The 72,089-nt window shown below is 40.1% G+C and overlaps 1 protein-coding gene across 2 annotated transcripts; it reads left to right on the top strand.

Moving 5' to 3' along the window:
* Positions 1-40,619: 40,619 nt before the first annotated feature.
* Dsg1 (desmoglein 1) lies at positions 40,620-70,024 on the top strand. Of its 2 annotated transcripts, none has more exons than XM_052155482.1 (16): positions 40,620-40,802; positions 49,577-49,612; positions 50,136-50,267; positions 51,407-51,562; positions 53,589-53,733; positions 55,774-55,940; positions 57,364-57,498; positions 57,793-57,978; positions 59,916-60,175; positions 60,478-60,617; positions 61,905-62,249; positions 63,511-63,647; positions 65,313-65,385; positions 67,438-67,646; positions 68,718-69,576; positions 69,613-70,024. In XM_052155482.1, the coding sequence occupies exons 1-16, from the start codon at positions 40,758-40,760 to the stop codon at positions 69,768-69,770; spliced, it is 3,183 nt and encodes a 1,060-aa protein (XP_052011442.1). In that variant the 5' UTR covers positions 40,620-40,757; the 3' UTR covers positions 69,771-70,024. The 2 variants fall into 2 exon arrangements, with proteins under 2 accessions (XP_052011442.1, XP_052011443.1); XM_052155483.1 differs by having other exon boundaries at positions 60,445-60,617; positions 61,905-61,952; positions 62,109-62,249; positions 68,718-70,024.
* Positions 70,025-72,089: the final 2,065 nt, after the last annotated feature.

Genomic DNA, 72,089 nt, shown 5'->3' with positions numbered 1-72,089 from the left:
AAGGGAGTCAGAGGAAACATAGGAGGGACTGAAGGAAAGAAAGAGAATTGGAGAAATGTTGTAATTAGATCTTACTTATAATTTAAAGATTTTTACTTAAAATTTCAAGACTTTCCTTGAGATTTAAAAGTTGCACATGAAAAAATATAAAAAAATATAATTGAATATAAAATAAAAATTTATCAAACTTTTCCCTTAAAGTGGCTTTTAAAAGTTCCCTAAGGTATTGATCAACTGTACTTCCTGTGTGTTCTGGAGTCGTTGGACATTTAATCGACATAGCCACTTCTGCTAACTGGCTTTCCCAGTTCCAAGCCTGTGTTTTAAGTATTTTTCAGTCAGGGCAAATTAGTAAATCCCCCTATTCATAGACACCTGCTGATTCAGAATGAGTCCTTTCTAATTGTTTTGAGTACTCATGGGAGTTCACTGTGGCTCTTGGCCAAGCATCCAGCCATCAGAGAAAATTGTCTTTCCACACCCTGCTAAGCACAGAGTTAAAGAATAATTCTTCTGGTGATCAGCATCACGAAATACGACGTTTTGCTTAGTGTGTGCTTTTAGATGAAGAGCTGTTTATTGGTTAAAATCAACACAGTTTTCACACAGAAGATTGTCAGATGCTGCCGTGCTTTTTAGTCTGATCCTCTTTAGCAAGCTTTAAAACTCCAATTTGTGTTATTTCCAACATGAAATTCTTTTTTTTTTAATTCAGTCCAATTTCTATCTCTTTTATCTCTACCCTTGCAAAATTTCATCTCTACCTTCTATTTTTTTTTCTGATATCTTCTTGGTGTTATTCACTACAGATCTTTGTGTTAGCTCTTTCACTTTCTGGGTAAATAATCACCCTACAGTTTAGAAAAGAATTCTGATGTCATGGCACAAAACTTTTTGCATATCTTATTATTGTTCTAGAAATAGAAGTCCAGAATTAAGTATTGTCTTTGGCCTGGAAGATTGCTTGAACTTCTCCACATGCCTGGAGGAATCTTCTGTGTGGGAGATCTGTTCGATTCAGAAGAATGGTATAGGTTGGGTCCTCATGAAAAGAAAATGGAATGTTTTCATAAGCAAAGAGATACTCTAGGGTAAGGTATCCTAAACTTACATCCAGGAAGTGCCGTGCTGCCTTTGGTGATGAGTCAGGGACTCTACTCATCTCAGGAGAGATCGCAACAGTGCTAAGTGAGGAGCACCCCATAGAGGCTTCATATCCACTTGCTAAGATTGGAGATTTTGTCATGTGGTTTGTGCAAGAAGAGTTTTAACTTCAAGATTTTTTTTCCTTATTTTATACATGTGGGTGTTCTGCCTGCATTCATGCATGTCTGCCACAGGGATGAAGTGCCTAAGATGGCCACAAGAAGTCAGATTCCTTGGGACTGGAGTCACAAATCGTTACAAGCTACCATATAGGTGCTGGGAATTAAACCCAGGACCTCCAGAAAAGCATCCAGTGCTGTTAAGCACTGAGCCATCTATTCAGCCCCTCAGCCACGGGATTGTGTGTACTTTCTTCAATACTTCAATACCCGAAAAGGAAGTGCTGGGTGTTCTGGCACTGACCAGCAACCCAGTGCTTAGATGCAGAACCCCAACGAACAATCCCAAGAAAATGGCTTTAGGAAATTATTTAAACAGAGGCAGAAGTCTGATAACTTCAGAAATGGGCACATCTTCTGCAAGGCTCTAGGAGTTCAAAGTGAAGAGCTGTATTTCATGTGGTGTGGTGACAATCGTGACATAAGCTAAAAGGTAAGACACATAGCAAAGCTGTTTCTATTCCCTCAGAGGATATGCACAATGCTGCTGCCCAAGTGCCTGCTCACACCTATCAGCTAGCATCTAGATCAGAGAAATAATAAGCCCCTGGCCCTCATTTTCAGAGAATCCCCCACAACTTTATAAAAGGTCAGTTAAAAACCAGCCAACTGTCTGCAGATCTCAGACCTCATGAGAGAAGTGTTGTTATTCAGCGGAAGGCAGCTGATTCAGAATGCTACAATTGGCCAAGAGAATAAGTAAGTGTCTATGGTCTGCTGGTCACAAGTGGGATGTCCATAACACAGTTATCCTACTCTCTTCCTGCCAAGACCCCAGGCCCATGACGGACGAAGGCTCAGTAAAGACCGGAAGAGTCAGAAATTGGAGAGGACAGGGTTGAAATAATGTCTTCTGAACTGGACAGGACTGTTCCATTCACTGGCTAACAGCAGCTGTGGCTGTCCGCACAGGATCAAGATAGTCAGCACTGCAGCTTAGAGGAGGGAGGGGCTCATGAGCTTCTACCTCTAACTGAGGAGCTTTGGACAAGTCGGAGGCTTCTAGACACAGAGAGCTGCTTTTTTTCTTAAGGCTGTGGCACTTGGTAGGTTGAACAAGCCCTACTAGATGGCTGGCCATGCACAACTATATAGACAGCACGAAATGTACAACTTGGGTTATAAGCAAAAGATGACATACTGGGAGGGTGAGGTGGATATGAGGGGAGTCAGGGAGGAACAGAGAGGTAAATATGATCAAATATGTATAAAATTCTCAAAGAACCAGTAAAAGTGTTATATTAAAAAGAAACTAGGTCTCTGCAATGCTCCTCCTGATCTCAGCCACACCAGTCTGTTTCTATTTTAATTCTCACGGAATTCAGCAAGTTGAAGCTTGCACCTCAACAGGTCTCCCACTGCACACCCTGTTTCTAGAGGCATCGCAGCTGCGACGTTAAAACCGCAGAACAGACTGGCTAACCACATTCCCCTGTCGTCCTTTGTTCCATGCCCTTCTAGAGACAAATGCTTTATTAAAAGGAGACATACAAGCATTCTTCACTCACACCTCAATTAAAGGCTTTAGAAATGGTGCCACTTAATTGCAGCTTATAATATATGGTAAGCAGTGTATGCTAATTCCTCCCAGCTTCTTCTCTTCTTTCATTTAAATTTTCTTTCTTTCTTTTGTAAATATATCCCTTTGCTATGTGGAAATGGTCAAGAAGCATTTACACAGCACTTTCCATTTATTTACTCTCCCAAATTGGTTTCTTCCTCCTTTGATCAGTAAGTACAAAGGAAAAGGTTCTGTGGAAGCTGAGAAGAAGCTTTCTCTTCCCTCTAGGAGGTTATATTGAGTGTGTGATGTGTGGGTGGGTGGGTGGGTGTGAGTGTGAGTGTGGAGTAGGGGTGTGTAGGTGTGGGAGTGTGGGAGTAGGAATGCAAATGTGGGGTGTAGAGAGGTGAGGTGTGATGAGTGTGGATGGGTGGGTGTGGGTGTGATATGAGTGAGTGTGCATGGGTGTGGGGGGTATGAGTGAGAGTGTGGGTGTGTGTGATATGAGTGAGTATGGATGGGTGGGTGTGGGTGTGATATGAGTAAGTGTGTGTGTGTATGTGTGTGTGATATAAGTGAGTGTGTGTGTGTGTGTGTGTGATATGAGTGAGCGTGGATGGGTGGGTATGGGTGTGAGTGAGTGTGTGGGTGTGTGTGTGATATGAGTGAGTGTGGATGGGTGGGTGTGGGTGTGAGTGAGTGTGTGGGTGTGTGTGTGATATGAGTGAGCGTGGGTGGGTGGGTATGGGTGTGAGTGAGTGTGTGGGTGTGTGTGTGTGATATGAGTGAGTGTGGATGGGTGGGTGTGGGAGTGAATGAGTGCATGGGTATGGGGGGTATGAGTGAGTGTGTGGGTGTGGGGGTATGAGTGAGTGTGGATGGGTGGGTGTGGGTGTGAATGAGAGCATGGGTGTTGGGGGTATGAGTGAGTGTGTGGGTGTGGGTGTGATGTGAGTGTGTGGGTGGGTGTGGGTGTGAGTGAGTGTGTGGGTGTGTGGGTGTGATATGAGTGAGTGTGGGTGGGTGGGTGTGGGTGTTAATGAGTGCGTGGGTGGTGTGGGGTATATCCAAGTATGAGGATGAATATGTACGGAATGAGGAGGCAGGTGTGTGTAAGAGTGTGCAACAGAGCACAACAGGCAAGACTGTGGATATCAACAACCAACTGCAACTCAAGTCAGAATGAGGAGGTGCTCTGTAAGATTATAAGAACATATCCAAGCGGGATGTGGAAGGAAGCAACATCTCGCCCGTGGGTTTGTACTGGTGGCACTGTGATGGGCAGTGCATAGGAATCACTCTCTGCAGAAGCTGAGCCTCTGGTAGGGGATGGGGCCCATTGTCTATGAGGGAAACAGCCAGCCTCTTGTCTGTCTTTATATGAAAGGAATTAATGTCTCCGAGGGTGGACTCTGGTGCTCACACCCTATGTCAATTGAAAGTTTGCACCTTCTAAGATGCATACCGTCCCAGGTAAGATAGAGTGAGTCTCTAGGTAAGAAGTCAGCCTCTCAAGGGACCACTCTCGCTCAAGTGACTCATTTAGTTCAGACCTTGGGAAGATGGTATCTGAGTCTCAATGTGATTTTTATTTTCATATGCTTTTGAAAATCCACTTATTTAATCAGTAAACACAATAGAAAATGATTCAAAGTTAAACTTGCTAACAATGAATCTAGAGAGCATATGATCACCTCACAAGAACTGATGATTTGAAATAGTATCTTGGTCCCTCAATGGAGAAATGGATACAGAAAATGTGGTATATTTACACAATGGAATACTACCCATCAATTAAAAACAATGAATTCATGAAATTCTTAGGCAAATGGTTGGATCTGGAAAATATCATCCTAAGTGAGGTAACCCAATCACAAAAGAACACACATGGAATGCAGTCACTGATAAGTGGATATTAGCCCAGAAGCTCTGAATACCCAAGACACAACTCACATATCAAATCATTCCCAAGAAGGAGGAAGGAGAAGGCCCTGGTCCTGGAAAGGCTTGATGCAGCATTGTAGGGGAATACCAGGACAGAGAAGTAGGAGGAGATTGATTGGGGAACGGACGGAGGGAAGAGGTCTTATGGAACTTATGGGGAGGGGGGAACCAGGAAAGGGAAAAATCATTTGGAATGTAAACAAAGAATATAGAAAATAAATAATTAATTAAATAATTAAATAATTAAATAATTAAATAATTAAATAATTAAATAAATAATAAATAAGAAATAATATCTTGGACGCATTTATAGATTTTCACTATGATTCCCCTGATTTTCTGACCACTTTTCTTCTTCCTTTCTTTAATGAGTTTAATGAAACAGGGTCACAAACAGCCTGGCAGGCCTTTGCTGGTGCAAAAACAAAGCTCCCATCTCCAGTGGGACATTCATCCTAGAGACAGATACAAGTGGCCGCAGGCCGGGAGCATCGGTTTAGGTTGCTCCAAATGCCATGTTCCAATGCAGTGACGATTTCCAGCGTTTTCATAAGAGAACAGAGAAAGGTATAAATCAAAGCATTAGCAGAGGTAAAGGGCAGTGCTAGAAAGACTGGGTAGCTGGGTGAAGACAGAGCAGATGTTACACCATAGCATCCTTGCTTTTGTATTGCTGGAAGTGATGGTGTTTGTTTATACATTCCAAAAAAAGGGGAATTTTCAGCTGGAACTCACAAGGACATTAGGTCAAACACAGAGGTGGTTAATAAATATCTATTTTGTAAGCTAGAGATAAGGCAAGATAAATAATCCTGGGCCCCAAATGTTCCACCCCTCTGTGATCATTGACGCTTTAATCAATCAGCCTGAGCAATCTTTAACATGTGTGTTAACTTTTTAATGCTCCTCTTGGGAGAGGGGGCTGGAATTAGAGCTGAAAATAATCTGGAACCTCTGATCTCCCGGCCTCCAATTCCCAAGTTCTGGGACCATAAGCCCATAAGCACATAGCACCAGGCCAGGTTTGGTGGCTTATTTTCTTAAAAAAAAAAAATTAAAAATTGTTAATACTTTCATTTATCCATTTTCAGCATTTTGTGACAGGATGTTGTGTTCCAGCAATTGTGGGAGAATTTCAAAATAAGAAATTTTGCAAGCATCGCTGGTGCTGTGGGCGGTTTGCCTTTGTTTTGTATGTTAAAAAATAATAATAAAGGAAGCTGGATAAGTATTCTTTTGGGAGAACCTAGAGCATGTAAGGGTCTGAGAGTGCTGTACTGCCTGGCTATCAAAACAAAGGGTGGATCCAGAGCTGGGCTCAAGCTGGCCCTGAACTAACGCCAGGAGTGACACAGGTAAGAAGAACAATGAAGAGTGAGAATCTGAGGGTGGTTGACAGGCGTGGCCCAGAGCCTAGAGTTAGAATGGAGGGTCTCACTGAAATGAGGAACTTCCTGCTGTGATATGTAGCTGTGAAGCCTCAGGTTTTACTGCTTCCAGGTCTGAGTTTGAACTCAGAGATAGCTCCGTGTAAAAAGAGAAAGTGTGAATTCCAAAGCAGGACTGTCTCTACTCACCAATTCACAGTCCAGATGACTCTAGCTCCCTGGTTGGGACAGAGAAAGTTTAGGAACCCTGATGTAAGCCATACTACTAACCACTATAGCAGAGCCAGCCAAGCCAGCCAGCCAAGCCAGCCAGCCTGGCCGTGGGGTCCAGACTGCCAATCTCCTATAAAGAAATTCTGCAAACAAAAGAATGAGTGTGTCCGACCATTGTGGTTTTGGTAGCTCACTCGACACTGGAAGCATTCAAAGCCATCTGTTGTGTTAAGATCTTATCTTTAAAATGCTGGTGGATAACTTCAGGTAATTTCCTGTGATGTTATATCCTGTTCTCACTGCCAGATGGCCAGGAGGCCGTTTCTAATATTTCTCCTGAATCTCCCTCTATGTGATGGAGAGGCCTTGTCACAGACTTGGTCTTAGGAGACATTCATACACACGGCTCAAGAGGTGGATCCATGGTTAAGAGCACTTGCAGAAGACCAGGGTTCAGTTCCCAGCACCCACATGGTGGCTTATCAGTATCTGTAACTCCAGTTCCAGAGGATCTAACACCCTCTTCTGGCCTCCAGGGGCACTGAATGCACATGACACACGTACATAAACAGAAAAGCAAACACTTATACCTATAAATTTTTTTAAAATGTTGTTTTAAAATATCTATTATCTGAATTGAACAATTCTCCCAAACACACAAATGAGTGTTGCTTTCTCAAATCCAAAGTTGTCCTTTTTTCATGTTTTCAAAAATATTTATTTTAGCTCAATTTCTTTTGTTTTTATTGTTTTTTGCCTTCCTTTGTCTTACTTTGTTTTAGTGGTTATGGGGACAGGATTGCATGTATATGTAGCCCAGGCTGGCCTTGGCCTCAAGCTCAGCCATGTAGCTGAGGATAACCTTGAACTCCTAACCTCCTGCCTCCACCTCCCCGGACAGAGAGCATTCATATGCACAATGGTTTATGCTGGTGCTAAAGATGGAACACAGGGCTGTGTTCCTGCTGTGATCGAGCACTGAACCAGGTGAGAGACACCCTCTCCCGTGTTCTCTGTTATCCTTTAGTTTAGGCAAAGCTGCTCCTTGAATTAATTCTCTGCATTCACTCCTCTTTTCCCCAAACCCTTCTCTCCAGCTTTCCATCCCTCAGTTTCTCAGAAATTGGAACCAACGCATAGTCAATGTCTTGTGCTCAGTACAAATGCCACTGCTCAGGCCCCGTGTGTGGACTTCCTGTTCCGCCCCCACCCATCCCCCGCCCACTGCTCACCCATCTCTGCACCCATCTCCGGCAAGCTCAGCAAGCTCATATCTCCTTCCTAAACTCCTAGGGGTTCTTTGCTTGCTTGCTTGTCTCACTCCCCAGACCCAGCACTGTTTCTCCCTACACTCTATTGGCTTTCTCCTCTCCTCTCAAGTTCTGAAAAATTATGGAGACATCAGTAACAACCGGCATCTCATATCCAGCCCAGTCTTCTTTTTCTGAACTCACATGGATTATCCAACCTCGAACTAGACATTGTCTCTTTGAAACCTTATCAGAACATCAAACTTAACATTTTCAACTAAATCCTTTATAAACATACTCATTGGACATCAAACTACAGTATCTGTAGTTGTCCCCAGTTGAAATAATATTTATTTGTAACTCCATCTCTCCAAGTGCTCAGACAAAAATAGGGACAATGTTCTGGATGTTCCTTTTCTCCCATGCCCATGTCCTCCCGGCCCCACTTCCAGTGGCTGTTCCGCACAGCTGACTCCTCCTGCATGGCCACAGCACTGTCTGAGAGGATTCTCCTGAATCACTTCACTAGCCTCGTAGCTCCTATGTCTGTCACTCTTTCTATAACTCTATATCAGCAGCTCTCAACCTGTGGGTCACACCCCCTTTGGGGGTCATATATCAGGTATCCTGCATATCAGATATTTACATTACCATTAATAACAGTAGCAAAATTACTGTAATGAAGTAACAATGAAAATAATTTTATGGTTGGGGGTCATCACAACATGAGAAACTGTGTTGCAGGGTCTCAGCATTAGGAAGGTTGAGAACCATGGCTCTAGAATCTGTTTTACACACTGTGGTTAGAGGACCATTTATACATGAAGGTCAAATCACATCTTCTCTCTGTTAGAACTCAACAATATTATGTCAGGTGCATTGCAAAATTTAAGATTCTTTTTAGTACTTTCGCAAGATCCCCCCACTTTACCTTCCTGACATCATCTACTTCCCTTAAATGTGGAAGACTTTCTTTTTTAAGGTATTTCCATCAGGTGCCATTTATAGTTCAATTGGGGATTGCTTGCCTAGCATTCCAGAAACCCTGGGTTTACTCCCCAGCACTTCATAGAACAAACTTAATGGTGTACTCCTATAATCCTAGGACTCGGTGGTAGAGGCTACACAATAGGCTTGAGGCTAATCTTGCCTGTAGAAGACACTGTTTTAAACAAATTATAAAAAACAAAGATAATTGCTTGGCTCTTTCCTGCAGATGAAATTATAAGACTCTGGCGAACCTTAACACACTGAAGACCTCCCTGAACGAACAACGTGGAGCTGGGGATCAATGCAAAAGCAAGAGGAATTTTATTGTTCCAGCATGCTGGGGTCGCCCTGCACAGGAAGGAGAGAGAGAGAGAGAGAGAGAGCGCGCGACCCCACACGCCCACTCAGTGAGCTTTGATACAGTTTTCGAGGCAGAAGCCATTAGGCACAATGTGATTGGCAGAACAGTGTGACTTTTAAACTGATTGGTCTTTAGGGAATGAAGTGACAGGGACTTCCCTTGTCTATAGGTGGCCAATGGTCTCAGAATTGTGTCTATGTGCTCTGGGCTGCCCCCGCCCGCAGGTATCCAATGGTTGGTGCCCCCCTCCTGTGGTCTGAGGAATGTAATTAGCCCCTCCCTTCCAGAGTGGAGGGGTGCCTCTGTGCTCTATGACCTTTCTCTTCCAGTAGGGAAAGGATCTGGGGGAATTTTCCAAAGTTCCTGAGCTGACTGCTTCAAATATCCCTCCCCCACAGATATCTGAATGGAAAGCCTCATTTTTATTCAAAGTTGGGCTCAACAATCATGAGCTTAGTAAAACTTAAATCAATCCCCTTATTTAGCCACATGAAGTTCCACTCTTATGGTCCCCTTACTTAATTTAATTTTTCCCAAAGTGACTCACACATCCTTAACTGACAAACCGTTGATTTATTTTTGTTATCCTTGTCTGCTTCCCTCTGCAAGACTGTAACTGCCAACGGCTCAGGGATGCAGGGGTGTGTTATTTACATTCCAAATGCCTTCAATGGTGCCTTGCACACAGTGGAAATTGATGAGCAGATGCTGAACGAAAAGACACAAAGATAATTACCTTCATTACAATCTGTGCTCAAGACTGGTAAGCACACTCCGCTGCTTTAAGTCAGCTTTCAAGTCCCCAGACCTTCCACCATATTTATCACACAATTGCAACTCTATTTATTATAACTATTTCAAAATATAAAAATAGTTCGTCTTAGAAGGAAAAGCAAGAAGCTTGAGTCCATCAATGGTGAAAGGGTCTGGCCTCTGACAACTACATAATGTGACTGGCAGATTATTTGCTCCCTTAGGTAACGTGTTCGCCTGACTTGCAGATGTTCTATAAGATTTATGGTTTGTTGCTGTTGATGTTACTGCTGCTGTTGTTGTTGCTGTTGCTGTTTTGAGACAGAATTCCTACCTTTAAACTCTCTGTGTACCTGAGGGTGATCTTGTACCCCCAATCTTATGTCTCACTTCATCATGTTGAAATTATAGGCATGCATTATCCTTATAAATTTGTATATAGTATAAAGCCCTCAGCTGCCACTGTACACTCTGAGTCTGCAGTTCAAAAGAAGACATGACATTTTGGTTTTCTCCTATAACTAGCATCAAGCCGTTGGATTATTCTGTAGAAACATGGGGGCTTTATTCTGCAACAGGAAGGTAACTTTCTGACAAAAAAAAAAAAAACAAAAAACAAAAAAAAAAACAAAAAACAAAAAAAACTGCATGACAGCTAGAAAAGCTCAACCTTGAGTCAAGCATGACTTTACATTAGTGTCCCATCAACACCTTTAGCAATCACAGTTATTTTGAAAACAAATTTTAATTTGAGGGTCAGTTTAATAGATAGAGGTAGGAAAATGACATATTCTTTCTTGGTTTGTACTGAATGATTCAATTTACAGTATGACCTCTTAACAGCAGAATTTGATGTATTTATGTTTGATTAAAACAGACACTCATTTTACTGTCAAGAGAGGAGTTATAGGAGGGCTTACTCTTACAAGAGATCTTCTGAAAGTCAACACATGGTACCCAGCTCCTCTACGTTACAATCAGTGAGCTTTGTTTACATCAGAGCCAAGTCCATGTGGCATGCATATTCATATCAATAAGGATCTTATAATGTAATTGTGATGTCATATACACTACTTTATTATTCAACAAATACTTAAATATTTTATGCCACTCCTGCTGTGTATGTTTGACATAAAGTAGTTAAGTAGTTGCCCAAGTTTTCTGTTGTTCCTGTGGAACTTAATCACAGCAGTATAACCTCTTTGGTTAAATATGGTAGTGTTGTTGAGAATTTGAGAAATGATTTATAAAGTATGGAGAGTATTTAAGGCAAGTCTGTAGGCAGTGCCTCTTTTCCTCCAGTGTACCTAGCATAGCAATTCCTAAGACTGATTACAAGCAGAATTTCCAATCTAGAGTTCAGATTGTTTGTAATTGATGATGTATTTGAACATTGCTTGACTAGCCAAATGTCTGATCATACATCATAAATATGGGTAATTCTCTTCTGAAACATCCTATGGGGTAATGAATGAACTTGAAAGAGTAAGCTAATACTGTCTTAATTTCGATGCCAAGGTAAGATAGTAATTTCTCTTCTCTAGATCTGCTTCATGCAGAGAACCAGAGAGAGGGTCTTAATTTAATGGCCCCAGAGTTCCTACACAGTTGCAAAATTTTATGGCTATATGTCCTTAAGTTGTCCCAAATATGTATTTTTAAATATCAAAATATATTCTATATTTGAAACACCATGCTCATTTATGAAGATATAGTCAAGAGTTCAAATAACCAATATGTGTCTGTGAAGAGACACAGAAGAGACCGGCAAAACTGGGTTCAGTAGCAGAGTCTAGATTCTGCAAGGATGGAGAGCCCACAGAGCACGTGTTCTACATCAGCAGGACCCCTCCTGTTCCACATACACCTGAGAGTCGGAGAGATGGTGTTCAAAACCCTTCACTAGAAAACAAACAAACAAACAAAATACTTGCTTATTGACATGGCAGGGTCTTATGTCACAGCCCTAGACAGCCTTTATGTAGACAAGCCTGGCCTCAAATCACCGTTCACTGCTTCTTTACCGTTTACAATGTTCTTTACATTAAGATTAGATAGACAGATAGATAGATAGATAGATAGATAGATAGATAGATAGATAGATTAAATAGATAGATAAAAGATAGATAGTAGATAGATAGATAGATTAAATAGATAGATAAAAGATAGATAGATAGATAGATAGATAGATAGATAGACAGATAGATAGATAGATAGATAGATAGAATTAGAGGTGTGTGTGTGTGTGTGTGTGTGTGGTTAGTAGTGGTTCTCAGAGGAAAGCTTGCAGGAATCGTCTCTCCCACCCTCCATGTAGATCCAAGGGATGCTTCGATGGTAAGACCCCCCCCCTAAATGATCTGTCTTGCTAGCCCTAGTGCCTCGTTTTTAGTAAATAAATCCTTAGCTACCTTAGCTAGGTTACCATGTGACTCAATATCTCCTCAGAGAAGGTCCTTAACAGAATCCCAAAATAAAAACATTACATTTTGGCCTCATTTCATTAAGGCTCTTCAATTAGGCTCAACCCATCACCAGCTAAAATCAGACACCAAATTTAGGCTTTGCCATTGTGGATAGCAACTGCTGTCTGTCCTTCTTCCCTGGATCCGGCGTAAATCACACACAGCAGCATGGTCTTGGTGGCCATTGTTCCGTGCATCTCTTACTTGGCATTAGGAGCACAGTCTTAGTCACAGGGACGCTAGTCCACCTTTTATTCAGTTGATGCCAACCTTTTCTCAGCTCATCTCTTCAATCACCATCACCCTGCCCCGTCTCTCCCTCTGTCTCACCCTACCAAGTTTTCAACAGCACCCTCCTCAGAACTGCACCCTATACTGTGTACATTTTGGCAAACTCTCATGTGTTTTTCTCTCTTCTCTCAGCCTCCGTGCCATCTTCGCAAGGCCCAAACATGCCTAATCTCAGCAAAGCCTCCCCAGCCCTCAGTAAGTCCCAAGCCCAGCCCAGAGTCTGAAGCAGGTTGCTGCTTGCTCTGGGATCTCCTCCAGGCCCGCCCTGCCATCTCTCTCCACCCACCGCCCTCACCTACGCCACTTTACACCCAGAGGTGATCACCTGCCCCACCAAGCTAGTCACTGCGCTCCCCAGCCCCAGAGCAAGTTCTACTGCTCATTATTCACTGGAGGGTGGAAAGCCATGAGGTAGCACTCAGTCCCCTCAGGAGGCCCCTGGGAGGAGCTTGAGCTGTCTAAGACAGCAGCCTTCCATCTTTTCCATTATAACCCATGTCAAAAAATACTTTTTTTCCATTTTGACCTAGTGCATGTGCATGTGTGTCTGTCACACACACACACACACACACACACACACACACGAAAGAAATAAAAATTAACTCAACACAATAGAAGAAATAACTGAAAGTACTAGTACATACACAAAATTAACTCCCACTAATTCAACTACACATTTAAAAAAACAACAGAAATTGAAATTATTTGATTTCATTATTTTATGCATCACATTCATTTCTGTATTATAAAAATAATAATAGGTTATATTTGTTCAGCACTTGCTAGAGTCTGTAAAATGTGTTAAATTTCACATTCCTCTGAAATATCAAGTAAGCACAGGCTTTGCTCTGTTTTGTAGTAAGACCCTGGGAAACAGAAAGGTCAAACAGCACAGGCAGGTGAGTAGGAAGTGGTGAGCGTGGGATCTGAACCCACGCTGATGCAGTCTGCAGCTGAGGCCCTGACCCTGGTATCACATATGTGTGGCTTTGTATCACTGCCTAAGATTAGCTCATACATTGAATTATATTGCTATTTAGGATAATTTAAGGGTTTTCACAGATTTTACAATTGTAGCTATCCTAGTTACATGTCCTATTCAAAGGAAATGCTCATTTTGATACTTTCTAGTAAAATTTTGAAATGATGTAATCATCTTAATACAATAAATTGTGCTTAACAATATAGTATTACTGTTAAATATAAAACACATATTTAGTCAGTCATGCATCTAACTTTTCAAACACATGTGTCTAACTTTTCAGACACATAAATAGAGCACTAAAGGCTTTAAGCTAACCTCTCTTTTATTCTTTAACTAAAGGAGAGAAGGGGGTACTAGTAACAATACCATAACTTGGGTTGCAAAAAAAATCCTAACAATTGGACTATACTCGTTTTTCCACAATCTTAAAATCAAGAGTCTTATTCCCACCTACTCTAAAAATCTATTTGAAATTGATAGCTACCAGAAGAGGGAAAATCCACTTATTTTAATGGAGTAACTCTGGGTCTATCAGCCTAGGGCAGATCCCATGCTCACGTACAGAAAGCAAACTCTATGGTTGTTTGTTTATTTGCTGTTATTTTGTTAGGTGTTTATTTTTGTTTTATTATCATTTTATTTATTTGTTGTGTTACTAGTATTATTTGTTATTTATTATAAAACATGAATTTAAGTGGGTAGACCCTGGGAAGCATCCAGAAGGAGCTAAGGAAGAAGAACGGATATGACTAAAATATACCACATGAAATTCTCAAAAATTAAATAAATGCATTTTTTAAAATTCAAGATTAGCGAACTGAAGAGAAATATTATTCTCATGTTAGGAAAAACAACAAAACTTTGGTCCTGTACTTCGATTTTGTCCACAATTTTAACTATTAGTTATGGTTTGCCTTATGTGAAGCTTGTAAAAGTCTTGATATTAGTTTCACTATAGCTAATTTTTCCAAGTTAAAGTGTTATATCTAATGAAATAATGAATGGACCCAATATGGAAGCATACATAAAACCAACCAGAAGATTTAAGTGACACTAGGACTACTTTCTTGTCTGTGGTGGCACTACATTAAAACAGTAGCTGTTCCCAAACTCAAATTTGACTCCTCTTCAAATATACAGAATGCATCTGGGAAGTACAAACTCATTAGCTCTTATAAAAGAAACAACTTGAAAAAAAACAAAACAAAAACAAAGCAAAAAACAACAACAACAAAAAGCATGCAAAAAAAAAAATCAGGGAATTAATGATTGCCTTAAGGATCATCCAGCTCAACATAATACCAATGTTTCTTTTCTCTGAAATTTAGAAGAAACTGCATTTACCACGAATGCTTATTTCCTGGACTCTCACACTGCTATGGATGGGAGCAGCTCTACTTCATCTACCAAAACAACTCACTCTGGAGGAAAAAGTCTACAACCCAAAGATGGGCCAAAATGGCTTAAATATAAATTTTAAAGTGAATGGCAGCAAGGCCTGATGAAAATTACCCACAATTCCCTTAAATGTCACGGAGCAAGCATCTTTGATATCACGAAACTGTGAAACGGTTTAAAACTTGGCTTAGCTTCTTAATGCTCTGTAGGTCTAAACTATTTGAAACCCTTCATCCTCCAAACTGTTTATGTGACTAAACGTCGGTCCAGAAGGAGAACAAGTAGAGCGAAAAGTTCCAGGAGCAGGGCGTGCCCACACAGAGAAGAAACCAGTTTAACACGTTCGTGCTGAGCACACCCTTAACCAGACCCATTAATTTAGAAAAATAATAGTAATATTAGTATAAGCAACTTCGGTAGCCAGTAGGATAATAAGACAGCAATGAGGATAAAAGAGTGGGAAAACCTTCCCGGATTATGCAAGGTGTGTTCCACTTCAACACGAACCTGAACCATTAAGCCCAGTGGGAGGTGCCTACTCTGTTTGTGGTCCTACCTGGGAGTTACCTCCGAAGAACTGGACATGTCATTAGGCAGGAAAAGAAAACTATTCGGCTTCTAGTAAGATCGCGAAGCTCAAATCATTCTGAGATGCACGGCTTAATGTTGTAAGTAAATAGTCATCCCAGCTTAGAGAGTTTGGCAGCAGGGTATCACCTGTTCATCTTAATACTGTTTGCAGGTTGGGTTCTTGAAAATTCTATAATGTATCAACATCAAAATTCAGCAACTGCCCAAGGTTCAGGGGACCAGGTAGAGTCTGCAAACACTTCCTTGATATGTTTGGACCCTTTAGGAAGCACGAAGCACCCAAGTTGTGTGCAGAAGATTGGCAAGGGGGTCACAGTCTTGTGATTTCTTCACAGCATCGACACTGGCTGCTTCTAGACAGGGCCTGGAACAGTAAGGCAGCAGAGCTACTTTCAAGTCCCACACTTTCCTGAAACTCAAGAGCTGTTACTAAACTATGTAGAGTATCCTTTTAAAAATGTTTCAAAAGGTGGCGACTATTTCACTTCAAAAAGATTACAAAGAAAGAAATCATTTTTTCTGCAAAATACACAGTAAGTGAAAGGTCACAGAGACTTCTCAGCTGTTTCCACCCAGCATGAAAACTTTATCACACTAGTCTAGTAAAATGTATGTGGTGGATTAATAATTTTATACTCTTTCAGACCATGTATTTATTTTGGATATAAAACAATACCATTAAGAATTATTTCAATATATTTGTTGACTTTTTATTTTAGAAAGTTTAATATGTTTTTTTTAATTCCTTAAAGAAGGTTTCATTGAAATACAATTACATCATTCCCCAGTGCCCTCCCTCAAACCCTTCTCATACCCTTTCTCTCAAGTTGATGGTCTCTTTGTCTCTTTTTCTTTGATTATATTTGTTGTATGCATATATGTGTGTCTGCATGAATACATATAAATGTAGCCGGCTGATTCCATATTCTTTGTCTGTGTGTATATGGTTTCAAGGCTGGTCAGACTGTATTGGATAAACAATAGGGGGATTGTCCCTGGAAAAGGCTAACAATTCTCCCTTTGCCGGCAGTCATTAGTCGTTTACAGTTCTTCACGGGGTTAGGACCCCCTGAAATGTTCCCCTTTCATATTACCATGTCTACTGATGCTGTCAATGGCCTGGTCTTATCTATGTATCATTGCCAGGACATGCTGTTCCTCAGTGGACTTCCTAGTATTCTGGCTCCTACAGTCTTTCTATCCCCTCTTCCGTGCTGTCCTGAACCATAGATGCAGTAGCTACAATGCAGGAATCCCCAGGATCCTTTGATCTCTGCTTCATATCCCATTACGTTTTTCTGAGATGATCTCTGATTGCTGCAAAGCTTCAGCAATGAAGGCGGATAGCCACACCTTTACAGGAAAGGTGGCACATACACAGGAAAGATTCATAATTCTTTTTTATAATTTCCCCAATAGTTTGTGAGAGGAGAGGGTAATCAAGGAAGGGGGCCAGAGGAAGTCTAAAGTCCACTTTTTCTCCCCTAAAACACACTTGCTCTGTAGCCTCTGTTTCCCACTCTCTTACCTGGTCATATTATCTACTAAAATTGATAACACATTAGCTAAATACTAACAACTTTGTATAAAATGAATAAAAAATAAATTCATTGGGGAAAAATTAATTTATCCATGTATTTTAATCAGTAACTCGTTTCTCCCACACTCATCATTTGACATAAAACCATTGCTTTCAAAGTTCTGGTGACTCTTGGTTCACAAGAACTTGCAATTTTTAATATATGAAATTTTTCTTATAGCTATTATAGACATTATAGTTGTATAAAAAGATTTTTACTGTAGCATAGAATAACATCTGTCAATCAAATCCTAAATGACTAAAGTTGTAGCTAATTGATTAATTAGCGTTTTATTAATTTTGTAGCACTTTGCAAAGAAACCACACCCTATAAATACTTGGGAGTGTTCCTAAGGTATTTTATTCCAAATAATAAGCGGAAGATGTGTAGGTTTGAATCTAAAAATTATCTTGATTCTGATGGTGGGGTAGTTTAAGATATCAGAGGCTCCTTACAGGAAATTCAGCACGTCCAATTCCTAGCACAATGATTAGGCCCCTATAAACCTTATTAAACACATAAAACTAATATAAATATAAAACAGTGCTCTCTAGACTGTGAGTTCCCATAAGTACATGCAATTAATTCTACACAGAGCATTGCATCTGACAGTAAGGGTTTAACTTCTGCATGAATCAATAAGTGGTCAACAACGACTCCCTGCCGTGAGCATTTACAAGTAAGGATGTGTGGACAAAGGGGTATACTGTGGTTCACACTGTGACACACTACAGTTTCCAAAACGAGATGGGCTTGTTTGCTTGTTTGGTTTTGTTTTGTGTTGCTGTTTTTGTTTTTATTTTCTTTTGGAGGGGAAGGCTTCAAGGGCAGAGAGTAGATAGAGAGAGGAGGATGAGTGGGTTTGGGGTGTGTAACGTGAAATTCACAAGAATCAATAAAAAGTTAAGAAGAAGAAGAAATAGCTTAGCACCAATAAAAGTAGGACAAGTAAGAATAAATGGTCAAAGTTCACTAGCTAGCAAGCCCATGAACCCATGATCCACCACATCTTCAAATTCTTCTTCCCTTAGGCTCTTTCCGCTTGGCAATCTGTGAAGGTTCTTGTTCCAGTTGAGTGTTTGTGGGGCACAGTGTGGAGAAGAGCAGGTACACTCACTCTAAGGGGGAGGCAGGACCAGAGCTGTCACTCACACCAGGAAGGCGGGGCCAACACTGCCTCCACCACTGGACCAGCAGCAGCAGCAAAATGACTTCTCTTCTAATTCTTTTAAAAATTATCATGCAAGGTGTTAGGTGCCACTGCATTTCAGTGTTTCAACAACTCCTTTCCCCTCCTCTCTCACCCTCTGCTAAACCTCATCCCCAAGTGTCCCTTCTGCCCTTCCATGTATCCCTTCCACCAACACACACCCTTCCATATCAGCTGTTTTTACTCTCTCTCTCTCTCTCTCTCTCTCTCTCTCTCTCTCTCTCTCCTCTCAGGCTCCGTTCTTAGGTTTTAGGATTTATTCACTCTCACAAATCCATTTAAATGTACACACGGATGCTTTATAGCAGTGCTCTCTACCTGTGGGTCACAACCTCTCCGGCAAAAGTCTGTCTCCAAAAATTACGTACGATATGAACAAAATTAGAGTTACAGAGAAGCAACAAAATAATTTTATGGTTGGGGGCCACCACCACATAAGGAGCACTAAGAAGGCTGGGAACACTGCTTTATAGGCTTAAGATCTGGACATGAGAACCTGTGGACCTTTCTTGAAAAAGTAAAAATAGAAGGGCTGTCTGACCCAGATATCCCTGAGTGACACAACCTTCCACAGGGACACTTACACTTTATGGTAATTGCTGTTCTGGGTACGATAGCCAAGGGGCCCAACCTAGATACACATTGACAGATAACTGCATGGTGAAAATGTGGTACCTAGCGAAAATCTGTGTAACAAGAACTCCAGGTCTCTGAAGAAGGGAATCGAAGAAGACCTCAGAAAATGGAAAAATCTTCCATACTCGTGGATTGGCAGGATCAATATAGTAAAATTGGCCATCTTGCCTAAAGCAATATACAGATTCAATGCAATCCCCATCAAAATCCCAACTCAGTTCTTCATAGAGTTAGAAAGAGCAAATCTCAAATTCATCTGGAATAACAAAAAATCCAGGATAGCTAAAACTATTCTCAACAGTAAAAGAACTTCAGGGGGAATCAGTATCCCAGACTTCAAGCAGTACTACAGAGCAATAGTGTTAAAAATTGCATGGTATTGGCACAAGTGACAAGCAGGTAGATCAATGGAATAGGATTGAAGACCCAGAAATGAACCCACACACCTATGGTCACTTGATCTTTGACAAAGGAGCTAAAACCATCCAGTGGGGAAAAAGCTAGCCTTTTCAACAAATGGTGCTGGTTCAACTGGAGGTCAGCATGCAGGAGAATGCAAATTGATCCATTCTTATCTCCTTGTACTAAGCTCAACTCCAAGTGGATCAAGGACCTCCACATAAAACCAGACTCACTGAAACTAATAGAAAAGAAATTGAAGAAGAGCCTTGAGGACATGGGCACAGGGGTAAAGTTCCTGAACAGAACACCAATAGCTTATGCTCAAGAATTGACAAATGGGACCTCATAAAATTACAAAGCTTCTGTAAGGCAAAGGACACTGTCAAAAGGACAAATCGGCAACCAACAAATTGGGAAAAGATCTTCACCAACACTACATCTGACAGAGGACTTGTATCCAAGATATACAAAAAACTCAAGAAGTTAGACCCCAGAAAACCAAATAACCCTATTAAAAATGGGGTACAGAGCTAAACAAAGAATTTTTACCTGAAGAACTTCAAATGACTGAGAAGCACCTTAAGAAATGTTCAGCATCATTAGTCATTAGGGAAATGCAAATCAAAACAACCCTGAGATTTCACCTCACACCAGTCAGAATGGCTAAGATTAAAAATTCAGGAGACAGCAGGTGTTGTCGAGGATGTGGAGAAAGAGAAACACTCCTCCACTGCTGGTGGGAATGCAAGTTGGTACAACCACTCTGGAAATCAGTCTGGTGGTTCCTCAGAAAACTGGGCATGACACTTCCGGAGGACCCTGCTATACCACTCCTGGGCATATACCCAGAGGATTCCCCAGAATACAATAAGGACACATGTTCCACTATGTTCATAGCAGCCTTATTTGTAATAGCCAGAAGCTGGAAAGGACCCTAATGTCCCTCAATGGAGGAATGGATACAGAAAATGCGGTATGTTTACATAATGGAATACTACTCAGCAATTTAAAACAATCAATTCATGAAATTCTTAGGCAAATGCTTGGATCTGGAAAATATCATCCTAAGTGAGGTAACCCAATCACAAAAGAGCACACATGAAATGCAGTCACTGATAAGTGGATATTAGCCCAGAAGCTCTGAATACCCAAGATACAATTTGCGTATCAAATGATTCCCAAGAAGAAGGAAGGAGAGGTCCCTGGTCCTGGAAAGCCTTGATCCAGCATTGTAGGGGATTACCAGGACAGAGAAGCAGGAGGGGGTTGATTGGAGAATGGACAGAGGGACAAGAGCCTCATGGACTTATGGGGGGGGGGGGGGGGACTGGAAAGGGAAAATCATTTGGAATATAAACAAAGAATATAGAAAATTAAAAAATTAAAAATTAAAATAAATTTAAAAAAAGAAAATGTGGTACATATAGTCAATAGAATATTAACTCAGCTGTCAAGAAAAAATGAAACTTTCAGGTAAACGGTGGGTCTTGAAAAGGTTTCTTTTAAAAAAAAAAAAAATGAAGCTGTCCCCCAAGGTCACACTGGCCCTTACCAAGAATCTCAATCTAAAAAGAACCCCAGCCTGAGCAAACCATTATTGGTAACACCAAATCCAAGGCCAAAGACCCACATCTCTAGAATTAGAAAAATGCGGAAAATTAGAAAAATCTCTCAAGAGATCTTTAGCTCCATAAGAAACCGTTTTAGTCCTAAAGCCTTTTTGTTGTTGTTGTGTTGCTTTGTTTTTCTGTTTTCGACAGGGTCTTTCTATTACTTCTATTATCCGCTATGCTCCACAAGCATTCACTTGGAATAAGAATCTTCACAGATTACTAGGCAGAAAGAGCCTAACAGAAGAACAATTTGAAGATGTGATAGTTAGTGGGTCTCTGGCTATCCTGGAACTTGTTATGCAGATCTCAAAGTCCTAGCGATCTGCCTGCCTCTCACTCTTGAATGGTGTGATAAAGGTGTGCAACACCACACCGGTTCTGTCCCCAAGTCTAAAGAATAAATAAAAGATAGTCATGAAAGAAGAATGAGTATTTAACACACTGAGCCTTACATAACACACCCAGAAACATATATGCACTAACACACACACACACACACACACACACACACACACACGTCAAGATCCCACCCAACCTTCAGCAGAGCATTCTCAACAGAAATTGAAATATACTTTAAGCAAACATTTTGAAAGAAACTCCCAGTTTTAAAAGTGCATTTTGGATTCTAGTTGTATCAATAAAATGGCTATGGAATGTCACAATCAGAACTGTCCTTCTCAACCTGAGATAAAAAGGAAATGCTTATTATAGAGCATCCCAAGATGCTGAAGAAAAGAACACAGCAACTGCTGGACACACATCAGGAAAGTGTTGATTGGCCTTCGGAACAGTCATTCGGATGTGGGCTGCTGTGAGCAGGCTAGTGATGATTGCAAAGCCACCTGTGAGGGTGTGGCTTAGTGGGGAGACTGGTAGAGAAGAGAATGACACCCACATGGCATGCCAACCCTGTGAGGCTTTAGCATCCCACTCTCTGAGGGAAAAGGAAGCTCACTGATGAGTGAGTGAAATGAAGAAGGTAGATTCCTTTATAACAGAGTTAACCCCAACAAGTGTCAAGACTGCATGTCTTCCAGCTTTCCAGGCTTGGCACAGCTATGCTCCCCAGAATGACACAGTTCCCTCCCTCCTCTGCCCACCCCCTCTCTTGAGACACACCTCAAACATTGATTCCTCTGGGAAAGCCCTTGCCAGTCCTTAGTGGTTTTCCCTTGCCTTTTCTTATAGAGTTTTAAGTAAAGTTCTATTACAAAATTAGCTACATTAGACAAGTGTAGTGGCACAGCCCTTCAGTCTCAGTGCTTGGGAGGCAGAGGTAGACAGATCTGTTATTTTTTAAAAAATACAAAAACAAACAACCTAAAATTTGCCACATGACATTTGAATTCAATTTGACCTCCATGTATTTTCCCAACAGATTGTGTTAATGAGTCCACTGGCCTCACATCCCTACTGAGATCCTAGCATAGTGTACTTAACAGATAGTAGATCAGGCAGCTGCTCCATGAAGAACCAATATACAGAACGTTCTCTGATGTCAGATAGCCTCCTCTGATGGCACGCAGGTTGTCACTGGCAGTGGTGAATGTACCAAATCTTTCCCCATCTTTGATCCTAAAGCGATGGCTCTTCTCCTCCCTCTACACCACGTCCCCAACTGCCACCTTCTTTTCTAGATTCTTAGATAGTGAGGCTACGACTTCGTGGGGCTAAGTTTGTTCAAGGACAAAGCGCAACTCGGGATATCTCTAATAAGATGACGACCATGAAAGTACTATGGGATGTGGAAACCTATCATCAAGTTCAAGGACTCCCTCTGGCTCTAAAACAATTCATAAGAACATCTGTGAGTTTCTCCTCTCTTCTCATTTCCTTTCATGCTTCAGTTCAGCTCAACAAATTACAGAAAGCTGCACAAATTCATCATTGTTTCTCACTCCTTCATCTAAGCCTTCACTTGCCTGATAAACATGATACAAATGGTCACTTTGCAAATAAGAAAACTAAGACATATTTACCGAGTAGACCAAAGCCACACAGTGGAAGGCCCTGGGCTGGAGCTCACCTCTGCATGAGTCAAAAGCTTGGCCATCTTCTATACCTGATGATCTCAAATCAGCAGTGGTATCCAGACTGCTGAAAATCCCATAAACCAAGAGAAGTGGTTCACTACAGATGTTCCCTGAGTTACCAGTCTCTGCTCATTTACAGGATATTTCTAATGCACACACTAGAGCATTGCAGTAACATCTTACTAACAACCATGTTACCACATCAAAGCTCTTTAAATTTGAGGAGACATCTACTTCATTATGGAAACTTGAGCTAAGTAGTTTCATGCTTGTGTTCTCTCAAAAGATGAATTAAAAAATGTAAAATCTAGCAAAAAAAACTATACATTTTGGAAATAGTTTCTATATGTTTTTATATAAGGCAGTTATTAAATGTCTCCAGTAAGAACAATACATGTTTGGTGATAATATTCTTGATAGAGTGAGACGTCACTTCTTTCTCTATTAGTCAGAATTTGGTTATGCCAAACTCTCCTCACACTGGCTTGAGTTAGAGTTGTCGGTAAAAACACAGACTCAAGATTCCTGACAGACTCCTGTTACTGCAACACATATTCTAGGTGTCTCTGATCATATGCAGGTTCAGCTGGGTGTCTCCTCACTGCCTAAGTCCCCCGCTCTGTGACTCAGAATAGGCAAGTTCGACAGCTTGGATGTGAGCTTCCAAAGGTTAGTCATCAGAGTTTCAAAGTGTGTCACTGATTATATCACAGAATTTTGATGATGTCTGCAGTTGCTTGAGTTGAGGAAAAAAAAAAAAACTCCCAAACCAGAAACATGTTTTTAAAATCTGATCACTGGTTTCTATTGTAAATACTGTCATAACTATCCTCTGCTCACTGGCTACAACTACAACTGAATGCTTGAAGTCATCAATACTATAAATGTTATATATAATATCAATGTATATATACATGTTATATATACCCTTCTATTTTGAGAGCAAGTAATAAGAAAGCAGTTGATTTAATAAATACTAATTATTCGATTATTCCTTCAAGAAACTGTAATGAGGTTGAGTTTGTACAGAGGTTACCATGAGGCAGATTCTAGATAAATACTACAAAAACATGGTGGTAGATTTTTCCAAAAAATGAGGCTTAACTTATGTATTTTTCACACTAACTAATTCGACATGCAAGACAAGGTGAAGGAAGAAGGGAGTTTCTCTGTCTAAGCACCTTGTCAGTTCAGGGAGTATGCACACAGCTCCTGACCATAATTCATGCCTCCATAAACCCCAGTTCCCAGGACCACGCCCTAAGGCCTTTGAGATCTGACATCCAGGCATGTAACTCTAAGTGACCGTTTGGGGCTGCGTCTGCTCTCCTGGAGTCACATTCACGTCTGGTGTCTCTTTGACCTATTGAGAACTCATATTCTGTACCTTGTGTTTCTTAACCATGAGACTTACCACAATTTCACTTTCTTTACCTTGCAGGACAGCCCTCAGTCCAGCCAAGGGGGTATTCTTTCCAAAGTGCACCCTCTTATTATTCAAGATGAATAATAAGAATTCCCTGAAATTTGACGTCTGTTTTTAGGTACTTAAGTTCACTTGCCTATATTTCTCAATAAAACTTTCTTTATTTTTGAAAACTCACTTTGGTTTTATTTTATTAAGATGCACACACTGGAAAATGGCTCTGTTCTGATGTTTGTCTGATCTTCTGGACTCTTGAAGCTTTGACTGTAATTTGAATTGCACTAGGCAGAACTGTACCGTGTACCACTTAAGTACTTCTTTGCAGCAGTTTTTCTGTATTCTTTGGTGACTCTTTTCTAAGCAAATGAAAACAGGAGACTCCCCTCAGGTAAGGTTTTCTACCTTTCTCTCTGGCCTTCCTTAGATGGTTTCTTGCACTATCCAATCTCATTAGCATGTTTCAACTAACAATCTATTACCTCTTGGCCTCAGATGGGTATTCAACACAAATGTCTGCTTACCCCACACCAGAATGACAACCAGGAAGCATAAAATATTTCTATCATTTATTATAAAGAGTGTTTTCAACTATTGAAATGGCATGGAAGGGTACAAATTTAAATATTTCCTTGTCCTATATGAGAATTATGTGAGTAATTCCAGAAAGGTTTGGGGCATATATAATATGTATCTATAACATAGATTTTATTTCCATACTGTCTTAAGTTACTAAACTGACTTTAACATTTTCCTATACCAATACCTAGCTAGTTCCACTATGCTAATGTACAAGAGTTTACTTTGCCAACTCTGTTGTGATTGGCCTAAGTTATTGCAATGTTTCATTATTCTGCCAGCAATGCAGCAAATATCTTCAGAAGTGATTTATAAGCTGTCGAGTTGCTATATCTGTGGCTAAATTCAAAGCATAAAAATTGCCGCACCAGGGACTGGAGAGACGGCTCAGTGGTTAAGAATTCATACCGCTTTGGCAGAGGACTTGAGCTTGGTCCTCTGCACCCGTATCAAGCAGTTTACAATGCCTTGTCACTCTAGTTTCAGGGAATTGGAATGCCACTGTGTTCTCTGTGCACATTCCCACACAGGGACACGTGCATGCCATTAAACAATCATGAAATATATATCTTGAAAACTTGTTGCAATGAAAGTGTTTATGCTTTGCAATTTTTGTTGCACTGTATCAAGTTGCCAGCCAACATTAAACCAACACAACTCTCCCTTTCAGAGAAGCACTTTCCTGTTCTCCCAGCCTCTTCCATTAAAGGTTTGCCCAGTGTTTTGATATCAAATGTCTAATGTTTGCTCATCTGATTAGTGAAACACTTTGTGTTCAGTGTTATTTTTATGTTTCTGACTGAGGTCAAACATCTTTCTTCTGCCTGTTAGTCATTCCAAATCCTGTGGAATGGCAGTCACAGCCGCTGCCTGGGTTTGGATCATCACCTTTCTTACTGATTTGACAGTACTTCCTGAGTGTTGGGGAGTTGCAGTTTGCACATGTAAATGATCTGCTCCTTCTTTGCCAGCGGTCTTCTGTGCTAATGCTTACTGTCCAGACGGACTTTCAAACATTTTGTTGGCAAATGTCGTCAGCCTTGTACTTTATGGTTTGCATGTGTAGTCCTCACCTCAGAGTTCCCAAATTTACACTCAGTTGTTTGCTTCTATCATCAGCCTCTTTTTTTATTTCTTAAAAAAAAAGCTTTTATTAATTATTTTTAAATCTTTGTATAACGGGTTTTGAACACATCCACCCCTTAGACCCCAGTTCTTCCCAGACTCACCATGATTTCCCAGACCACCTAACTTCGTATCCTCCTTTTCTCTGTATCATTGTCTTTGTGCCCATCAAGTTCAAACTTGCACTGCCCATATGGGATGTGAACATAGGCTCCCCAGGGAAAGAAAGCTGACTGTCTGTAGCAGCTAGCAATTGCTACCGGCTCCTCGGTTAAGGCTCGGGTTTCATGTCCAGCTCCCCTCTCCATACAAGGCCTTGGTCTGCCATGCACTCCCATGGATTACAGTGTGGTCTTCTATTATAGCGAAACCTTTATTAGGGATTTCTCCAGTATAAAAGAGTAGGTCAGCGTCCTTCCAAGAGCCTAGGGATGTGTCTCAGCATTAACAAGTCATCCTTGCTTTAGACAGAAGACCATTTCTAACACACACACACACATACACACACACACACACACACACACACACACATGGGCTTGCTTTAAAGACTGAGTTTTTTCTGCACAAAACCAAGGCATCTTTTTATCCTTGTCTCCATGTCCTTCTGGATATTGTCAAGTTTTATTCCATGAGTGCTTCACTTGTCATAGTTTCATTACAAAATACTTCAAATTTACAATTGGTATATTGAGTGGTATGTATCTCTTTTATACGTTGTTATACGTTGTATCTGATAGCTGAATTATTTTTTCTTCACTTCAATGATATTTCCTTCTCTTTATGATGCAAAAGTTATAATTTGGTTATAATAGTGACTATACTATTTGGTTGCACTTCAGTTTCTTATTTTAAAATGAAAAGCAATGTCAAAGTCTTCCAAGTCTATTTCCCCTGTCTCTCTTCGCTGTCAATAAGCTCTGAGGAACAGCTCAGTTTTCTCCGCCACTCTCATCTAAGGAGCCCTGTGAGCGCACAGATCCTGCGAATTCTTTTTCAGTCACTGTACCAGGGGTGATTAGCATCATTATTCTTTTGATACTTCTTGCATCAAAGACACATAAGCTATTATTATGCAGCAAAAGTCTGTTATTAAAAGATACAAACCACAGCACTTGGAATTAAAGTGGCATGTTACCCTCAAGTTATACTCAAACTTTTAACAAAATAAAAACAAGAAATATCTAAGTGGAGAAACAGACAAAAAGACTAATATGAACAAAATGCCAGTCATGTTAGTACACTTTAAATCAATGGTCCTCCCTTTGCATTTAACATCTAAAAGGAGAGCTTTCCCGCCCCCAAGCCCGCATCCCTCCACTCCGCTCCTTCTATAGAACCTCCTCTCGAAAGCTCTGCTTCAACTTCATCGTGATTCTGTCATCCGTTTCTGCCTCACGTTCGTTGCCTTAACTGTTATGATTGTGTCCTGGGCAGCTCCCTCGTGTCTCTTTTCTAACTGTTCCTCACAAGGCTTACGGAACAAACTCATAACACATACTGCTGACATGACACCTCACAGTGACTCTTTATGCCACAGAACATCACACCCATCCCTCAGTGGGGCCTTTAGAACCCTCCAGAGTCTGCCCCTGCTCTGTCCACCCCCAGCCCTGCTACCTCTTCCAATGTATTGCCAGAAAAATCACACTTTCTTCCTGCCTTCCTTCTTCATTCTTTGTAAGTATGATCAACACAAAGTTTCCACATCTCTCTTGAAAGTTTCTTCAGCTAGCTTTCTCGATACTGAAACTACGCACCTGGCCCTTTTAAGATCTAGTCCACATTATCACTGTCTTTATGATGAGAACATTTTAAAATTTGTTTTTACTGTTTGAGGATGTCATACCCGCTTACAACATGTTCTCACCAAATCCACATCCATTCCCTCTGCTACATTTCCTCCTCTATTACTTCCACCACTTACTCCTCTTAACTCTACATATGTGGACATGTGTACACAGAGTACACATTTTCCTTCATTTTGTTTTGTTTTTAATCCACTGAATCCATTAGTGCTGACTATATATTCATGAGTATAAGACCCTCTATGTGAGGATAGGTAGCCCCCCCCTCAGGGGCTATATCCCTGAAGAAAGCTGAATCTTCCCTTCATTAGAGGCATCAATAGCTAATAGTTTCTCAGTTAGGGGCAGAGAAGTGAGCCCCTCCCTTACCCACACATGGCTTTTGTCTGTCTTGATCATATGTAGATCTTATGCTTGCTGACATAGACACTGTGAGCTGACGTATGCAATAGCCCTGTAATGTCTGGCAGATATTGCTTCACTGATGACATCTACTACCTTTGGATCTTATGATGTTTCCACTCCTTTTTCCACGACAATTTCTCTGACTTGATGAGGAGGTCTCTGCAGGTGTCAGGCAGAGAAGCAAATCACAAAGAGATGAAAATGGAAACTCTAGTCAGATTAACTTCTTCAACCTGGATGAAGACGTCTAATGAGACTGATATCAGGTTTATTACCAACATATGGAAACCCAGACTAATTTGGGGGAAAAGTTTCGTGGTGTAATGCAATCTCCAGTGCACAAGGAACTGTAATTATATCTAAACTCAACTCAGAGTAAATGTCATTTCTTCCAAGAAGATGGGTTCTAGAAATAGACTACCGGCATTAGTTTAAGGACTAAGGGTCTGGCCTGGTTTGGGACCTACAGATAAACTAGAAGTCATTTGGTCTCTTAACCACTTCTGGTCCCAGTTATAGTAGCTTGGGGGAGCCTCTGGCTCTTGGGCCATTTAGATTATTAGGCATCCATGGCTTTCAGGAGCCTCTGCTTATGAGGGTCATTTGGACCATTAGATATCTCCAGTCCTCTTTGTGGGGGCTGGGGAGTTCCGGTCTGTAAAGGTCACTTAGATTACTAGCCACCTCCACTCCGTTGTAGGAGCTTGATATGGTTGGCTCAATAAATAATGCAGGTCACCAGACTGTAAATCACCTCCAACTCTCAGCTTTCTGGGTGGAAGAACAGGTTTTCCATCTTTCCCATTGGAAAGACAATCCTGTGTGCTTAGCTTTCCTGGTTTCTCTGGAGATCTGTGGCACAAGAACATGCTGTGCTCCCAACAACTTGTGAAGAGAGGTGTGATACGGATGTCCCATTTAGAAATGAGCACTCCACAGTTTCTTTTTCTCAACATATGATCAGGGTCTCTGTGCTAATCAGCATCTATGGCAAAAGGAAACTACTGTGATGAGGGCTGAGAGATACACTGACTTGTGGCAGTTTATTACTGTGGCCACTAGCAGAATAATAGCATTAGGTTTTATGACCTAGGGGCCTTGCCAGCCACAGATTTTTGGCTCTGTTAATGGGACCAACATGAGTTCGTTCCATCACATGTAACAGATTTTAAATCCAGTAATAACGTGGTTTGTTACTATCTTTGTTACTGTTCTATTGCTGTGAAGAGACAACATAAACAGAGCAACTCTTATAAATGAAAATACTTAACTGGGGAATTTCTTACTCTTTCAGAAGATTAGCCATTATCATCATGGCAAGAAGCATGGTAACATGCAAGCAGGTGTGGCTGAGAGCTTATATCCTCCTGGTCCATAGGCAGGCAGGCAGGCAGAGAACTAGAGAGACACAGAGACAGAGAAACAGGGAGACAGAGGCTGGCATTGGCATAGGCTTTTGAAACCTCAAATATACCCCAGTGACACCATTCCTCCAAGGATACACCTACTCCAGCACAGCCATGCCTGTTAATCCTTCCCAAAGAGCTCCACTAACTGGGAACCAAGCATTAAAACACATAAGCCTATGGGAGCCATTCATGTTCAAGCTATCACAGTCACTATCGCAACATGTGTGCCAGTATTGAACCAGAGCATATTTTGCCAAGCCAGTTATTGTAGCTCTCAGTATTCAAGCTGTTTGGTAGGACTCTTGATGACCTTTCTCTCCTGCTGATATGCATATGACATCAAGCACTACAAAATCTAGCTATGAGGGAACGAAGCTTCTGCATTGATACTGGCTTGATTTCTGCTTGTGGATCAGGCTCTGGAGAGCACCCAGGCGCAGTGACAGTAGCCTGCGAAGTTTGGGATGTCTATGAGAGTCTCAAGAAATAGACTTTTTGTTGATAGCCCAGGGTGTCTGTGGAAGGTATTGTCTCTGCAGTATATGTATTTATTTTAGAAAATTTCCAAAATGAGCAGATATACATATGGATTTTTCCAAGCGTTTAAGTTTGGTTATTCCTTCCTCTAACCTGCCCTCCCATCCCCCATCACATTTATCCCTTCCTATTCTCTTATTCCCTTTCTCCTTCATACCACCTGTGTCCCAACTCCCATAAAATTTAATCCCATGGGCCTCACTGATTTCCTGACTTCTCTATGTACTCCAATCTAAATACACATATCTAAAGATTCAAAACTAGCATCCATGTTTGAGAGAGAACATGAGGTTTACATTTTTCAAAGTCTGCCTTACTTCGCTCCAGTTATTTGTAGCTCTATTTATTTACTTGCAAATTATACAATTTCATTTTATGTGTATATGTACCACATTTCTTTTTTGTACATTTATTTTCTTTTATATATATATATATATACATATTTTTTTATTTTCTATATTCTTTGTTTACAATCCACATTTCTGTTATTCATTCATCAGCTAATGCATACCTAAACTATTTCCATTTCCTGGTTGTTGTGAATATAGCAGCAATAAACATGAATAAGCAAGTATTTCTGAACTAGGATACAGAGTCCTTTGAAAATATGCACAGGAAAGATATAGGTCAGTTATATGGCCAATCTATTTCCAGATTTTTGAGAAATCCTTATACTTATTTCCACATGGGCTACATCAGTTCACACTCAAGTCAATAGTACATAAATAGAAACTTTTATGAATATATGCATATATATGGGTGTGTGTGTGTGTGTGTGTGTGTGTGTGTATCCCTACAACCCAGCAGTCCATAGCAGCCCTAAGAAATGTTGGTAGGGGAGCAGCTGGGACAGGATCCTTCTGGTCAGCATCTGTACCCGGAAGCTAGGGCTTTCCCACAGCCCTCTATGCACTGGTTCTGCCAGGAGAGAGCTGGTCTCCTAGGAGTGCTGGCAAAGGCTTACAGGCCAACAGGAGGAACAAGCTCCAGCCAGAGACAGCAAGACCAACTAATACCAGAGATAACCAGATGGCAACAGGAAAGTGCAAGAACCTTATCAACAGAAACCAAGGCAATATGGCATCATCAGAACCCAGTTTTTCCACCACAGAGAGTTCTGAATACCTCAACACACTGGAAAACCAAGATTTGGATTTCAAATTATATCTCATGATGCTTATAGAGGACTTTAAGAAGGACATAAATAACTCCCTTAAAGAAATACAGGTAAACAAGTAGATACCCTTATAGAGGAAACACAAAATTGAACAAAACCATCCAGGATCTAAAAATGGAAATAGACACAATAAAGTAATCACAAAGGGAGACAACTCTGGAGACAGAAAGCCTAGGAAGGTGATCAGCAGTCATAGATACAAGCATCACCAACAGAATATAAGAGATAGAAGAGAGAATATCAGGTGCAGAAGATACCATAGGAAGCATTGACACAATAGTCAAAGAAAATGCAAAATGCAAAAAGCTCCTGATCCAAAACATCCAGGAAATCCAGGACACAATGAGAAGACCAAACCTAAGGAGTATAGGTACAAAAGAGAGTGAAGATTCCCAACTTAAAGGGCCAGTAAATATCTTCAACAAAATTCTAGAAGAAAACTTCCCTAACCTAAAGAAAGAGATGCCCGTAAACAGACAAGAAGCCTAAAAACTCCAAATAGATTGGGCCAGAAAAGAAATTTCTCCCATCACATAATAATCAAAACACCAAATGCATAAAACAAAGAAAGAATATTAAAAGCAGTAAGGGAAATAGGTCAAGTAACATATAAAGGCAGACCTATCAAAATTACACCAGACTTCTCATCAAAGACTATAAAAGCCAGAAGATCCTAGGCAGACCTCATACAGACCCCTAAGAGAACACAAATGCCAGCCCAGGCTACTATACCCAGCAAAACTCTCAATTACCATAGATGGAGAAACCAAGATATTCCATGACAAAAAAAAAATGTACACTATACCATTCCACAAATCCAGCATTACAAAGGATAATAGATGAAAAATGCCAACACAAAGAGGGAAACTATACCCTAGAAAAAACAAGAAAGTAATCTTTCAACAAAACCAAAAGAAAATAGCCACATGAACAACATTCCACATAATAACAAAAGTAACAGTAAGCAACAATCACTTTTCCTTAACATCCCTTAATATCAACGGACTCAATTCCCCAATAAAAAGACCTAGACTAACAGACTGGATAAGTAAACAAGACCCAACATTTTGCTGCATACATCAAACCCACCTCAGTGACAAAGACAGACACTACTACCTCATAGTAAAAGGATGGAAAAAATTTCCAAGCAAATGGTCCCAAGAAGCAAGCTAGAGTAGCCATTCTAATATCAAATAAAATTGACTTTCAACCAAAAGTTGTCAAAAATGATAAGGCAGGACACTTCATACTCATCAAAGGAAAAGTCTACCAAGATGAACTCTCAATTCTGAGCATCTATGCTCCAAATGTAAGGGAACCCACCTTCATAAAAGAAACTTTACTAAAGCTCAAAGCACACATTGCACCTCACACAATAATAGTGGGAGACTTCAACACCCCATTTTCATCAATGGACAGATCATGGAAACACAGTAAAACTAAAAGAAGTTATGAACCAAATGGATTTAAACAGATGTCTATAGGACATTTCATCCTAAAACAAAAGAATATACTTTCTTCTAAGAGCTTCATGGTATCGACCATATAATCAGTCACAAAACAGGACTCAACAGATACAAAAAGATTGAATGAATCCCATGCTGGTCTTCAATAACAACAAAAACAACAGAAAGTCCACTTGTACGTGGAAGTTGGACAATGCGCTATTCAATGGTAACTTGGTCAAGAAAGCAATAAAGAAAGAAATTAAAAACTTTTTAGAATGTAATGAAAATAAAGCCACCACATACCCAAATTTATGGGACACAATGAAAGCAGTGCTAAGAGGAAAACTCATAGCTCTGAGTGCCTCAAAAAAAAAAAATGGAGAGAGCATATACTAGCAGCTTGACAGCACATCTAAAAGCTCTAGAACAAAAAGGAGCAAAAACACAAAAGAGGAGTAGACAACAGGAAATAAAGTCAGGGCTCAAATCAACCAAGTAGAAACAAAAAGAACTATACAAAGAATCAACAAAACCAGGACCTGCTTTTGAGAAAAAAGATAAACCCTTAGTCAAACTAACCAGATGGCACAGAGACAGTATCCAAATCAACCAAATCAGAAATGAAAAGGGATACTTAGCAACAGAAACTGAGGAAATCTAAAACATCATCAGATCCTACCACAAAAGCCTATACTCAACAAAACTGGAAAATCTGAATGAAATGGATAATTTTCTAGACAGACAACATGTACCAAAGTTAAATCAGGATCAGATAAGCAATCTCAACAGTCCCTTAACCCCTAAAGAAATGGAAACAGTCATTAATAGTCTCCCAACCAAAAAAATCCCAGGACCAGATGGGTTCAGTGTAGAGTTCAATCAGACCTTCAAAGAAGACCTAATACTCTTCAAACAATTCCACAAATTAGAAATGGAAGAAACACTACCCAATTCATTCTATGAAGACACAATTACTCTGACACGTAAACCCCACAAAAACCCAACAAAGAAAGAGACTTCAGACCAGTTTCACTTATGAATATCAATGCAGCAATACTCAATAAAATTCTTGCCAACCGAATACAAGAACACATCAAAATGATCACTCACCATGATTAAGTAGGCTTCATCCCAGGGAGGTAGGGATAGTTCAACATATGGAAATCCATCAATGTAATCCACTATACAAACAAACTCAAGGAAAAAACACATGATCATTATATTAGATGCTGAGAAAGCATTTGGCAAAATCCAACACCCATTAATGATAAAAGTATTGGAAAGATCAGGAATTCGAGGCCCATACCTAAGCATAGTAAAAGCTATACACAGCAAACTAGTAGCCAACATCAAACTAAATGGAGAGAAACTTGAAGCAATCTCACTAAAATCAGGGACTAGACAAGGCTATCCACTCTCTCCCTACCTGTTCAATATTGTACTCAAAGTCCTAGCCAAAGCAATTGGAGAACAAAAGGAGGTCAAAGGGATACAGATTGGAAAGGAAGAAGTCAAAATATCACTATTTACAGATGATGTGATAGTATACTTAAGTGACCCCAAAAATTCTATCAGAGAACACCTAAACCTGATAAATGACTTCAGCAAAGTGTCTAGGTATAAAATTAACTCAAACAAATCAGTGGCCTTCCTCTACTCAAAGGATAAACAGTCTGAGAAAGAAATTAAGGAAACGACACCTTTCATAATAATCACAAATAATATTACATACCTTTGTGTGTCTCTAACCAAGCAATTGAAAGATCTGTATAACAAGAACTTCTAGTCTATGAAGAAAGAAATTGAAGAACATCTCAGAAGTTGGAAAGATCTCCCATGCTCATGGATTTGTAGAGATAAATATAGTGAAAATGGCCATCTTGATGAAAATAATCTACCGATTCAATGCAATCTCCATCAAAATTCCAAATCAATTCTTCATAGAGCTAGAAAGAGAAATTTTCAGATTTATCTGGAATAACAAAAACCCCATGATAGCAAAAACTATTGTCAACAATAAAATAACTTCTGGCTGAATTACCATCCCTGACATCAAGCAGTACTACAGAGCAATCATGATAAAAACTTCATGGTATTGGTACAGTGACAGCCAGGTAGACCAATGGAATAGAATTGAAGACTCAGAAATGAACCCACACATGCAGGGCCACTTGATCTTCAACAAAGGAGCTAAAACAATCCAGTGGAAAAAAGACAGCATTTTCAAATGGTGCTGGTTCAACTGTTGGTTAGCATATAGAAGAATACAAATTGATCCATTCTCATCTCCTTGTACAAAGCTCAAGTCCAAGTGAATCAAGGACCTCCACATAAAATCAGATACACTGAAACTAATAGAAAAGAAAGCGGGGAAGAGCCCCAAGCACATGGGCACAGGGGAAATTTCCTGGACAGAACACTAATAGCTTATGCTCTATTAGTGTTGACCAAGAATTGACAAATGGGACCTCATAAAATTGCAAAGCTTCTATAAGGCAAGGACGCTGTCAATAGAACAAAGTGTCAACGAACAGATTAGGAAAAGATCATTAGCAATCCTACATCTGACAGAGGACTGATATCCAATATATACAAAGAACTCAAGAAGTTAGACTCCAGAGAACAAAATAACCTTATAAAAAAATGGGATACAGAGGTAAACAAAGAATTCTCAACTGAGGAATACTGAATGACTGAGAAGCACCTAAAAAAATGTTCAACATCCTTAGTCATCAGGGAAATGCAAATCAAGATTCTACCTCACACCAGTCAGAATGTCTAAGATCAAAAACTAAGGTTACAGCAGATGCTGGTGAGGATGTGGAGAAAGAGAAATGTCCCTTTATTACTGGTGGGATTGCAAACTAGTACAACCATGCTGGAAATCATTTTGGCAGTTCCTCAAAAAATTGGACCATAGTACTTACTATCTGAGGACCCAGCTATACCACTCCTGGGCATATTCCCAGAAGATGCTACAACGTGTAATAAGGACATATGCTCCATTATGTTCATAGCCGAAGCTGGAAAGAACTCAGATGTCCCTCAACAGAGGGATGGATACAGAAAATGTGGTACATGTACACAATGAAGTACTACTCAGCTATTAAAAACAATGAATTCATGAAATTCTTAGGCAAATGGATGGAACTAGAAAATATCATCGTGAGGTAACCCAATCACATGTGCACTCACTGATAAGTGGATATTAGCCCAGAAGCTTGGAATACCCAAGATACAATTCACAGACCACATGAAGCTCAAGAAGAAAGAAGACCAAAGTGTGGATACTTCGGTCCTTCTTAGAAGGGGGATCAAAATATCCATGGGAGGAGATACAGAGACAAAGTGTGGAGCAGAGACTGAAGGAAAGGCCATCCAGAGACTGCCCCACCTGGGTATCCATCCCATATGCAGTTACCAATCCCAGACAATATTGTGGATGCCAACAAGTACTTGCTGACAGAAGCTTGATTTAGCTGTCTCCTGAGAGGCTCTGCCAGTGCCTGACAAGTACAGAGGTGGATGCTCGCAGCTAACCATTGGACTGAGTGCAGGATCCCCAATGGAGAAGCTAGAGAAAGGACCAAGGAGCTAAAGGTGTTTGCAGCCACAGGAGGAACAATGATATGAGCCACCCAGAACCCCCAGAGCACCCAGGGCCTAAACCACCAACCAAAGAGTACACATGGAGGGACCCATGGCTCCAGATGCATATGCAGCAGAGGATGGCCTTGTTGGACATCAATGAGAGGAGAGGCCCTTGGTCCTGAGAAGGCTCGATGCCCCAGTATAGGGGAATTCCAGGACAGGGAAACAGGAGTGGGTGTGTTGGTGAGCAGGGGCAGGGGGGAGGGGATAGGGGGTTTTTGGAGGGGAAACAGAGAAAGGGAATAACATTTGAAATGTAAATAAAGAAAATATCCAGTAAAAAAAAAAAAAAGAAATGTTGGTGGAACTGAATTTTAAAAACACAGCAAAGGCAATAATTTCTGAAAACACTGAAAAAACAGTAGATGGACTGCTCACTCCCAAAGCCATTGATGAAAAGTACTGCGAGCAAACACCAGTCACTACTGTCTATAAAATTAGACAGTCAAACTGTCTTGTGCTTATAGATAAGCAGGTATCTCCGAAGCTTTTTTGACCTCCTGCTCTCTACAAAAACTCAGTGTTGCCTGTGCAGAATGAAATTACCCATAAACCCTACTTAGGATCCTGTGAGGTTGGTGGCATTCCAGGCCAATAGCCAGGTTTAATCTACATTTATCATTTTAAACTCCTACTCTAGTCTATTGCTTTTATTTTATTATGAAATCTTTAAATCAAAACGAACAAACAAACAAAAAAACCAGAGAATACCTTCTACTACCATTGAGCATTAACAGTTGCTAACATTTTACTATATGTATTTCATTTATTTTAATTGCTGAGCCACAAGAGGAAATTTATGTTATCACGAGGGTTCCTTTCATAATTAAGCATATGTAATACATATGTGTGTGTGTGCTTATATAAATACATAATGTGACCTACTCTGGAAAACCTTATACGAATTCTCTAATAATCCTGTTTAAAATTCCCTAAACATCCCCATAACTACTTTCAAAGCTACTTTTTTGAGGCAGCAATTTATTAAACATAAAATTGCACTTTGTTTCTTTTATATATGAGCAAAATATTTTTTTCCTCTAATGCAGACACCAATCTCTTGGGCGTTTCTGTGACATAACTCGTTAAGGCATCCCTCATTGTGAGCAATATGAAACATGACATCGCTGTAAAACTATGACAGGCATAAAACAAATTTTATGAATTGACCTCAAGTTCATTCTGTAACTGAGAATGACATTGAATATCTGCCCTCCTTTTTCTACCTCCTAGATCAGGACCACAGGCCTGCACCACTGATGGGTTTATAAGTGCTGTGGTTGAAACCCCCTCATCTGTGCTCTATATGTAGGGTCGGGTAAGATAATTGTGACACATATTGAAGCTAGAGGTTCTCATCAATCAAAGTAGCATAGTCTCAAAGGTTTTCCTGAAATGTGAGTGTCGGCTCTGGGCATTCTGAAAAAGAGGTCAGATAAACAGTAAATTCCATAAATTATGCCCACAGAATTCTATCTTAGCATAATCTATTCCCCTTAAAGATTTGTGTTCCAAGAAAGTGTTACGCTATTCCAGGTGCTGAGCAAAGGCAGAAATGCCATCCTTTTGGGGTGACATTCCAGGGTTTACCATGTATTATCAAGAAAGGGGGAAGTTCTATTGACCGATTTGGTCAGCTCACTAGGGAAACTCCAACTCAAAATTACCCTCTCCCCTGCCAAATTTCATAAAAAATTTCTATGAAATGAGAATTGATATATACAGTAACCAGGACTGAGGGGAGTGTGGGGTGTGTGGAAATGGGCAGGCACAAACTGAGTAGCAGTTATTTCCACCACAGTGAGGAAGGGGCTGCAGAGCATACACCATTTGAAAGGAGAGTGAGAAAACTCACACGGTTTGTCTCAAGGGAGCTTCACTCCTTAGCATCAGGACCTGGGAGTGGCACAGAGTCAGGAAAAGGGTCTGAGCTCATGACTGATGAAATTCCTTTTGAAAAGGCAAATAATGGTAAGCAAACACAATGACACCTAACTGTGACCCCAACTCTAGTCTGGCTCTGGCTAGGAGGTGCTAAGTCGAAGGCCAGCTTGGACTGTGTAAAGAAACTTCACCTTAAAAAATCAAGGGCCAGTTGAAAACTGAAACCAAAGTAGCAAGCACATGCAAACACATATATGCACCACGTTCTACGAAAGTGAAGGCATTCTTCAGTTGCATTGCAGAAACTTAGATGGCACCGGGCAGAGGTGCACATGCCTTGAGTCCCAGCACTTGAGAGGCAGAGGCAGGTAGAGTTCTGAGTTCAAGGCCAGCCTGGTCTACAGAGTGAGTTCTAGGACAGCCAGGGCAATACATAGAAACTATGTCTAAAAAAATAAATAAAATAAAATAGAAAGGAAGAAACTTAGATGACACTGAAAGATGAAAAGACAAAAAAGGAGGCAAAGGAAGAGCAGGGGAGACTTGTAAGCATCCTCCCCACTTTGCTTGATTTGGCTGATTCTCCCGTTGAGAATGTCACTGCTCCACAAGATTGGTGCTCAAGTCTAACTCCTCCCCAGAATGCTGCTAGATAAGTTGCTTGTCCCCCACACCATCTGGTTGGTTGGGATTGTTGGGGCAGGGCCTTGAGTTAGGGTGGAGCCAGGGATGGGCTCAGGGAAGGATAATTCAGTGGGTGAAGGAGGGCTATGGGCTTCCTGGCAGCAAGCCCAGAATTCCAGCTGGATGGAATATTCCCTTGTCGTGCCAGCCTACAAGAGTCGGTCCTCCTGTCTTTGGCGTCTAGTGGGTGTTCTGTCATTCCTGGTCACATGATCTATTTACTAATACATTGTTCAAACTGAGTCATAAGTGGACCCTCACCTTCTCATTTCCTAATGAGAAATTCGGCCTGCCCCTCTCATTATTGTTTAGTCACAGTAACCAATTCCTACCAACCATTTTTCAGTCACTGCGAACACAAGAGGCCCTTTTCCACCCAATGATTTCTCCAGTGAGTCATGTGACATTTCAAACCACTGTCAAGTGTTGATGACACATCAACAGCAAACTACTGTAGAGTCTGGTCCACAGAGAGATCTTCCTTTTCTGGGACAAGTTTAGTATTCTCTGACAATCATCTACGTGGTCATCGCACTAGCCTTGCTTCAGGGGTCCATAACAAACCCTGAGGATGTGCAGCTCCAGTCCAGGTTTCTGAGAGGGTATTTAAGGGAAGATATCCCATGAGTCTTTGACTGTTGCTGTGCATGGGTCAACATTCTTGCTCACCTCAAGCTCTCGCGGCACTGCATGTGTGGGCAGCCTTCCCCCGTGTCCTAATTGGCTCCGTGTGCAGTCTTGGCCCAATGCTTGGGAATCTACGCTGACTTTTAACCACCTCACCTGAAGTGCATCTTCTGTATTCTCATTAGTATTTCAGCTCTGGGCTTCAACAGGATTTTAACTGGAGGCTGTGGCTGCTTCCTCCGAATCTACCTGGGTGAAAATTTTCAAGTTTGTTTTAAAGCATTTTAAAAGGACAGGCCCTTTAAGATGAGAAAATTAAAGAGGGAGAAAAAAATACCCATAGAGAGAAAAGGGAACCTTCCTGGACTTAGACAGGTCAGGTAAAAGAGAACAGGAATTACACAAAGAAGCAAATGATCGGAAAGGTTATGTCTTGTTTGTTCGAAATGCTTTTTTAAAAATCTTCACTCCTCATTAGTAATTTTTAATCTTAACAGCTTTGGAACTAGCTGCATCTTTCCTAACATCTACGAAAATGAAAAGCTTATAATTTTCTACTGTGACCTGAGGGTTTGGCTCTGAACATAAGCTATGCGAGTCTACGAATGACACAGACACTCCAAATATACTCATCTTACTAATCTAATGAGGAGCTGAGAACTTCTGAACAGCTGAGAAGCCTTTCAGCACGAGCAGGAGCCCCCATGCTTTGGCCATTTTGACTGTCTGCCACCAAAAGCTTTCAGTAGAGGAGAGGCAAGTCCCACCCCCATAGAGAGCAGCTTTTCAGCTGGCAGAAGGGTGTGTCCCTTAGCGTTTACCTGGGAGCAATGATGATCTTGTCAAGCATTTCACTGAGACCAGCCCAAGTTTTTAGGGTGGGGATCCAGACTGGTTATACGTACCTTCCCTCCTTCTCCCAGCGGAAGGCAGAAACACCTCAAAGCCTGCATGTAAGAACATCTACTGGGAAATTATTTTAATCAGACACCAGCAGAGTGGGAGAAAGAAAAAGTACAGAGGAGAGCAAACAAACTCCCCGGGTTGTGGATGTAACAGGAGCCGGCTGCAGCGATGGACTGGCGCTCCTTCAGCACAGCTGCCCTGCTCGCTTTCCTGGTAAGTGGATTCTGCTGGCAGCATCCTTTACGCCCCTAGCAGAGCCAAGCGAGGACTTTTCAGAGAATGTTATTTCCAGGTACTTCTATGCTAAACCATTAAAAGTTTACGTTAATGACAAGGTGGTTTTTATGTACTGAGGTTTTAAGTGGTGTTTCTCTCTTTAATTGAAGACTCCAGATCATATTAATGTCCCAGAGTTCACTCACCAAACCATGTCTGACATCCCAGTCAATGGTTGGTCACTCTGGAAAAACAGTGAATTTAGGAAAGATCCAAAGTTGCTGTGTTTGCTTGTTCAAATTCTCATTGGCAGGAGCTTTTCAACTGGATATTCCAGGTTGTCTGGGTGATCAATTGAAACATTTCCCCTTCTCTGGGTATTTTGATTGACAGACTGACAGTGTGTTGTAAAGTCAGGAAAGGATTTGTAGACACGAGGATTGCAGCTGTCTGTGATGAACCCCACAGTCCAAGCAATCTCTTCCCTCCCATATGTTGTCAGGATCCATCTTACTAACCCCAAACCCCTTGTTTAGAGCTTGAATGAAAAGTTCCATTGCTAATTTCAAAAACTGCAAATACAGGGGTTCCATATAAATAATATGGCAGGTGATGAGATGAGCTTAATTAAGGGGTAAGTTAATTGCTGCTGTCCTTGTCCTCAGTACGAATGTGGCACAGAAGCTGTACACCTATTAGGCAAACCATGCAGTGCAGTGATTTATTGTTGCCCCCTTACCAGCCACCCATTTTCTCTTACACTTCATAAATGTGTCACGCCAGGATTCATATTCCACAAAAAGTATTAAAGTCATAGTCTCTCTCCAAGTAGGATAAATGTCATCTCAAAGGGCAAGGGCCATCAGCTAAATGGCTTTTGGCAGGACGCGGCCCTTCTTTGTTTTTACTTGCTTGATTTTTGAACTGGAATGTTGGATTCGTATCGCAACAAGTTGGAGTTTTGATTCACTATGTGCTAGCTAGTTTGAGGTCATTTCATTCATGACGAGGGGCTGTGGGGCTGGGGGTGTTGTTCAGTGATGGGATGCTTGCCTGCCGTGCACCAGGGCCTCCCTGGGCTCGGTTCTCAGGAGTGAATGCTCCAAGGGCAGGGGGCCATGAGTAGTAACATTGAGTTACAAGTGACTCTCAGTAGCTTAAGTTCAAAGCCACCCTTCACGGGTGACAACTGCTGTTCCCATACGATTTTATAATTGATGTATTAGGCCCAGTTAATGTCACAACCTGGGCTATGGGGAAAGAAATCGATAATTATTATACAGGAATGCCTGTGTAGTGCTAAATAATCAAATACTTTAACTTGTAATTTCATATAAATTTGACTCCTCAAGGCTTCTTGTAGCATTTCTACTCATTTACACTGTTTCGGTACCTATGTGCTGACTTTCACTGAATTTATGAATAGCTCTTTGTTTCTTGGTTTATACAATTATTTCTAATTGTCTGCATTTTACAAAACTCTTCCAAACAGCTAACCATTAACCATTTCTTGGTTAATGATTTGTCAATAAAATATATGATCTTATCAAAGTCCTCATGGAACTATCTGCCTAGGGGAAGAGGTGTCTGGAAATGTACAGTTTATTCTCTTGGCTTGGAGAAGACAGACACAGAGAGTGAAAGAGAGAGGGAGAGAGAGAGAGAGAGAGAGAGAGAGAGAGAGAGAGGTTTAGAAAAGGTGAAGAGTCTGTGGCCATATTTACTGTGAAGTCTAAGATGTGTTTCTCAGATGCCTTGTCTTTATTTGTTTTAACGTGTGTGTGTGGGGGGGGGGAGGTGAGTCTGTGTGAGTGTATGCCACAACTGTGCAGGCACCCTGGAGCAGGAGTTGCAGGTGCTGATGAATCAAGGAGTGTGGGTGCTGAGAACTGAGTTCAGTCCTCTGCAAGAGCAGCACATGCTCTTCACCACAGAGCCATCTCCACAGCCCATCTTTAGAAATGTTTACTGTAGCGACTTACAACAATGTATTTCCAGGTTAATTCAACTTTTTGGTAAAACATTTCACTTTTGAAGGCCTTGAGAATCCATCCTATTTTCACTGCTAATTTTAGCAGATTAATTTTGCAGTCCTGGTCTTTTGTCCCTAGCCTCACTGAGTGTCTATGAAGGTAAAAAGAGGGAAAAACAATTTGAAGTCTATATTCTTCACTGTTAAAAGTCAATCAATAAAAATCCATGTTAGGAATATATTTTAAAAATGCCAATATATTTTAAATGTGAAAGCTGATAATATTTTTATATAAAGCTGTTTAGAGAACTGGGCAGCTATGTGTTGGTGGTGTATTTCAGGACCTGCTCAGCACATGTGGAAGTGCATGCTTTAACCCTTCCCTAAAGAAGTAAGTTAGGTCAGAGAGACTACAGCGGAGAAATTACTCCTAAAGGGACCAAGTTTGCTGCATGAGCTTTCTACTGATTCAGACATTCACCAGAATAGACGGTAGCTCAAATCTGTTACAGCACTAGAAACTGAAGACATGAACTGACTCTTCCTCCTCGTCGTCTTCCTCCTCTTCCACATCTCCTTCCTCCCCTTCTTCATCCTCATCCCTCCCTCTTATCTATCATCTATCTCTCATCTATCAATCAATCTATCCATCTTCTATCATCTGTCATCTCTCATCTGTCTATCATCTACCAGTCTATCTATCTATCTATCTATCTATTTCAATAAATGGAAGGAATATTGTAATTTTTCATGCCACAGAACAGTGTTACCTGTACAACAACAACAACAACAAAACCAACTTCATCTTTGCTGATGGTTGTGATGATTACGAAGGGAACACCTCAACCTCTATGAGAGAGAAAACAGTAAGATCTGAGAACTCTAGAGATTGCTTAAAAGTTCACCTGCAAAGTTGCCAGGTCTGATTAATCCACTAAACATGAGTACAAATCTGAAGACATCTTTTTCTATAGAGGCAACTTCTGCAGGATAAGCTAAAAGAACACAGGGATTGGGGGAGGGGAATCCTTTTATCCGTTAACAAAAATAATGCTAGTCATAGTTTTGGTTTTTGTTTGGTTTCAGATTTTTGATTCCAGGTCTTCCTCTGCAGCTCAGCCTAGGCTGCACTCACGAGGTAGCCCATGCTGGTCTTAAACACATCCTCCTGTCTCAGCCTCCTCAGTGCTTCAGTTATATGCATAACCACTACAGTAGGCTCTACTCTATCCTTTTCATGATATCTTTATGAGATTACTATTTCATTCAATTAAAAACAAAGTTTATAAATGCCCAATAAACTAACCCCACAATGTGAACATGATTGAACTTTTTAAGAATACAAGCAGGAGTCAAAATGGTACTCATTTATGACATAATTTATTAAGTTATTTGAACCAAATATTGAACATTCCCTTACTTATGTTAACTGACACCAAAAGTAAGAAAAATACTAAAGAGCTGCTATAGAGCAAACAGAAGACAATCTAGCAGGGAACCTGACGCTTGTCTGCACATATATTATGTTGCAGAGGGAAGCACTTCCCTAAAAATTTGTGTTTCTAGTCCCCTACGGTTAGTGAAACAGAAACTGTAGTTACACAGGATCATCTCCACAAATGTGGTGTTCGCAAAAGCTTTTTAATTTTCGGACAATTTAGGAATAGTGACTTCCTTCCACTTCACATGAATGAGGAGGACAAATCCATCCCGGGCAATTGGGGCTGTCCCAGTGTGAAAGAAAGCATTTCAGTGGCAAGAAAAGCTAAAGCATGCATGTGGTAGGGATGAATCAAGACGTACCTGACCCCTGGTCCCTATGCACACCACTTGCCTTCTGATACCTCTCTATTCTGCACTCAACAAGGACTCTGTTGCTGAAAATCCTGGCATCCTAACAGACATTTCCTAGTGCGCAGGCAGGAAGCTTTGTCTGCTGGGCATTGTGGGTAAATTTCTTCTGCTCCTTCAGCTGACTTAACACCCTCCGGAGTGCTGGGTCATGCCACTTGTACAAGTTATGCTTGGCGTGCAAACTCTTGTAATGGTCTTAGATAGGTCCAACTTTTCTCATGCCAATGGCTGGTGATCCATGCTCTTAATTGCTCTGTGAGCATGAGTACAGTCTTTTGTACTTGTCTAATTAGAATCACATTCCTACAAATTAACAGCTGATTGCTGCTTTTGAAACTCTTTAACTCTAAGCTATTTGAAGGCAAGCCCCACGTCTGATTAACCTTGGTACCACACACAGCTCTCTCAGCCAATACAAGACTGCTCCTCGGTGTCTCCGTGCTCAGGACAGTAACACCGAAAGGGAAATTCAGCATAGCTCAAGTTTCTTTTCCAATACACGCTCCAAAAATATATGCTCTCTAGGAAGTCAGCGTAAAAATAATGCTGTTGCCTTATCCCAGCATCTTGTGATATAGTGTTGAACCACCTGAAATGTCAACCAAAGCTTAGCAGAATGTTCAAAGGTCTCAAGCTTCCAAAGGCTGTAACTCTTTCATACAGTCCCTTCATGGTGTAGTGGTCAACAGCCATACATGATTTCATGTTACTTCATAGCTATAATTTTCTACTGTCACAAATCATAATCTTATATGCAGGGTATCTGATACGTGACCCCTGTGAAAGGGTTGTTCGACCCCAGACGGGTCATAACCTTTGACTGAGAAGGTTGAGAAGCACTGCTTTAAAGTTGCCATGCTGTCTTAGACAAATGAACAAACCATGAATAAATAGAAGAAATTAACACACCAAAGTATGACCAGCCCAAACATCATAGCCTTTGTCAGACAAATCTAAAAGAAATATAAAAGAGAGGTGTTTTGTTTTGCTGTTTATTTTGAGGGGGTTTGTTTGTTTTGTAAAGAAACATTCTATTTTACCCATTCTTTCTAGCTTATCATTGTGAAAAACCTAATAATTAACAAAAACATTTTATTCAACAAATTGCCACTTCCTCACTATTATTAATATAGGACATTTTCCTCATAAAAATTACCCTCAAGCCAATTTTTATTATATCCAAATGAATAAAAAAAAACTTGTTAAAATTCACTTTACATGGATAATCATTACAAGTGCCATGAATTTGCATCCTGTGGCTTTTAAATAAATGAACTTTGATTGGCCGTGGAAGCAGGTGTGTAGGAAAGAGCTTATTGAGATTAATTATTTACTAAGGTTATACAGCTTTTGGACTCCAAGAGAATTTAGTTTTCAGTGTTAGTGAGATGAGGCAGAGGCATAGAAAGATAAGGTTTCCAGGGGGCAAGAGAGTAGAGTTGCTGAATACTTGATAGCCCATGTTCTGAGGGAAATGCAGTTAAGGTCTACATTGCAGACATTCCAGAATTATTTCTGAGCCCAAGCTATCGTTGTCAAAATATTATCATTTAGGGTCATTTAGAACAAGTGTTCTCTGACCTTGCTTTCCCAATCAGTTTATCCTAATCCCCATCCTCCCTCTCTCTTTTTGCTTTTTCCAGCCTATCCGCTCCTGCTTTTTCTGCTATGCCTCTTTTTAAAAATAAGCTTCTTTCTAATCAAAATCCCTTCTCAACTTTCAAACATAGTATCTCCCTCCTCCACAAAATTTTCCCTGATTCCCACACCTAATGCTACAACTCTGTCTTTCTCTTTTTCTGTTATCAAAATTCCTGGGAAAGAAATTTTATGTCTTCCAATTTCTCTTCACCCCTTGTTCTCTTTTAGTAAGGCCAATATTTGTCCTGCCCAGCTGAAAACGTTCTCTGGAAGGACCCTGGAACTCCAGGATTTCCTCTAATTTCACACAGCTCAGTTTTTTAACATCATCTGTCCTTACATTTGGTCTTCTAATGCCTTGCCTTTGACCTCTGTGGATCCTTTTATTTCCTCTGATCTGTGCGGTACCCTTTCACGCCTGCTTTCCTCCCTCCAGCTCCCTCGTTCCCTTTCTTCTTCTCTTTCTCCCTCTCTCTTTCTCCCTATGTATCTCTCTTCCTTGTCTCTGCCCCTTCACAACCACTACCACCACTCCACCCTCAGCTCTCCACACCCCAACTTTCCAGTTACTCCCAGTTAGAGTTCCCTGTGCCATCCTCGGCCACAGGCTGTTTCTTTGACGAATTTTTCATTTTACAAGTATCCAATTCTCCCGTGGTTTTAACAGCTCCACCCGAGAGGATGCAGCTCAGCATTACAAACCCAAGCTAGGTTTTGCTCAGTGGCTACATGCCTTTATCTGGCATCTCTCCAGCACCTCCAGCATTCTCCTGCCTCCAGTCCTAGACCACGTTTTAGCACTGCTAGCTCCAGAGATTCCACCTGCTCTTTATCTCCCTTCCCATTCCCATCTGCTCTCCAACCTTGTGGATCCTGTCAGTCCAGAAACTCTCCCTTGATCCTTCCCTGTGGCACCCACTGCCTCTGCATTTACTTAGCTCTTCCTCACCTCTGCTTTGATTGGTGCAGAAGACCCAACAACCTTTAGCCTATAATTTCTAAGTGTTCCCATTGCTCCTACCAACTATTGTCCAAGTAATCTTTCAAACCTATAATTTCAGCATGCCTTTCCCATGACCATAATACTTCAGTATCCTCGTAGCACACAAGGAATGATGTTAGGACTGGAAAGGTATTTGTGTGACGTCTGACTACCCACATTTCAAATGAGATAAAGCTCTGAAAATAATATAGAAATTAATGTGTGTGTTTTAGACTATTTTATATAGAATTCATATGTTTGTGTGTGTGTGTGTGTGTGTGTGTGTGTGTGTATAACTTTTAGACTACTTAATGATCTTTCCATGTCATTGCTTTGTCTGTAAAAGCCTAATACTTGTGTATGAGCTTATTCTACATTCTGATAAAATGAAGAAGAAGAAAATGAAGAAGGAGAAGAAGAAGAAGAAGAAGAAGAAGAAGAAGAAGAAGAAGCAGCTCACACCACATTTTAAAAACAAGACTAGGCAGTTTTTTAATTACCTATCCAGTTGTGAGTCTGACACTGTGGTGAAACCTTGGTCTTCTGCCGAAATTGCCTCTCATGGGAACGAGGATGACCTAGCTTCATAAAGCTGGGCAGAGTTCTTAGTCATCTGGCCAGATACCCAACGCTGCAAGCACAGGCACTTCACCCCGGGAAGAGAAGTGAACTAACAGATAGCCAATGAGTAAACAGGGCTGTAGCTGTGAAGAAATGCCTTCCAAACAGACAGATAAGGCAGCCCTGCAGCCCCATCACATGCACCCAGAAGCACAAACAAGAGTGACCAAAATAGCACAGGCAACAATAACTCACTGGAATAAATAAGTTCTGCAGTCAAGCTTGACTCTACAAACAGCATTGCAGTTGTAGACCCTAACTAATAAGCCACATGTCTTCCATTGTGACCTTGTATCACTGCTGTTGCTGCTGTTTTATCTACATAAGCATTCCCACTGGGGCTGAAGAGACAGCCAGGCGGGAAAGAATAGCACTGGTACTCGTTCATGAGGATCCGAGATTGAATCCCAGCATCCACATAAAAAGCTGAGCGTGGCTACAAGTGCTGTGACCCCATTGCCATGGAGACAAGGACAGGAGGATTGCTGGAGCACGCTGGCCACCAGCCTAACTCCAGGTTCATTGAGAGACCCTGTCTCAAGAGAATACGGCTGAGAGGATTAGAGCAAGACACCCATTGTCAATCTCTATTCTGTGCACATGTGCACAGACATTCACCTGAACACACATATATTCAGACATCATACATGAAGCACACACACACACACACTGGGGAGAGAGAGAGAGAGAGAGAGAGAGAGAGAGAGAGAGAGAAAGAGAGAGAGAGAGAGAGAGAGAGAGAGAGAGAGAGAGAATATGAGATTAAATCACTTTTAGTTCTCAAAGATGTAAAATCAATTCTTGGTAATGTTTTCTGTCTTATACTTGACTATAAAATAAACACATATTTAGACTATACTGTATGAGATTGCATTTTGCAATAAGTTGGTATCCCTGCCTCAGTTTCTTCACCTGTATAGAAGAGATAATAGTATAATGGCCACCTATGCTTGTAATGACAATAAATGTGCAGATTTCACTGACCACCTTGTCTTATACTTAATTATCATCCAGTTAATGGTAATTACAATGACTGATATAATATTATGGGTAACAATTCTCTTCATGCTACTCATGTAGACTATAAATACATGTTTGGTTGTTTAACTTTTCCATTTTGACAGTTTTTCAAAACATTTTCTTGGAAACTGAAATTCACATTTCCTTAAGGATTAAACTAAAACTTAATGTAAAAAGCTAATCACTGTGTTTAAAAATAATTAATATTCATATTTTAATTGTACACTATAGCTTTTGGTGTCAGGGCTAATATCTGATTAAGGGTGCACACTAGCCTTAACTGACTCAGTGCAATATAAAATAATGAATGCAAAAAATGTTTAATTTTTAAATATACATTTTACCATGTCTTAAACCAATATACAGACACATTACTTTGACATGTAGATCTCAGTCTTTTTTTTTTTAAAAAACTGCAATTTTTAGATTAAAAATAACTTAATATAACCTGATATCTCATCACAAGTTATGTGCCACACACAAATCTGGAACTTAGGTTAAGCGAACTCTGCTCAATAACACATGTTTTAATGTAGAGAGAAATAGCTAAGGAACATTTAGTGCCATTAATTTATCCCACACATGCATTGTTTGGTTTTATTTTTATTTTATGTGTTTTCATTATTGAGTAATATAGACTTTAAAATACTTAAAGTTAACTACTGTGACTGTTTTTTACAGGTGGTGCTTGAAGTTAACAGTGAATTTCAAATCCAGGTAAAATTTGAAACCTATTTTTTCCTAGACTAATAAACAAAAGGGCCAGGCACAGCAGCACATGCTTGTAATCCCAACACTCCCAAGGCTGAAGCGTGAGGACTGTGGATCAGGAGCCAGTCTGAGCCAGTCTGTCTCAAATCACATAATAAGCAAACAAAAGAAAATAAAACTGAGAAAGAGAAAATGGGGGAAGGGAGAGAGGGAGAGAAGGAGAGAAGGAGAGAGGCAGAGAGAGAGAGAGAGAGAGAGAGAGAGAGAGAGCAGGGAGGAGGGAGAGGGAGAGGGACCAGACCAAAGGAGAGTTGACTTGGCCATGAGAACATGTCCTCAAGAAAACCCTCAATTCTTCTAAATACAAAATCACTGCAATGTGACAGTTGCAAATACTAAAATTATCAGAATTCTTAATTTTCTACTTAACCATCTTCTCTTCCTGACATAATTACTCTTCCTCCAAAATCTCCAATGGAATACCAGTAATAAGTGATAGTTAACAGACACAGTATTTTACCTATTTAAGGTAAGAGATCATAATGCCCAAAACGGTACCATCAAATGGCATTCCATCAGAAGGCAGAAACGAGAATGGATCAAGTTCGCTGCAGCCTGTCGGGAAGGTGAAGACAACTCAAAAAGAAACCCAATTGCCAAAGTAAGTGTGAACCCAGAGCATCAGTCTGAATAGCACAACGGATAGAGCTCAGTTCTGGAAGAGTCTGGTTTTTGTGTGCTTTGTGAACACATACTACTGAAAAGTTATGGCCTAACTGCACCTCCCCATAAAAATCATGAAAACCAAAATTCCCAAAGGGATAAAACAAGAAAGTTGGGTACTTGGGTAGAGTGCTACCATTGTTTCATCTCATTGGCAAAAGTAATACACATGAACATTTGTTAGACTAGACTCCAAAAAGACCATGATTTACAAATGAGTTGAGGATTCAACATGTCAGAGTATATGCTCTTTCTGCTGCATAACCTATCAGAAATTAACTCCCATTTGTCCATATTTATAAATATCCAGAGCTTGCCTCATTCATAACCTCAAGTTCCTCTCACTTTCCCTATCTTCTTTTTTCATACACAAAAGCACAAACTCAGGAACCTACTCTATATACACACAGATTCATACCCACAGACATATAGATCCTCACACAGATGTGAAAACAACCATTTGTGCAGATACACATGGCAACTTCCTTGTAAGAATTGCTTACATTCATTAAACTATTTATTTTGTAGAAAAAGCCAGACCCCTTTATTGGGGTGGGTACTTTCCTTCTCCTTCCCACTTTGAAAATTAGAAGTTTCAAATAGCCTGTTACTATAAAATCCACTTCAATATTTTTCTGAAACTTTGTATTTTGAAAGTTATTTTTAATTTAATGACCAACATTATGTGATAACTGCATTATGAAACTCTTTAAGAACGCTAGCTCTAGACAAGGAGCTAGCATAGAGTCCAAAACTAATATGAAAATAAGACTATAAATGTTTAATGATCATGACATCTATGAACAATGAATATAAAGACTTCTTAGGGTGACATTTGTTTCTTTAGTGTTTGGTAGACATAGAAATGGAGTTATTTTATTATGCTGTTATTTATCATTAAAAACTCAACACTGACCATGTATCTACTGTTTCAAACACATTTCCCTGTTTTTAAAAACCCCTAGGTGATGTCATAGACAGCACATTCAACAGTTCTTGAGGAAGATAGGCATCATCTGTCACATGTAGAATCTGTTCAAATGGCCCTGTAACATCTTCACCTGTGTCTTTATACAGATTCATTCAGATTGTGCTGCAAACCAACCAGTGACATACCGCATCTCTGGAGTGGGAATTGACCAGCCACCTTATGGAATCTTTATTATTAATCAAAAAACCGGTGAAATCAATATAACATCCATTGTTGATCGTGAAGTCACTCCCTATTTCATTGTAAGTGGACTTTGTGTCAATATCTATATGCAGATAGAAATTATTCTTGGAAAAATCTTAGATCATCCAAGACTTGATTTCAAGAGTCTCAATATTGGGCCTTCTGGGATCTTTCTTAATTCATTATCCCAATAGATGAGGAAATATTAATAGAGAAATGTTTCCCTTATGTGTTAGTAAATATGCTAGTTTAAACCAGCTCCGTACTGAATTCAAATATTTGTTTGGAATGACAAATCTTTAGCCTTTACTCAATCTTCAAAAGAGAAAACTCAGTGGAAATTGATACTTCCTTTTTTCCATTAGTTAACTTATTTACTTTGCATCCAGATCAGAGCTTTCCCTCCCAGTTGCCCCTCCCTCTGTGTCCCCCTATCTTTCTCCTTTTAAATCCTCTGCCCAGGGATGAACCTGGAGCTCCTGGAGGCCAATAGTTCCATGTGAACAAAATTCATTATAATCAAGCTCATCTGAGCTCTAAATGAACTTCAGACACTTGGTCATCCTTCCTGGCATTGTCTATCTTATTCCTTCTAGAAACTGTCACACAAATTCAGTAGCCTCTCCTCTGACATGCCACTTCAGCTCTCTTTAAGCAACTGACCGCAAACCACGCCATCTCTCCTGATGGCTCCCGTGCATACACATAGCTCTCTCTCTCTTCTGGCTCAGAAACATTCATCACTAAGTTTAAAAGCAGAGTCAGCTTTCCACTTTCCTGGAGCTCTCCTGTGACATGTCAACCACCCCGCTGTTACTTATCCCCGGATGAGCCTTGTCCTCCGACCTGCCTTTTTCCTTCTGTTCTCCTAATCTATTGACTGTCTCCATTTCTATTGATCACATGGTTGACATTTTTAATTAAAAATATAATAAAAATATTCATAAAATAAAATAAAAACAAACTTTCCACTGATCTTGTAATCTCTTCTATTAAAATCCCATCAAAGGTCAAAGGATGAAACTCAGTGATTAAGCATTTGCCGACTGCATGAAAAGACATGGGTTTGATTCCCAGCCTGAAAAAAAAATCATATTTCAAGCTACCTTCAGATATTCCTTAATTTTTGCTGCCTTCATTCATTCACACTGCTCATCTGTAGCCCTAGAATTACTTTAATCACTTAGCCTCTAAGTCCAAATCTCTATTATTGACTTCTTCCCTCTGCAGTGTCTCCCAACAAATTCACCAAGTCAGCAAACTAATTGAATTTGAGACACAACTTGGTGTGGTAACACAGACCTCTCCATGAAATAATACATATTACGTGTCTTCACAATGGAAGCCATAATGATAAAATAAATAGCCACATAGCCACCCCATCACTTAAGAATGTATTTTTTCAAAGTGCTCCTATGACTCTACCTGACACTCTTTTCCTTGATTTTAAAAATAGAATATGCAAGATTCCTTTTATCTAACGTACCAAGCTGACTTTAAACTTGCATTTTATGCTCATTTGCCTTTTCTTGTCGATTCTATGTGTTGTTCCTGTCAATATTTTAGTGGAAAATAATAATAATATGGAGTCCCTTAATCCTGTGGTACAAAGTGTCTTAGTCAGGGTTTCTATTCCTGCACAAACATCATGACCAGGAATCAAGTTGGGGAGGAAAGGGTTTATTCAGATTATACTTCCACACTGCTGTTCATCACTAAAGAAAGTCAGGACTGGAACCCAAGCAGGTCAGGAAGCAGGAGCTGATGCAGAGGCCATGGGAAGATGTTTTTTACTGACTCGCTTCCCCTAGCTTGCTCAACTTGAGCTGTTATAGAACTCAAGACTACCAGCTCAGGGATGGCACCACCCACAAAGGTCCCTCCCCACTTGATCACTAATTGAGAAAATGCTCCGCAGCTGGATCTCATGGAGGCACTTCCCCAACTGAAGCTCCTTTCTCTGTGATAACTCCAGCCTGTGTCGAGTTGACACACAAAAGCAGCCAGTACACAAGGGAATGCCTCCAGTCTATAAGAAGTTACAAACACATGCCTTGCCACAGATTTTTTTTCCTTCATGTCTAGATCTACTGCCGAGCACTGAATGCACAAGGTCAAGATTTGGAGAATCCACTGGAGCTCAGAGTCAGAGTGATGGATATAAACGACAACCCTCCCGTGTTTTCCATGACTACATATGTAGGACAAATAGAAGAAAATTCTAATGCAAGTGAGTCACGTTTACTATTAAAGAAACAATGTGTTGATGACTAAATTGCTGTTGCTAGGCACCAGGGCTGAGCTGTGGCCAAGTAAACACCAATGGGGAGAAACTGTGTTTTTATCCAGACATGAGAAATGTACCTCTTTATGGGAGTACATTATTCAATACAATGCATAATAACCAAACAAGGATCAAGAGCATTCCCCTGTCATTAACCAGTAAACCCTGAAGAAGTCCATACTCTCCTTTTGCATCATTCCAAAATATATCATAGATGGATACTCTTCTGCTGAAGAAAAACTCAAAAGAGCTCATGCATTGTAACTTTGATCACTACTACACAAACCAAGCCAGACACAGAAAAACAAATATCATCTGTTCTCACTCATTTCCAAGGCACACTTGCAGAGGGATGGAGTGAACAGCACCCAGTAGAAACTTGGGAGCAGTAAGTACTGGAAACAGAACAAAGTTGATTATTTTAAGTCACTCAAAGAGATCTTATCCAACTAATCTTTTCTGATGCTTAGAGATTTTCTCTTTTTTTAATTGGATATTTTCTTTATTTATATTTCAAATGTTTTCTCCTTTCCAGGTCTCCCCTTCAGGAAACTCCCAACCCCATTCCCCCTCCCCTTACCTCTATGAGGGTGCCCCCCCCCATCCACCCACCCACTCCCATCTTCCTGCCCTGGCATTCCCCTACACTGGGGCATCAAACACCCTCAGGCCCAAGGGCTTAGAGCTTTTCGTAACCACAAATGAATGCCAAGAAATCTTTGCTTCCCCTTTTCATTCAAGCTATAATAAATGTAGTCATCCCTCTTTCTCTGATTTGGTTCTATGACCTCTAAAAGTAAAGAGATCTGTGGAGTTCCTATAATTTACAAATGATGTCTTGTTTGCATAAACTCACATACATCTTTTCACAGAGTTTTAATTATTTCTAGATGGCGATAATGCCCAATGCAATGAAAATGTCATATAAACATTTATTATCCTCTATCTCGTGACATGAGAAAGTCTTTATGTACTCAGTCAGATGTAATGTAAGCTCTTTGAATTTTTCCCCATTCATTGTGGGCTGAACTGTGGGCATGGAGCCCACAGCCGCAGAGAGCCAATTACAATGATTCGCTTTGCTCAAGTTGCTGGTTTTATACATTAGAAATGCACTATAAATGGTTCACTATAAACACTGGAAGCATATCTCTCAAATAGTGCTAACTTGTGGCACTAAAAGTCTATTCCACTGTAGCATTTCTTTGAAAGGACTCTGACAATCTCAGAGCAGAGTTGCTCCCCTGTACCTTTCTGTACCTAAAAATTTAATTACCAAATACTCAGTAACCTAAGTGAGACAGTACATACCATTGAAGATTGTTCAAAAGATGTGAAGCTAAGAAGGAGAGGTGAAGGAAGAGAAGAGGGAAAGAAGATGACACAGGGGGGAAAAAGCAAAAAGAAGATGAGGACAGGGCAGTGTGTGTGGTCAAACACTTCCTACAAGCTCCTAGTTACACACTACCTACCCAAGAGTCAATTCCACTCTAAATAACAATGGCACTTATTAAATGCCCAAGCTGAGCAATATTTATTTAAAGTGCATTATTCAGTATAAACTCATTTGCTATTAAATTCTCATGTGAACTTTATAAATATTGTGTTATTACCATTCTCATTTATAACTGTGAGAAGTAAGGACAAGATCATATGGCTATAAATAAGGGTGTATAGCACAGTTGAGAAAAACATTCATCATGTTTTAATGCTATTTTACTTAACCATAAACATCTTGTTTAAAACAAGTTATGTTAGAAAAAATAAAGAGTCAGAACAGCAGACTTCCTTTTACTCTTCTGTAATGTCTAGGCAACCATTTACTGTGGTCTTTTTATTAAGACAATGGTAGGGAAAGGAGCTATAATATTGGTGTGTTGCTGTTGTACAGAGAGGAGTGAGTAAAATGCACAATGTATGGACACAGATAACATATTGAACTGTAATAATGCTCATTGTTACACTCCAACTGCCCTTGATTTCTAGACACACTGGTCATGAAGCTCAGTGCTACCGATGCTGATGAGCCAAATAACTTGAACTCAATGATAGCCTACAAGATCATAAGACAGGAGCCTTCTGAATCATCAATGTTCCTCATCAACAGAAAAACTGGAGAAATCAGAACAATGAATAACTTTCTAGACAGAGAGGTAATCCTTCATCTTTTCATGGATTTTTATTCAAAGGAACTGGCTCTAAAGTAATGGCACTTAAAAGAAAGAAAAACTAAAAGAATGTGTTCAAACATTGTGTGTGTGTGGTCCCGTGCATGCTATAGTATGTTTGTGAAAGTCAGAGGACAACTTCTAAGAGTCGTAGGTCTCCTTGTATCATGTGGGATGTCTCTCAAGTTGTCAAGTTCATGCTAAGTGCATTTACCTGCTAAGCCATCTCGCCATCCCCATTTATACTTAATTAATTTAAAACATTTTTACAAATGATATATTCGATCGTATTCTTTCCCCTCTTCCAACTCTTCCCATATCTTCCTCATCTCCCTTCTCACCCAACTTCATTATTTCCCCCTTCTCTCTATCCCCCCTCTCAAAAGAAATCAAAAATCAAAACAAACTCACAAAACTAGTAAGATAAAAAACATTAAAATAAAAAATTCCCACGTACACATACACACATGCAGACACACACACACACACACAAATAGGAGTCTGGTTAGTCTAAGTACTCCTGGACATGGGCCCTGCCCTGGACTGTGGCTGATATGTGGCATCCTACTGGGGAGAGCTGTTTTCTCTTTTCCAGCAGGAATCACTTGCAAATAGCTTCTCGATTGGGGATGGGACTTTGTGTCCACTTCTCCACAGCGCTGGGATTGTGTCTCGTTTGAACCTATACAGGTCTGTGGATGTTTTTAGGTTACTTAAATTTCTTCATTGACTTGTTTGGAAAACACCTTTAGGAAAAAATGGTATGCTTATCTAGCCTTTCCCTTTTCTCTAAGAGTATTTTACATAGTCCAACAAAAAATACATTAACATCAAAATAATTTTAGCAGTAAAGTTCTCTAAGAAAGGGAGTCAGAAGTGAAGGTCCTTCACAATCACTGAGGATTCTGAAGAGAGTACTGAAGCTATTCATAATTGGAAATTATTATGTTTATACACAAGTCTAAGGATGCTTCCATAGCTTTTACCAACGTCTAAAAGTGGAGTCGCCACTGCATAGAATCAAAGTAGAAACATCATCAGTAACTCCACTCCCACTCTCCACCTTCCACGCGACACCTCTGCACTGTCTTAAATGCTCAGGGGCTTTATTGTTCATAGCATGCATCTTTAATGGACCATCTCCTTCTCCTCTTAAATGTCTGGCCTGTCTCCCCTTTATACCCTTCTCCTCTCTCTGGACACACAATGAATAAGAAAGCAAGTCTTGAACAAAACTGTTGCATCTTTGAGAGCATGTTGGGTAAGCGTCACTGAAAATAGACGGCACAAATTCCATGCTGAGTGATGTGAGATCTGTGGATTTTCACCTTCTGTTACCTTGTCTTCTATGGTGGATTTATGAAGATGTTGAGCCAGTGTGTGATTGCCTGTAATGTGTCTTTTTCAGCAATATAGCCAGTATTCCCTTGTGGTGAGAGGCTCAGACCGTGACGGTGGGGCAGACGGCATGTCTGCGGAATGCGAGTGCAGCATCAGCATCCTGGATGTCAATGACAACATCCCGTACTTTGATCAGTCATCTGTAAGCATCCTTCTTAAGGCTTAGATTCCATGGCTTTACCCTCTTTACATCCCAATTCTTATAGTAACTCATTCAGTTTTCAGGGGCACCTGCCATAGTTGCTATCTACAACACCAGCACAGACACACACCATTTTCTCGTGAATTGTGTCTTCAATGGGGAAAGTGGATTTGGACAAAGTATGCAGTTATAAGCAGGGGGCTGTTTCTGAAAGGTTAACTATGAACATGGCACAGACAGCCTGGTGCATGATCTCTCCTGTGCTTTGCTCTGATCCTTTACCTCTTGTTCCAGTATGACATCAAAATTGAAGAAAATGCACTGCACTCCCAGCTAATGGAGATCAGAGTCATTGATCTGGATGAAGAATTCTCAGACAACTGGAAGGCAATAATTTTCTTTATCTCTGGAAATGACGGAAATTGGTTTGAAATAGAAATGAATGAAAGAACAAATGTAGGAATTCTGAAGGTTGTCAAGGTATGGTATAGTTACCTTAAATCATTTGTTTTGCTGGTCTTTTCTATTTCACAACATCATGTTAAAAATGATATTAGCATTTTATAAACAAATCTATGAAATAACAAAAGCTACTGTGCTTTAAAAGTATGTAAAATACAAAAAACTTTAATATGAGTGCATATGCTTATATAATCTCAGGAAAACAAGCATTAAAAATTTGAAGCGTTTTTATCAATGCAATTCTTTCCAAACATCAGGTCTGGGAAAAGCATTTCTATATAAGAGGATTTCAAACAACAAAATACGATTAACCTTTAAAGTTAAGGTTTCTTTACATTTATTTAAAGATTTAGTTCATCACTTTTAATTGCATGCATGCGTAAGAGCACGTGCACTTCAGTGTAGTGCCCTAAGAGACCAGAGGTATCAGATCCCCTCTAGCTGAAGCTGTGTGCAGTTATGAACTGCCCAGTGCTGTCCTAGGAACTGAGCTCCAGTCCTCTTCAAGAACATCATGTATTCTAAACCATTAAACCATCAAAGTCAATAATTAAATAATATTTTTAAAACCAGAATTTTAGATTGTTCCCATACCAACATTGGGATGCTAATATTATGCTTTAGGAGTATTTATCATATAAATTAAAAGTTGATTTCCTCCCCCCCCCAGGATGATAAAATTAAGTCATTGTAATTCCACCAGTGTGCTTCTATGGGATTAAACTTGTGAGAGTCTCCAGATGTTTCTGGTCAGCTCTTCCAACACTCCTCGCGTATTACGTTAATATTAAATCTCTATAGACAAAGAGATGGGTGCTCAGAAAGCATGCAACCAGTCCTAATTTTTATTGCTAGTAAACAACTTACTCATTTAAACTCAGGTTTCCTTATCTATTAAATTTAATTTTTCTGGTACTATCTAAAATTGGATACTAGGGAAACTAATTCTGAATCTATTTACTTTCAATTTTATTTTACTATAAAAATTATTCAACTTACCTATTCTTAACATCTCTACCTGAAAACTAGGACACTTCTACCTGACATGATAGCATACATCAAGTCCTTTTATTGTGATTACAGAAAATTAATGATTATATATATACTGATTATACATATATATCATCTACACATACATATATATGCTAAAATTGGTTTTAACGTTTCAAATAAAACTAATTCTATACTCCCAGAACTTTAGGTGACTAGAAGAGGTCAGTATATGAATATTTTCATTTAAAATATTCATAAAAATTTAGAAAAGATATATTTGGCACATGGGAAAACACATCAGCTACCTGCTGAATTCTACAAAGTGTGGATTTGGATATCAGCTTCTATAAGAAAACTTACTACTTGATTTTTTATAGTATGAAAAAGTTTAGAACATTTTGAAGAAAATAAGGATTTTATATATGTACATGTACACACAATGTATATATACATACATGTGTGCATGTATGTATAACATTGGCATTCAAAACATCACACTGGAAGTGAGTATTTTCAATAGTTCTTTAGGGATAAAACTAGTTAAGTTTCTAATATATTTGACCCATATTTTGTTATAAAAAGAGCTACTGGGTCAGAAACATGAAATGTTGCCAGCTAACATAAATTGCCTCTGCACTGCAAATATATTACTTAAGTCATATGCTGAATTTAAGCGATTAACTGGTTTGGTGAGCAATTAGAACTCATGTCCCAAAAAGCTTTCAATCTTTTCAACAAAACACCCAGGACAACTAGATTTTCCCCCTTATTGTGCTTACGTCTAGGTCTACCTTGTACTTAGTACCCAGCAAGTAAGACTGGATTGGGTAATCATGTGGACTTGTGTTCAATCACATAACTGAAACAAGAACATAATAGATGACTTTGAGCAGTCTTAGAGGGTTTCTCTGTCCTCTGAACTGTTTTCTTACAGTATAACTAATTATCACTGTGTTCTCTAGCCCTTAGATTATGAAGCCATGAAGAATCTACAGCTTAGTATTGGTGTTCGAAATGTAGCTGAATTCCACCAGTCGATTATTTCTCAATATAAACTCACAGCAACTATGATCACCGTGACTGTGCTAAATGTGGTCGAGGGCTCCGTGTTCCGGCCAGGTTCAAAGACATTTGAAATAAACGGTAAAATGGACGCGAATTACAAAGTGGGAAAGTTTGTAGCGACAGACCTGGACACGGGTGTAGATTCCACAAATGTTAGGTAAGAATGGCATTTTCCAACTAAAATATTAACCTTGGGGGATCATGAGAAGGGAGAGGGAAAGAATGAAAGCAAGAACTGTTTGGGGGAAGGATAGGAACCAGCGATCAGGGAGGGCAGCGTGAGGTGGGTGGGAGAGAAGAATGACTGAGCACTAGGCGTATTTGACAAAGTGCGTCTTCAGACACGTCTGAAAAGACACAAGACACCCATTATTTTGTATACTAACCTTACAAACATAATTTTACAATGTCTCCGATGTGAAATAGAACTTTAATTTCTATTGTATTCTTTAAATACAGATACGTCATGGGAAATAACCCAGAGAACCTGCTGGCTGTTGATTCAAGAACAGGCGTAATAACTTTAAGAAATAGAGTTACTATGGAGCAATACCAAAGGCTGAATGGGAGATATGAAGGAACACTGCTATCAATAGATGGTAAGAAATCAATTTAACTTCCAGAGGAAGTCAAGTATAAATATTCTAAGACAACTTAAAATTTTATTGTAAAAGATTCCTCTTTTCAGGCTCCCTGTGAGGAGAAGGGGAAAATCAAATCTGGGAAGGGATTTGTCAGGGTTGCATAGGGAAGAGGAGGTGGGGGCTGTGATCGGAATACAAGTGAATCTGAAAAGCCCCTTTTCAATAGAAGTTGTCCGTTTAGCTGAGCATTGTATATTCAAACTGTGCTGTCCCATCATTTACTGCTCATTGGTTCCTAGAGAAGCCACCTCGCCCAACTACACCCCAGTATTCTGCAAAATGTAGAAATAACAAAATATGCTAATAATGGTTTAAAAATAAAAAAAAACCAGCAAGACATGTAAAAACAGCATGAACATCACTGAATGATAACTGTGATATCAGATAATCAGACTTTGGGCTATGTCTGTTGCACATCTCCAGATATTTCATTTCCTTTATTCACAAAGTATGTATTGAGTCTTAGCTAAATAAATACTAGCCATTGTGCCAGGCTCTAGGGCTCTGTCAGTGAAAGTAAGACTCATATCTATAGACTAGCACAAAGCAAACTCAGCTCGTTTCTTTATTCCTATCTGATAATCCCACTAACAATGATCTTTGGGAAAACAGTAAATATAAAAGGCTGAACAGAGATGCTAACAACTGTGGCTTTACCAGTTACTATTGAAAGCAGTATCAGCAGGTAACTAGGGAAGGAAACCACAGCCCATTTGACATAAAATCATGTACCTACCGGAAACTATGTTAATTAGAGGTGTGCTAAGGCATGAAAAAGTGCATGTAATTTAAAGTAAAATCTCAAATCCCATTTGAAGTAGGATGAACCATAAAATCACATCAACATACCATAAATAGGCATTATCACTAAGGACAACTGATATTGAAGGAATCTAGAAGGTTATCCCTTAGGTACTGATGCTTCTGGTTTTGTTTCACATCTTTCTTACTTTTGCATTTTTCAGCCTAGATGAAATATCTAACTGGCAACACTATAAGCTATCCAGTAAACAGTTTTGCCCGTAATAATATTAGTTAGGATAGGTATAATAATACAATCACCGATTGGCTTAGATACTGAGTAGAAGGACTAAGGAGATAGATGAATCGGTGAAGCAACTGCTTTCCAAGGATGAGTCTCCAGAACCCCCACAAGCTGCTGGGCATGGTGGACGCTTGTAATCTGCTAATTGTCAGGCTGTGTACGGACAGTACTTTCTTCCACTGTGAACCTTGTTACAGATTCCCTTCAGAGGACCTGCACTGGGACAATTGTCGTTCGTCTTAGTGGCTCTGTCTGGGACCAAGATGCAAACGGCGGTGGCAGTGGCAGTGGCGGTAGCAGTGGCGGTACCAGTGGTGGTACCAGTGGCGGTGACCGTGAGGACGGCCAAGTGACTAATGGATATCAAGGCACTTCCACTGAGGGACCGCAACGCACCACAGGAACATGGCAAGGCGGAGAGTACAGCACTCCCTCTAGGCAAAATATCGAAGACCCCGATCTAGTTGAAAACTCGTTCGACAACGTTCACCTAGGTCCTGCAGGCATCGGGCTGCTCGTCATGGGTTTCCTAATCTTGGGATGTAAGCGTTTCAATCCTTCTTTTGACATGAGCCTCTCAAGAATTATGGCAAAAGAAATCAAACAGTCTAGGTGTTCAGTCCTTGCAAGGATTACCTAACCGGTTGTTCTTGCTTACCTCACAACAGCACGAGGTGAGGAAAGGCCCCACAAGTGAAGTCTACTGTGCATTTGGGGCCACTGCAGTAAGTGCCTTAGTCATGGACAGAAATATAAACAGAGGCAAACAGATGTTCCTAGTGGAATTTACTATTGCCCTAAATTATGGCAGAAACTGGAGTGGAAAGGGGGTAGCATACTGGCGCCTGCACACTGTCAGTAAGTTAGCACACACGTTGACATTTGCAACTGAGCATGCTGACACACACCTACCATCCAAGCAGTTGGGAGGTTTCCACTTTCAAATGTAGACTCATAAAATATTAGTAGTAAAACAAGCCTCACATATTTAAGTAGTTAATCACAAAAGATACATTGAAAGAACTCACATACAAAATTTTAAAATATTTTTCTACCTTCAGTTTTCTCTGTTTAAATATATTTATTTTTATTTTATGTGCATAAGTGTTTTGCCTAAATGAATGTAGGCATAAAGCACATGGGCCTGGTCCAAGAATTCCTTGGAACTGAAGCTGTGGATGGTTGCAAGTCATCAGCAGATGCTGGGAACAGAATCTTAACCCCTGTGACAGGGATTCGCCACCTCGCCAGCCCCTCCTCATTTGTCTTAATGAGTGGCTAGCTACTTCTTCACTAGGTCTTCTCTGACTTTAAATAACTCACCTTTTGGAACATTTCCCAACATAGATCCGTATAAACCACAAACAAATCTGGGCACACTGAGAACAGTTTAAAGTGGAGCAATTTCTCTAGAATTTGACATATACTTCAAAAAAAATAAATGTTCTGTGTTAAATAACAGGAATGCATCCATATTGGCTCATAAAAAAATAGAAATCAGAACCAGGTAAAGTCCTATGAGAGAAATTGTGAGTTTGAAATGCATTCTTTTCATCAAAATAAATCAAATCAAGGAAGATGCAAGAATGCTAGTGAAACTGAGGAATACAGTGTGGGCTACATGAGAGCACAGATAATCCTCTACATTTTGTAGTCAATTCTTTGCTTTATTAAAGTGAACTAATTGCTAAATTAAAAGCTGATGCTATAAATAGCAGGTAACTTCCTTTTTCTAATAACAGGGTGTTTTCTTTCAACATGGTGTTCTGCTTATATCTAACCCCTTATGTCTCTCTTCATCAGTGGTTCCATTCTTGCTGATCTGCTGTGATTGTGGAGGGGCCCCTGGTGGTGGAGCTGGATTTGAACCTGTTCCAGAATGTTCTGATGGAGCAATTCACACGTGGGCTGTAGAAGGGCCACAGCCGGAACCCCATGATGTAAGTGCTAAGTCTAAGAATGAGATTTGGGGACTCACCGAAATTCTGTCTCCAGACATGCCCACGATGATAGAAATTACACTATTTGTCATTCTTTGGGTAGCTAGTGAGGTAACATAGAAGGGTCAAATGTATATCAAAACTCAGTAGAGAAATAGAGTACAGAGATAAGAATTCTCAACTGAGGAATACTGAATGGCCAAGAAGCACATAGAGAAATGTTCAACATCCTTAGTCATCAGGGACATGCAAATCAAAACAATCCCAAAATTCCACCTCACACTAGTCAGAATGGCTAAACTCAAAACCTCAGGTGACAGCAGATGCTGGGGAGGATGTGGAGAAAGAGGAATACTCCTCTAATTGTTGATTGGATTGCAAGCTGGTACAACCATTCTGGAAATCAGTATGGTGGTTTCTCAGAAAATTGGACATAGTATTACCTGAGTATACAGCTATACCACTCCTGGGCATATACCCAAAAGATTCTCTAACATATTACAAGGACACATGCTCACTATGCTCAGAGCAGCCTTATATCTAATAGCTGGAAAAAACCCAGATGTCGTTCAACAGAATAATGGATACAGAAAATGTAGTACATTTACATTGCCTAAGAATTCATGAAATTCTTAGGCAAATGGATGGAACTAGAAAATATCATCACAAAATATATCACAAAAGAGCACACATTGTATGCACTCACTGATAAGTGGATACTTGCTCAAAAGCTCAAACTGCCCAAGATACAATTCACAGATGACATGAAGCTCACGAAAAAGGAAGACCAAAGTGTGGGTGCTTTGTTCCTTCTTAGAAGGGGGAGCAAAGTACTCTCAGGAGCAAATATGGAGACAAGGTGTGGAGCAGAAAATGAAGGAAAGGCTATCCAGAGACTTCCCCACCTGGGGATCCACCCCATATACAGGCATTAAACGCAGGCACTTGTGGATGCCAAGAAGTGCATGCTCATAGGAGCCTTAGATAGCAGTCTCCTGAGAGGCTCTGCAAGAGTCTAACAAATACAGAGGTGGATGCTGGCAGCCATTGGACTGAGCACTGGGTCTTAAATAGGGTCCCCAATGGAGGAGTTAGAGAAAGGACTGAAGGAGCTGAAGGGGTTTGAAACTTCATAGGAAGAACAATAACATCAACCAACCAGACCCCCCCCTCCCCCAGAGCTCTCAGGGACTAAACCACCAACCAAGGAGTACACATGGAGGGACCCATGGCTCCAGATGCATATGTAGCAGAGGATGGCCTTGTTGGGCATCAATGGGAGGAGAAACCCTTGGTTCTGTGAAGGCTCAATGCCCCAGTGTAGGGGAATGGGAGGACAGGAAGGTGGGAGTGGGTGGGTGGGTTGGTGAGGGAACACCTTCACAGAAGCAGAAGAAGGGTGATGAGATAGAGTTTCTGGGGTGGGGGAACCAGGAAAGGGGATAACATTTGAAATGTAAATAAAGAAAATATCCAATTTAAAATAAAACTCAGTAGAGGTCACCAGGCAAGGCTTAAAAATGAGATTCAACTTTTAAGCTGAATTAAAATTCATCCTAAATAGTCTTCTTTTAGAAATTCTGTGATAATTTTAGAATAAAAATATACAAGTAAAGGAAGAAAAAGCTCATTGCAAATGGGAAAATGTTGTCTCTTATCTTTTAGGGTATAACCACCATCTGTGTGCCACAAATGCCACCTGGTAATGCCAATATTATAGAATGTATTGACAACTCAGGTAAGAAAAAGACAACTTTCCAACAACACAAATGACTAAAATGGACTCTGTTCTCTCTGACTGGGCATCTTATTGTCTAGGGTTTTTGTTTTTTGGGGTTTTATAGGGTTTTTTGTCTTTAAATGTGTTTTTATAATTCCTTCTCCAATAACATATTTGTAAATGAAACGAATGGTAAAGAACAGCCTACTATAGTTGATCTGACATGCTGTATATTTTATTTTTGGTTGTCAGTCTATCTATCCTTTAATGGATGCGCCATTTATCCAGCCCACATCTGGATATTTTAAAATCTTCCTTGATCATCAGAAAGATGGTGCAATCAGGCTCTCTATAAATAGAATTACCAAAATACAATCATGAATTATCTAACAGATGAAATACTAAATAGATGTGTGTGCATATGTATGTATGTGAGTGTGTATGTAGAGAAATTTAACCCACAGTTTGTTCAGTATTTTTTACATTAGCAGTACTTTTCACAGGGAAAAATATGTCCTTTCTTTGCATAAGTATAACCATTGACATATAAAACATTTGTTTACATTCTTAAATTGAAAGCAAATAGACAAAACACTTTCAAAAGCTCCCAAAGTGTTCAGCTAGACTTGGTATCTACAATTATCTTGAACCAAATATCTACACTAACTTCCAAGCAGAAGCCAGGAAGCTATTGCTATAATAAAAGCAAAATGAAAATAACTTCTTCTGTCAGTAGAAATAGTCTTACATAGTAAAAGCAATATACTGTTTTACTTTTTAAAAATTATATGTTACTTGTTTTCTCAGTTTTCTCTTAGTCTTTTTAGCAACTATTTCCTTTTTTAATTAGTTATTTTTTATTTTCTGTGTGCGAGTATTTGTCTGCTTATATATCTGTGCACAATGTGTGTGTGTGTGTGTGTGTGTGTGTGTGTGTGTGTGTGTGTGTGTGTGTGTTGCCCTTGGAGGCCAGAAGAGAGTATCAGATGCTCTGGAGATGTCGTTACAGACAGTTGTGAGCTGTTATGTGAATGCTGGGAACCAAGCCCTTCTTCTCTGAAAGAGCAGCAAGTGCTTTTAACCAATGAGCCATCTCTCCAGCCCCTATAGAATTACTTTTCTACTTTGAACACTCTAAAATGCACCAGACATAGAAATTCTATTTTGTAGAATAGGATTCAATAGTCTGCATTTCTTCTATACAACAGATCGCTGTTCCCATTTCTCTTCCTGATGTGCCCATTTTTGTTAGTGGTGCCAATATTTCCGCATGCAGAAAACAGCAAGCCACTGAGTCCTATCCCCACCCCCATTTGTCTGCAGTTGGTTCCTGAGACCTGTCAACTCATCAAAACCACCAATATATGTCTATGCATCAATTCTCTCCTTAAGTCTATGAAGGTTTACACAAATCCCAAAGTATCAGGAAAAGCATCAGGATAACTGGAATATGAAAGTCATGTTTCCCCAGACTCAGAATGCTGTGCCACAGGCATCCGCCCTGCTGTGAACCCTGCTTCTGTTCACCACCTTTAATTTCATTTCCTTTTTATTTCACTACCTCAGCATTTAGCATGCTCCTTCCCCCTCTCATGTCCAAGTGTTTACCGAAGATAAATCCAGCAACCTTCTTTTCCTCATTGTAGCTATGGCTACCTTTGTCTTAAATTCAGTGGCTCTTATGCCTTCTACAGGATGCCGTACACATCCAGAAATACATCAGAAGTATGTTGATACTATTATTTAACTTTTAGAATTGGAGCTACTTAACTTGACTCAGTTTGAGATCCAACTATTCAGCCCACAGATTTTTATTATCTCTTGGCATTGTTTTTGGCATGCCATATAGAAAAGTCTTTCAGCAGATGATTAAAACTGACAAGCTGGTTAATATTATTTTTTCTTTATTAATATTGTTTTGAATTTAATATTATAATTATCCTCCTTTGTGCTTCATATCCATCTCTTCTCTGCTCACCAAGCATACTTGAATAAAGAAATTATATATGACACTTTTTTAAGCTTATACCACATTAGAGAAATTAAATTTGATGGGTTCAATGTTTGTAGGAGTTTATACAAATGAATACTGTGGCAGAGAAATGCAAGATCTTGGAGGAGGAGAAAGAACTACAGGATTTGAACTAATGGATGGAGTTAAAACATCAGCTGCACCTGAGATATGCCAAGAATATTCAGGAACATTAAGAAGAAATTCAATGAGAGAATGTAGAGATGGGGGTCTCAATATGAATTTCATGGAAAGCTATTTCTGCCAGGTAAGGCTTTTAGCCACACGCTTTCGTCTCCATCCACCACATTCCAAGCTCACACCAGTTCCCACAGGGCTTGCCGGTGGTCTGATCCTCATGCTCAAGCGTCCTTGTTTGTTGGTCAATGTCTCTGACCGGAGCATTTTATTCTCCCACTTAAACACTGCCTGTGGTTCTATTTTGTAATTTGAAGTCCAAATTCACGATTCAGGTGCCACCTTCACAGCTCCATCTCCCCTCAGCACCAACCTACTTGTCTTATCCACAGAAGACTGTTTACCTCGAGCCTCTGGCTATTCTGGTCGACTCTGCAATGCCGTGTTGTGTTGTGTAGTGTAGTGGTGTTGTTGTTATTTGGTTGTTGTTCCCCATCGCTCCTCTCTCGTGCACATTTCTAGCCACCTTTCAAGATTCAATTCAAATATCCCCACCTCTCTGAAACTTAAGCAGTTAATTCTCCCATCCAGAGTAGAATACAAGCTTATTCCATACTTCATTGTATTGTTTTTCAAACACAGTTTATAAAATTTATGATTACTAGGAATTTGCTATATTTTTATGTCTAGCATTTTTATTTCTAACCCATAAATTCTTTACGATATTGACAAATAGAACCTAAATCCAGAATCAAATTATTCCGTCTTACCAAAAAAAAAAAAAAATCAAAACCCCATCAATCTTTCCTCAAAGAAAGAAAATGCAGTATGAGTGATCCACCCACCAACTCTAAACATCCCTTCTGGAGCAAAAAAAAAAAAAAAAAGTTCCTCCCACCAGCTCTTTTGTGCAGATTATTTTTATTTCCCTCCTAAATTACCGATAAGATAGATCATGTGTGGATTTTTTATATGATTTTTGTGTTCAGCGTAGCATTTTAAGCAAGTTTATCTAAAGATTTTAAGATCAAGATGTATTGGAACTATAGCTAAAACTAACTTTGAACTGAACTCTTTCAAGCATCTATGAAATCATTTTTAAAGCAATTCTAGTAAATATCATAATTTAGATATACATTCATCTAATCATACAAAGATACTGTTACTCTTTGTTTAATACACTTTATTCTGTACAAATTAGAAAGCCTACGCTTATGCGGATGAGGATGAAGGCCGTCCGTCCAATGACTGCTTGCTCATCTACGACATCGAAGGTGTGGGCTCCCCTGCAGGCTCCGTGGGCTGCTGCAGCTTCATTGGAGAAGATCTAGATGAAAGCTTTCTGGATACCTTGGGGCCCAAGTTTAAGAAGTTGGCAGATATCAGCCTGGGAAAAGAAATAGACTCATACCCAGATCCTGATCCTTCTTGGCCTCCTCAGAGCACTGAACCGACGTGCCCCCAGCACACAGAGCTTGCTAGTGGACACCCACCCATCTCCCCACATTTTGGCACTACCACAGTCATTTCTGAGAACACCTACCCCTCTGGCCCTGGAGTACAGCATCCTATGCCAATTCCTGATCCTCTGGGCTATGGTAATGTCACTGTGAGGGAGTCCTATACCACCTCTGGCACTCTGAAACCCTCTGTCCACTTTCATGATAACCGGCAGGCTTCCAATGTGGTGGTGACAGAGAGGGTGGTGGGCCCCATCTCTGGCGCTGATTTGCATGGGATGTTAGAGATACCCGACTTAAGAGATGGATCAAATGTTATAGTGACAGAAAGGGTAATAGCACCCGGCTCAAGTCTACCCACCTCTCTAACCATTCCTAACCCTCGAGAGACCTCAAATGTAGTTGTGACAGAAAGAGTGATCCAACCAACTTCTGGCATGATTGGCAACCTGAGCATGCCCACTGAGTTATCAAATGCCCACAACGTGATTGTGACAGAGAGAGTGGTGTCTGGTGCCGGTGTGAGTGGAATTGCTGGCACTGCTGGGTTAGGTGGGGTTGGAGGCATAGGCAGTAGTGGCCTAGTTAGCACCACCGTGGGTGCTGGTGGCATGGGTCTGAGCGGAGCTGGAGTAGGTGATGGCGGCACTGGGTTGAGCATGGGAGGGACAGCCACTATTGGCCACATGAGGAGTTCCTCTGATCATCACTTTAGCCAAACAGTAGGATCTGCCTCCCCTAGCATGGCTCGAAGTCGAATCACGAAGTACAGTACGGTACAGTATACCAAGTAATCATGGCCCAAAGTACCATTCACCACCATCTCTGTGATCTATATCTAACTCCTGCCCCCCCCCCCAATCTAACAGTGCAATTTATGAAGCAGAGCAGGCTATAGGAGAGTTGTGGGGTAAGGAAGAGTCACAGACAGTAACGTATGGAAACATCGCCATGGGGAAGAGTGCTCCCTAGCACTGGTAAACTTTTTCTTATGGTAACACCAATGAAATAATGACAGTAAACTCAAGGTACAATCTTATTTGTGGCTATGTGGTCTACAGGGTTGCTTTCTTGGTTTTTGGTTTTTAATGTGTGCCCTGTAGTATATCACCAGCATGCTGAATAAATAAAAATGTGGCTACATAAAAGCATTGGATTTAAATGGCAATCGGAAGAATTCTTCTTGCTGTTCAGAAATCAACCAAAAAAGGTTTCAGTGTGTAGCTTGAGCTCACACAGGTGAGGAAAATCTGACATTTCCTACCCATATGTCTTGTCTGTTTCACGGGTAATACAAATTAAAAACCCTTCCACAGATTCAGGTTAAAGTTAGTAAAATTCTAACTACATGGTTATGTACATGAGATACCAGTTATTCTTAGGATGACCACATCTAAACTCCATTGGATGGAAACCTTTTCAAATTAAAAAATATGTTCTAGGAGGAAAGTCCATAGACAGTAACAATATAGGGAGACTCGTTTGGCATGAACTGAGCCTGAATCTCGAGATGTGGGTTTAGTTAAGTCTCCTGTGGAGTTGGAGTCATTCCTGGCTCCCATTGTGTTTCATAGGTGTGACTTGGAAGAATATTGCTTACTGGGTGGATGGGGGCACCATGCTCAATTTTGCATTTTCCACTGCAGTTGAAGGAAAAGTTGCAAATGACACGGGACATGGCTGCCCTCCCAAGTGTTAACTCTCCTCCCAAGTACAGACAGGACAGTATTATCTCTTCCGTCTAAGCAGTAAGTCATACTAGTTTCTGTGCAGCTCTTTAGTGCATAGATCCGTAGTTAAGATAATGTACCTATGCGGAGCTGTTGGGAAGAAGCTTGCAGTATGGCTAAGCTTTGGGGTAATTTTTCAAGGGGATCTGGGGGGGGAACTGGTTTTAGAACATGAAAACTGTCTTAAGTGGGAAATGTTAGAAAATAACTATTCAGTAAAGGAAAACCATATGATTAGATACAGTTGAAATAGTGTCGTTCTTTGAATGACCCTCTACTGCCATTTGAAAGTGATGAACCAAGACCCTTTACCAGAATTGATGTTACTTTAGAAAGAACGATGTAGTTACTAGACAAGCCCATTCCTTACCTAAAATGTGTCACGCACGCAACTTTGAAGCTTCTCATTTGATTTGTTAATAATCTCTTGGCTTCTAAACATTCTGACTTAAAGACAGTTTACAAGTTATAGTATGATATATTTTTCTAGCTTTGAAATTTAGTAATGTGCTATTTATGATGTGCTGTTTCTGTATTTTTGCCAATTGGTGTTCCCTGGTTTAAAGCCTCTTGGAAGAATCAAAGCTTTTGAAGAGACAGGTACATTTACTATTGCAGGGTAGAGGAATCTTTTCTTGCTTTTAAACTCAATGTTAAAATAAACTCACTAATGTAAAATGGTATACATATGGCAAAATAAGAAAGGGGGGAAACTGTTCCTGAGCTGAGAATTATATACAACTTTTAAAGATGTGTTCATCCCCCAACCATTCATTTCTCAGGGTGTCACAGAATCACAGCATTTATAAAGGACCTATGAACGATTGATTACTCCAGCAAGAGCTACTTTGTTCTATATCAGAGTGGGTGCAGTGAATACTTTAAAGGTCACAATATGTCTAATTTTAACTCTATAGAACATGTAAAGTTTTTCTAACGTGTAGCAAGCCAAAATGGAGAGGCATAAATAAAGTCACTCAGAGGAGTTTTTCTTTTATTGTGTTCTAAAATGTAGGGTAATGCATTGAAGATATGGTATGTTTTTTATTTTTGGTTTTTGGTTTTTTTGGTTTTTGGTTTTTAGAGATAAACTCAAAAAGTATTTGTTGAAATATACTTGAAGATGCCTAGGTTTGAAATTTTGAACAAATAGAAATAATAATATAGTTTTCCTTCCTTCCTTTGTTCATTCATCATCCAAAGGAAAGTGTATTTGTTACATTAATATGCTATATTCTTGCTATATCTTTGCTTAGATGCCTGATGAATCCCAAATATTTTTTATTGCCTAACAAGTGGTAATATGACAATCTTTAATAAATGTGATCAACATTCATCAGTTATATAAGACCTGGGAAAATAAAACTTTAAATGAAGAACTTG

This window comes from Apodemus sylvaticus, chromosome 13, assembly GCF_947179515.1.
Source record: "Apodemus sylvaticus chromosome 13, mApoSyl1.1, whole genome shotgun sequence".
Classification (NCBI taxonomy): domain Eukaryota; kingdom Metazoa; phylum Chordata; class Mammalia; order Rodentia; family Muridae; genus Apodemus; species Apodemus sylvaticus.
Note: the sequence above shows the minus strand (reverse complement) of the source record. Positions and strands in the feature narration are given on the sequence as shown.

Excerpts from the sequence above, each read along its gene's own strand:
- Dsg1 (XM_052155482.1), top strand. The coding sequence starts at position 40,758 with ATGGACTGGCGCTCCTTCAGCACAGCTGCCCTGCTCGCTTTCCTG. Across the intron at positions 57,979-59,915 it reads GAATTCTGAAGGTTGTCAAG|CCCTTAGATTATGAAGCCAT; the intron begins GTATGGTATAGT and ends TGTGTTCTCTAG. Across the intron at positions 62,250-63,510 it reads GGGTTTCCTAATCTTGGGAT|TGGTTCCATTCTTGCTGATC; the intron begins GTAAGCGTTTCA and ends TCTCTTCATCAG.